General features: G+C 37.4%; 1 protein-coding gene across 3 annotated transcripts; it reads left to right on the forward strand.

Moving 5' to 3' along the window:
• The first annotated feature begins 2570 nt into the window (after positions 1-2570).
• Positions 2571-34974, forward strand: LOC131053724 (fructose-bisphosphate aldolase-lysine N-methyltransferase, chloroplastic). 3 transcript variants are annotated; one of them, XM_057988341.2, is made up of 12 exons: positions 2571-3069; positions 3171-3246; positions 8227-8432; positions 8612-8698; positions 8871-8963; positions 31437-31591; positions 31755-31839; positions 31975-32061; positions 32144-32263; positions 33962-34063; positions 34168-34387; positions 34516-34974. In XM_057988341.2, the coding sequence occupies exons 1-11, from the start codon at positions 2665-2667 to the stop codon at positions 34333-34335; spliced, it is 1584 nt and encodes a 527-aa protein (XP_057844324.2). In that variant the 5' UTR covers positions 2571-2664; the 3' UTR covers positions 34336-34387; positions 34516-34974. The 3 variants fall into 3 exon arrangements, with proteins under 3 accessions (XP_057844324.2, XP_057844325.2, XP_057844326.2); XM_057988342.2 differs by having other exon boundaries at positions 34550-34974; XM_057988343.2 differs by having other exon boundaries at positions 34662-34974.
• The last annotated feature ends 37115 nt before the right edge of the window (positions 34975-72089 follow it).

Raw genomic sequence — 72089 nt, forward strand, 5'->3', positions numbered from 1 at the left:
ATATAGTTTTGTTGGAAATATTTTATATGCACTTTATATCCTAGGGTTAAACTTTATAGCTAGGGAGGAATATTTGGGTCTTGATTGTACGCAGCCGTGAGTGCATTCTGTCTGGGTATTCTGGATTCCTTCATGTATGTGATTTTGTTGGATTTGAGTGCTTTGGTTTCAATGGAATCTTTTGTTATGTTTTGGGAAGAGTTGGGAAGTTTTGATTGTCCCTGTGAGCTATCCCATATCTCTATTTGAGATTGGTTTTCCCAAGACTGTGATTGTTGTTTTGAGAAATTCTTTCCTTATGGCTTATGATTTGAAGATTGGTTTATGTCATTCGATTCCTATGATCTGGGCATTTCTTTTGAGCCTTCATTTGTGAAATTTTGATACTTGATCGATTTTATTTTACTCTCGAAAGTTCATTATTTCCCCCTGTGTATCCGAGTAGTTGCGCTAAAACAACATATGCGCTATCTTACTAGTCGTATGCATTGTTTAATATGTTAAATGCGTTGTTCTGTAAGCCAAAAGCACTGTAGAGTAATGCAGAAGTGTTGAATCCTTTGTATATGCGTTGTTTTACCTGTCATATGCGTTATTCTGTTTCTTATATGAGCTAAAGAATTATTCAAATGCGCTAAACTGGTTATTTATCCTTTCTCTCGATTTTTCAGAGTTTTAGATTTGATTTACTAGGTTCCTCAGTTGTGTTAGGGATTGTCCAGAGGTTGTGTTGTGTTGTTGAATACTTTTGGATGCCCGAAGTAATATTTTGGATGCATTATTTGATCATTTGTATTGTTGGCAAGAGGAATAATGCCTTGCTATGTTGATGGACTCTTTTATCTATGATGTCATGTGGTCTATGTGACCTATCTAGTATATGTTGTTGGTTCTTGTGCATTTATGATGTTCTATCTTGGTTAGCCGGATTGTGTTTTGTGAGCTTTCTTGTTTGAGTAGGGGAGTGGGCTTCCATGAGTCTGCCGAGGCCACGAGGAATAAACTGCTAGGATTCTTGAGTAAGAGAGTTGTGGTCTAGATTGTCTGGATAGCTCATTGGAGGTTTTCCATTGTAATTGTTAAGTGATAACATAATAATTAATACTAGGTGGGCTGGGTAGAGTAACTCATCTAAACAAGATAATAAATGTGTTTTGTGGTGCCTATCTCATGGATCGGATACCAGAGCGAGGTAGAAGATCTGGTAGCCGGGTAAACCGAACTCCTTTGATTTCCTCAAAAGGTTGAAACGGTTCTGCATGTGTATCCTATGTGGTAGCATGTGATGACACTCTTTCCCTACATGTTGATCCTAGTTCCTTACATCTTGTTGTCGAGTTGCCTTTGGAGGCAACGGTGGATTGTCCAATTGATCTTGTAAAGCTCACATAAGAAATGCCTTCGACGTAATAAAAATAAAAATGATTTACAAATACTTAATGCTTATTCCTTATAAATATATATATATAATTTTATTTTTGTCTATATAACTATAGTTAAAATAGAATTGTTTGATTTGGGGATGTCCCCGCAGCGCAGCGGTATGTTGCGATCCCTGTTGATAGGGAGGTTTCATGTTCGAACCCTTGTAGGTACTGTGCATGCTGAATGATGCCCGCTTGTTTTGGTACTTTCGGTGGTCCCCCTTGGCAATTGGTACCCACGTTGTGGTTGGTGTTGATGCCTCTTCTTTCGCTGTCCACGCAACACAAATCCTCGTGCTGCGGTCCCTCTCGTGGCTTCGTTGGTGTTGATGCCTCTTCTTTCGTCGTCCATGCAACACAAAAATCCTCGTGCTGCGGTCCCTCTCGTGCCAAAAATTGCCTATGATTCATGATGCCCCCTTGCCAGTTTAAGGAGCGACAAATCCCGTGTTGGAGAGATAAGGAGAATTGTAATGGAGTGATAAGGAGATGTTTGGAGAGATAAGGCATATGGAGTGATAAGGAGAGATATATATAACAAATATATGTAAGTGTGGCATTCATATCATCGAGGAGGTGTTAATACCTCATCATGTAATCCCTCGGTGAGGGGGTCTCCCATTGTGTAACCCCCACTGGTTCGTAACTCCAGTTTAAAGCATTCTTAATAAATAAAAATCACAACATTACCGATCAAAAAAATAAAAATAGAATTGTTTGACAATCTAATCATTATCTCTATCCCAAAATAATTTTAAATTTTTAAATTGTAAATAATTTTGCTTTTTATTTTAATGTACACAAGGTGCATATCCCATTATAGACTTACATCTATCTAAATAAAAAAAAAAAATATAATCATACTATTAAAAATATTTTTTTAAATAATTATAAAATAAAATAAAAAACCTCTTTATTTTGATAGCTAGAAGTCTAGATAGATGTTTCCCTAAAGGAAGCAAAGCAATATTTTCCTCGGAAAATATCTCTCGTTGTGATTGAAATGCCACGCTGGCAAAGAGTCGGTCTGCTACCAAGATCCACGTGTCTACTCTGGCTATTGCCGTGGTGTCCACGTGGGACGCTGATGTGGACCCATTTTGGCCCGAATCAGAGGCTGGGATTATAAGGCGTGTTTTGGATGGACAAAAGAAACCCTCCTGAGCTAAAGGGATAAGTGGACTTTACAGCGACGCTTATTTATGCCAGAACAAGAAAAACATATACTGAGACGGCGGACATGGGATTCTGTAATGGAGTAAATATTTTCCCTTACCATTCCTATGCAGCAACAAGCTTTTCCTCGCCTCCAAAAGTGTGGCTTAGTAGATCCTATCGTTCATTTGTCTCAGGCAAATATAATGTCGGCAGTAATTGTACGGGGCAGGTCGGGAGGTCGGGAGTTCGAATTCCCGGAGGGCGCGAAGTGTTTCGAGTGGTATACTGCAGAGACACGCTGGCTGCAGAATCGCAGCAGACGGAGAGGGCAAGCCAGGTGAAATGCGCGGCACAAGATGACGTGGATTTGAAGTCGTGGATGCACAAACACGGCCTTCCGCCTTGCAAGGTTGAGCTGAGAGAAAGGGCGTCAAAAGATGGGAAACATAAGCCTATACATTACGTTGCTGCCAGTGAAAATCTCCAGGTAGGTGAAGGGGATTACAATTTTGTTCTCTTTTTAATTTAATCAATTATTTGTTAATCTGGCAGTTCATTAAATGGAGGTTTTGAAATGGGTTAGTGCAGCCAGGGGATATAGCATTTACTATTCCAAGTTCTCTTGTGGTTACGCTGGAAAGAGTACTGGGAAACGAGACAATTGGTATGCCAATCTTTGATTCTTGGATTTTGTTAATAATTGCATACGTTTGGATTGTGCCATCAAAAGAGACATTGATCTTTTTCAATCAAAAGAAGACCAAAGCATGAAAATCCAAAAGTAAAAGAAGAATTTATTGGCCCTAAAAATGAGGACAGCTAATATATTTTCAGCTCTACAAAGTAGAAGTTAAGACATTGATCTTTTTCAATCAAAAGAAGACCAAAGCATGAAAATCCAAAAGTAAAAGAAGAATTTATTGGCCCTAAAAATGAGGACAGCTAATAAATTTTCAGCTCTACAAAGTAGAAGTTAAGACATTTTAGCGGCTATCAAAAGGAACAACGATCTTTTTATCAAAAGATAAAACAAAAATAAAATTATGAAAAAGGATCTATCTATGCTTTAAAAACAAGAAAACTACTCACCACATATGACCTTTGTTTCTCATTTCATTTCTTGTTTCTACTAATACAGTCTACATAGAAACATACACGCATGCTCTTTCTGCTGTAAAACATACAAACATTACTTATAAGATTTTAGTTTTGCCCTCGTAGGCCCACCACAAATGGTGTCAAATTATTGATTCCTGAAAGGTTTTCTTTTTCATCACACATTAGTCCTATTTGACTTGTATCCTAGTTCCTAAGTTTTATCTTCTTGGAGACGAATGTCTATGATGTTCTGGGAGGATACTTGTACTTGCTCCTCTAACTTCTATCACTTACTGTACTTCGATGTAATTTGATATTGATATTCCCAGTCTTCATTAGTGCGGCACAACCCCGAAATCTGTCAAATTTGAATTGGTCAAGCTGAACATGACCTCAGGCACTCTCTGTAAATTTGAATCATGTTGTAGGTTCGTGATTGCTTGATTTGGTTGAACAGTTCCCAATTTTTTGGAGATGGGTTTATAGATAATATGCCACTATATTGTCAAATTCCTTTTAAGTATTTTAAAATTATTGTTCAACTTTTTTATAGGGGTAATCCATTCCATATGGTGAGAGCTTTGCAACATGAATTGTTGTTGCAACTTTGCTAGTATTGAAATGGCTTGTCGTGAAATGCTCAATGGTTCCTTTTTTGAGCAAGTATCATCTCGAGTACTTTATTTTCTTGCATTAAGGTATGTCTGGATGCTTTGGAATTGTTATTGAAAATGTATTGGAATGCTAACACACAAAATTACATTGTGGTAACAATTTTGTTTAACATTGTATGACTATAGCTATTGGCTGTAATCTGACTTGTCACGTGATGGTAGGCAGTGCCAATACCTGTGAACTTAGAATCCTATTCATTATGTTTTCAAATATATCTCGTTGTTTGTTTATTTAAATTTAAACAAACAAGTATTCTCTTTGTTAAGGAATGTGGGACAGCACTATTTCTGGGGATTTGTCTGCTAAGTTTAATTTACATTTTGCTATATACATGAACTGTCTATGTTACTTCAAACGTGTTGGAGAATGTCAACTCAGTATATTGTGAATCTTGGCTGGATTTATGCATCCATGTTTCCTTTTTCTTGGTTCCATCTACTGTTTCACAAAGTTTCATGGTTGGGGAAAGCAGGGAGGAGGACACGGTTTCACTTTTCAGGGTTTGCAAAATTTTCTAAAATCTGGGGGATGGCACAGGGACAGTGAGGACAGTGAGGGTATGTTTTGATAATAATTTTAACATTGTATGACTATAGCTATTCACTGTATTCTGACTTGTGACCTGATGTTAGGCAGTGACAATACCTGTGCATTGTAAATCCTTTTATTTTGGTTTTCAAATGTTTCTTGTTCTTTGTTTAGTTAAACAAATGAGCATTCCCTTTGTTAAGGCATCATGGGATAGCACTATTTCTGTGAATTTGTCCGCTAATTTTTGTGGACATTTTGCTAGTTTTGTGAAGTGTTAATGCTCCTCCAAACATGTTGGAGAATGGTAATTCAGGATATTATCAATCTTGGCTGGATTTATGCGTTCAAACTTCATATTTCCTTTCTGTTGGTTCTATCCAGTGAGTCCTTGAGTTTTGAGAGGGTGAGATGCAGGATGTGGAATGCTGTTTTGGGAATGGCAAGGGGACAGTGGGGGCTGAGCTTTTAAAATATAACTTAAACAAACTAAAAGCAGCCGAAAAAAAAATACAATGTGCTGATTTTGCAAGAAAACCTCCCTCCTAGCTTTTTAGGGGTTTTTACTATTTATCAAAATTTTCACAAGAAGTTATCTTTTTTATTTTATGTACCAAATGGAGCAGGTTGTCCAGTCCTGAAAGAGAAAAGTCTCCTCTAAGTCTTCAAGTGCCTGGGATGTTGGAGACCTTACCTGGATCTTGGGAATGCTTCTCCATGGAAAACTGTTTCCATCATACATTATTTTTAATCACAAGGTCAGTTCCTTATGTCTGGTTCACTTGCATCTTCTGTCTATTGAGTTCCTACAATATTAGCTCATAAGAAGTTACTAGTCTGGGTATGGGTACAAGAAATTCCCTAATTTCTTTCAGACCTAGGTTCACAATGGTTTGGGTATGCCTGCACACAAAAATATATAATAATAAACTGTATAGCCTGCAGACAAAAAATAAATAAAAATAAACTGTATAGCTGAATAAACAATATTAACCAAGCATTCGAATGACCTGTTTCTTTTCATATTTCAGATTTCTCCATTTTTGTTTGACCATATTTATACTTTTAAAAGTGACATCTATTTGAGTATGTTTTCTTTATTTCCATTAGATGTTAATAAATAATAACAAATAGATAATCATAGATTGTTGAATTATGTGTTAGTTTACTGTAGCTTATGCTTGGCAGCTGTTTTTTTTCAGTACTCAACTTTTTTCAGCTTTTCCTATTTTTAGCTGGGCGCAGACCTCTCCTACTTTTTTGTAAATATTCCTGTTTTTAGATTGAGTCATGTCAGAGTTAGCTGCTATTCTTATTTTGGAACAATTTACTCTTTTTTGGCTTTTGTTTTTGGGTTAAGGTTTCTCTTTCCTAGCCTATGAACTCCACTGAGATGGGGACTTTTCATTGTAAGCCCTGGAGTTCACTTGTTCTATAAAAGAGGCCTAGGCCACAATGTACCTAGATGGGACATTGTGACTTCTTCAGAAGAGACTCTCTTGCGAGAGAGTATTGTTTGAAATAAAGGGCATGGATTTGTGTACTTGTAGTTTGAAGGATAATAATGGCCATATCTCATTAATGAAGTAGTTGAAGTTGGATATTGTTTTAGAGGTTTTTGTGGGCTCTTCTCCACCTTGCATGCTCGGATCAAAGGATGTCATTAATGCTGATGATATGAAGGGTCAACAACCACAAGTCTCTTCTTCAGATCGTTTGAATATGCCAAAGGAGATCTATTTCTAGATTATACATTGTTTATGATTATTATGCATTATTCTCCAACTGTAGTTGACATTGCTATGAGCACCATAGTCAATCTGTAAGGAAATTGTAGGGTAGTTCTGTAAGACTGTAAGCAAATTGTAGGGCAGTTTTAGTGTTTGTTGTCATGGCAGCCTTTGTACTAGCTTCTATTGCCTCCATTGCCCATTATTCATCCCGTGTATACGAGTATTATCTTGTTGACCACATTATTAACTTGAGATTTTTTTTTACTTAATGAAATCTAGCTTATTCATATTTTGTAGTCTCACGATGGAATATGGGATTTTGTCATTCTGGGGAATGCTATTAAAGGCTGTAATAAATCATTATAGTTAAATATTAAGGTTTGTAAGGGATATTTTTGACTTTACTAAATAGGATTGATAATCAATTAAACCCTAGATATATTGGCGCTAAACAATTGTTTGGGTTATTAGAGGCAGAGTTCTCCAACTTTCAAAACAAAGCTTCCCAAAGGCTAGGTACATGTCATGTACCTAGAAGTAACATATTTTGGGACATAAATGGGTTATTTTTTCAATGAAGCATTGATTTTGTAATGTAAGCAGTGGTCTTATGTTATAGTTTTCTAATGTGAAAAGAGGCTATATATGTGACTTAGGGCTTACATGGTAGGTGAGTCACTGAGGAGTGATTATAAGTTTTTATCCCCACGTATTATAAATAGTTCTCTTCTCTCTCATTTTTTCATTTATTTCTTATTTTTCTACTATGAATATAATCACTCGTTTGGAGAAGTATTTTCTCTATCTTCAGAGCTGCAGGTATAATCCTTTACTTTTGGGTGTGCAGGTTATGTTTTGGATTAGTTGTGCTTGTATGCTTGCAGGTATGATGCATCATGTCATGGATGACAAACAAATAGGAAGCTAATGCATGTTGCGAGGAAATGCTGTGAATGATACTAAAGAATTTAGAGGAGCAAATCTGTTATGAAAGGCATCATAGTGCTGGTCTTTCTTGACCAATATTTTTGGATTAACATTAAAAAATATTATTACATGTTATCAAATTAAGAAATCTGCAAAATTTATTTCGTATTTGGCTACTTTTGCGAAGCAGTTGTATAAAAGCATGTTTTAGTTAGGGTAAGGTGCAGACATAGGCTACTTTCTTGAAGTTATCACTTTAGTTAGGGTAAGGTGCAGACATAGGTTATTTTATTGAAGTTATCTTTCCCATAATGTCATTATTGGAGAAAAGCTTCATATGTCCTGCAAAACAGTTGGCTTGTGTAACAATCTTTAATTCCTTTGAATACGACCTTGCTTCTGCTTATTAGTTCCATATGATAGCAAGAGCCATGTTACATTATTATTGTTTTGCTAAGCTTTTTAAGGAATTCACATTTTTATACCTACTTTTGTTGCATTTTATAGTTTGTCGCAGTAAACAGTTTCCAAGATGATCTGCTATATGAATGTGCATAGAACATATAATTCTACATTGAGATATTTTGGTTTATGCAGTTTCTAATAGGTCTACATCATTATGTGTCCTATTGATTATGAAGATCCTGAATGACTTGCTTACACTAAATATAAATTGTCTGCAGCGGAGTTGCTTACTACCAACAAACTCTCCGAGCTAGCCTGCTTAGCATTATATTTGATGTATGAGAAAAAGCAGGGAAAAGAGTCTTTTTGGTACCCCTTCATCTGTGAGCTTGATCGGCAACGAGGAAGAGGACAGCTGGCAGTTGAGTCTCCACTTTTGTGGTCGTCTGAGGACCTAAAGTATTTTACTGGCAGTCCAATGAAGGTATTATATTTGAAGCAGTTTATATTTTTTCATTGCTCGAGTATTAATAGATAGATTGATTTTGTGCACATGCCTGTTTGGAAGAATTGATATCAAATTTCTGTGATGTGTCCTGGATATTCCAGATTACAAAGTCTAGTGACTTTATTAATATAGGATACTTGATTGGGTTGGTGCAGGAAGTTGTGTTAGAAAGGAGTGCAGGGATTAAGAGAGAATATGAAGAGCTTGATACTGTTTGGTTTATGGCTGGTTCTTTGTTTAAGGTTGTTTTCTTTGCAAATAATTTATATTTGTCATGGCTAATTCGTGTGCAACACAAATTGTTGTAGTTGACAACTCTATGGATAAATGTCACAGTTGCATTTTAAAAACTTAAAAGATTCTGGTGCTTTCAGATTCCTTATTTTCATGTAAGTAATTATATATGCTCTGCAGCAATATCCCTATGATATACCCACTGAGGCTTTTCCATTTGAAATTTTCAAGCAAGCGTTTGTTGCAGTTCAGTCATGTGTTGTACATTTGCAGGTATTGTTTTCTTAACCTTTGCAATTTTAATTTCTAGCTATAGACAATTTGCAATGTTCTCGATAGCACTTAAATAAAAACATATGTTATTAAAGAAGTATATTATTTATTTATTTATTCTGAGAATGCATTCTTATAATAAATTAATCCTTAACAAGTTTTTGGCAGCCCATAAACAATTGTTTGCGTTATGACTCATGATGGTTGTTTGTACTAGTCCATTTCTTATTGAATATTTCTGTTGAATGCTGTCAACTTTTTTTTTCCTGCAGCCAGGATATGCGTTATTAATAGACAAAAAGTAGTAAGAAAAGAAATGTTGTTTTTCTGTCAATGTGATATCATACTTGTCATTGCATACCAGTGTCAAGATTAAGATCATTTTCAGCAAGAGTACAAATATTTGTGCTTTATGGAGTGCCTATGAAGAAATACTATCATATTGGGAACCCTTAATATATCATGTTTGGTTTTAGAATAGCCTACAATTAGTGTAGTTACACCACAGTCATAATATGCAATTGTAAAGTATGAACACCAATTCAAGGGTGCTGCAGTAGTATGGCATCAAAACCAAATATGGAAACAAATTTATTTTTTATACAAGCAGTAAAGAAATTGAGAATTTATCAAAAATATTAAATAATTAGATGAAAAAAATATGCGTTGAACTTTTTAGAGGATATTCTCTTCTTAGTTGCCTTCTTATTGCTCTGTTATTTTGACCCATTTTAGCAAAAAATGTTCTTGGGAATAAATTGGCAAACTAAAAGATAAAAGTATTTTTTCCAAAAGTTGTGATTTCATTGGAAAAAATAAGGAAAATATTATGGAAGGATTAGGGAAAAATCAGAAAACATAGCCACAGAAATTAGAAAACCCAGAAACCCTAATTTATTAAAACTGAAGTATCACCAGAAGATTGTGGCAAATGCACAGCTAGTGCATTAATTGTGAGATGCATTTTTTTTTGATTAAATCACTTTAAAATTGCAATTGAAGTCTGTGCGTGGAGCAATTTTGGAAGGAAGTCCCTGGAAATAAAGTTGACCATCATAAATAAAAATATTTCTAATGAAGGCCCTAGGCACATCCCATTCAAGCAACATTGAATCCAATCACCGGAGAACAGTGACAAGGAATTAAATCTCAAAAGATTGGCTTCTTAAGATGTAAAGTCAAGAGAGGTTCTAAAGGAATCAGTCAAAAAGATACCAGTTGGCTTGATTCACTTTCAATTATTTCATCTCGTTTTGGTTCAAATGTTGGAAAACGATGTTTGGTTGGTGACTGTAAGAGATAAGAAATTAATTTGGGTACCAAGTCAATGAGTGAGCCAAGGTAATATATGAGCAGCAATGGGAAGTCTGATTAGTCAAGTAGACAAAGAAAAATCTTAGTTGGAGTTAAATATAGGTCTACTTCTGACATTTAACAAAGAAGCTCCCCTACTTTTAAGGATCCTAGTTGGAGGATGATATCTAGTCGCAAATGCATGGTTGATTATACCCTCACTCACAATAATAATTGCATAGTTGATTATAAATAATAATTTATCTTAAAAATTATAATTTTGATTATATAATTCTGATTTAAAGCTTATTGTGTGTCTCTTGAAAATATAAAATTTAATAATTTAGCCTCTGCTGTAATTCTTCTTTCAAATTTGCAGCAATCTCTCTTTGTATAAATGCCTTCTGTAATGTTCTTAAATTTCTGCCTAAGTTAGGGGTTTTTGTTCACCATCTCGACAATAGAAACTGAAGGTTTTCGTCCTTCAATATCTAATCTTGAGGGGTTTTGTCCTCAGGTTGCTGAATCCTTAGTTCATATTCCACAAGGAAAATAAATAATGTCTTCACCTGAAAACCCTCCTTCACCTGGCTGAACTATTCTTAAATAGAATCCTGCTCCAACAGTCACCACTCTTCCAATGCCCCTTGAAAATTAAACTTTAATTATAACTTCATCAATTAGTCCAAGCGACGCCTTTCTACCTTCTGCAATTTCTTTTATGTGGCATCTTTTTGTCTTTTAGTCTTGATGTGGTTTGTCTCATTTATCATCCCCAATTCCTTTGGCGCCTACTGAATATAGTGGCAGTTTATAACAAAGTAACCCACCATTGTCCCGTAGCGGCTGCCTCCTAAATGGGGTCTTCTTTTAATTGCCTTAATAAATTAATATTTTAATCTGGATATAGTTTTTGAATCAGGGGCTTTTCAGTCCACTTCTAAAATTGCTTGTCCTTAAGCAAAACAGCTTTGGAAACCTTTATACCCTTCATGCCTAGACAACATAACATAAATCCATGCTCATTGATCTTGGGCACTGCAACAAATAAACTATCTTCTTTAGCAGTAATACTCACTAATCCTAGTTTCCACATCACCCTTGCTTCCTTAATGACCCTATCATTATATGTGTAAGCTTTAATATCATGAGCTAGTGCCTTTTACAAAACTTTGTTGTGAAATCCACATCTTTACATTTGTTGATCATGAGACTCCATGATGTCCACTTTGGAAAATGGTTTAAAACTGATTGTATGAGTGCAGATAGATGATTGCAGCAGTCACATATTACTCCAAACTTCCACCACTGGGACTGTTTACAGTGTTGGGATGTACATACTCAATGGTCTTTTCACGCGGAACCACTTAACTTACTAGACCAAAAAGTCTACTTCGTATATGCTGGTATTAAACTGCCCGAAGATAATACTGTCAATCGAAATATTTTTCCAGGGCTACCATTTTGCTTTTACTTGCTCAGAAATAAAGAAATGTTGGCTAGAAACCTTCTTGCATCATTCCCAAGTGCCTCCTCAAGGTTTAAAGGTGGAAGATGCCTCTTCAACTTCCTCTCTATTGTTTTCCTGAATGGGTGGGGAAAGATGAGAATATAAGTAACAGTATTAGTGTAGTACTGAGATGGGTAGTAGTATTCACAATGGCCCATGTCTTTTGGATCTCACCTCCAAAATCCCAAACAACCATGCTAGGATGATGATTCTGTTGAGCACCTCCAGATGCTGGGGGTGGGTGGGGGGTGACTATTAAAACTTAACCATTAATTTAGCATTCATTCCAATTATCACATGTGCAGAAGTAAACAACTGAAAACTAAAGATTAATCACACAAGGACACCAAGATTTTACGTGGAAAACCCAATGTGGGAAAAACCACGGTGATACCTATCTCACTATATGAAAAATGATTACAAAGTTTTAGGCTCTAGGCCAAGGAAGCTTACTGCTCCTAATTTGGACTTGCAGGTTAAGGCGCACAACCTTAGGGAAAGATACAATGGACTTGCAAAACACTGAAGATCACTTCTTCAGGGCAAGATACAATGGACTTTCAAAACACTGAAGATCACTTCTTCAGGGCAAGATACAATAGATCTAATTAAAAAGAATAATTATTGTTGAATTGAAGAGAGATGCATTCTGTGAAATGCTGATTACAGTTCACTATTCTAAACATTTGAAACTAACTTAATTACTGCTCATTTGCAATTGCGCACCTTCGCACTTACTTGACACACCATTTACAACTTCTTATATCACACCTTCAATCCTCCAAAAGATCTCATCCTTTATATATCATTTGCACAAGGAAGATACATCAATTAGGTTGACCTAATTAGATGTAATGTGTAGAGTATAAACAGTTGGCCCAAAATACTTTCTCCAAAGCAATGTGGAAGGGAAACAAGATGTGTCAAGTATCACATCATGTCGACACACCTTCCAATCAATCCCAAATCATTGCCTTCAACTCTGCATGCAATTGCACGGGCCAAAAACACTCAAGTTGGCTTTTGAAGATAGAATTGATAATGCAACCTAGTCAAACATACTCAAAATGCAATGTAAACCTCCATGACACCTACGGATGCCCAACATAGCATCACTTGACACTAAAAATTCTATATCAGAGAACCGCAACACCATAAACATTAGAAGGTAGAGGAATGCGAAGCATTCTTGCAACCAGATAGACTGTCACCGCATGACCAACACTTAGACCATCACCAAATCAACTTTGGATCAAATAGGAGCATGAAAATTTAGATATAACATTCTTTTGCATCCACCAACATCATACTACAACCGTAATCAAAGGTGAATCAACGTGGCACAATGCAGACTAGAATAGAGAACCCTGTTGATAGAATTTTCACTGCAACGGTCACACTTAGCCCCAGAATAGCCATGAGTCAACTGGATGTACCATCTGTAAAGTTATTTCAATTTCAATTAAAGAACAAGTTATGAACTATGTATGCTATAAATGGATATGAGGAATTATGTCAATGTCTGATAATTCTGATTTTATCTGCAGGTCTGAAGGAGAGAGATCATTTAATATTTTCTATGTCTATTCCAAATGAATTCAATTGGCATATATATCATTTAGGCAACCGGTCAATTGGTGTATTGACCGGTCATGCCTTTTAGGCATGACCGATCAATGCACCCATTGATCGGTGCCTTTGTAATTATACCATTAACACAATGCTGATTATCGGTTCAAAACACCCGATAGCATATTGTAATATCATAATATAATGACTGATCAATGTAATGAATCGGTTCATATAAACACCGATGATTCAAAGTGCACGATGTATGTAATCCAACCGGTGCAGTTGTTAACTAATGTTAATTCCAAATGAAGCGGTGTATTCATTAAACCCGATAACAAATGCCCGATATAATTACGCCTGATAACAGATGTGAACCGGTGCCAATGGTTATGCACCCGATAGCAAGTATATATCGGCTAATAACCCGATGAATTATAGCATTTAATATGCTATCGGGTTAATACCCCAATAGCATATTAATGCCAATTAATAATTGACATTAATATGCTATCGGGTTGTTAGCCCGATAGCATAATGATAAGTGATGTTTGTACAATCCGATAATCATATGCAATATAAATCTGACATGAAGCATGTAAATAACAGAACAAGGAAGGTTTAGGAAGATCTTATCTTGCATAAGCTACCATGCATTAACACTCCCTCTTAGCTTTGGAAGATAGATAAGGCAACCTGCATCACATTTCCTTTTCATAACTAAGATAATGTCAGTCAGCAAAAAATCATTTATACATGAGAAGTACCATCAAGACATATGATACAAAATAGAAGAACATCACCTGAGCATGTGACATAAAGTATTATTTTAACATGTGATAAAAGTAAGAGAATCATCACCTGATCATGTGAGAAATCATCAAAACATGTGATCTGTAAGATTCATCAAGATATCACCTAACACGTGACATTAGTATTGCCTAACACGCAATACTTAAGGATAAGTCTATGAGAAAGGTTAGTTTCTCATCATATCCAAGTTGTGATAAGTGCAATAACATTTATAAATGTTTATCACAACATAGTCATGGCAAATCCATGACTTACCAGAGATCCAATCATGATCAATGGTTGAGATATCACCTACACGTGATATCAGTATTGCTTAACACGCAATACAAGGATAACCATATGAGAAGTGTTTAAGTTCTCATTATATCCAAATTGTGATAATGCAATAACATTTGTACAAATGTTGTATCACAACATAGTCATGACACATCCATGACTTACCAGTGATCCAACATGATTACTGGTTTGACTATCATAAGATCGTCACCTTATGATGTCTATATACAAGTGTTCAGTGTCTAAGAGATCGTCACCTCTTAGATATGAACACAGGTGGCAAGAAGCCAAGAGATAGTCCAGACATGACAAAGAAGTTTACACATTAAACATCTTAAATATATGTAAGTATAGATTACAAAGCAGATTACCTTTCTATCATACCTAAACCCTTTCTGAAGTGATCAACCTTCACTCTGGAAAGTGGTTTGGTTAGAATATCTGCAGTTTGATCTCCTGTACACACATATTCTAACTTTATCACATTCCTGTCAACCATATCTCGTACATAGTGATATGGGATCTCAATATGTTTGGACCTGTCATGAAATACTGGATTTATAGAAAGTTTTATACAGCTTTGATTATCACACTGAATGACTATAGGTTTCATAGGTTCTCCAAATAATCCCACAAGCAATTTCCTTAGCCATACTGCTTCTCGGGCAGCCATTGAAGCTGCAATATATTCAGCCTCTGTGGAACTCTGAGCTACTGAAGATTGTTTTCTGCTGATCCAGGATATCATGGCTGACCCTAAATTGAAGCAGCACCCTGAAGTGCTCTTTCTGTCAGTCACACTGCCAGCCCAATCTGAATCTGTAAATCCATGTAGATCTATGTCAACCTTTTCATAGTTAAGACCAAGCTTTAGGGTACCTTGTAGATATCTCATTATATGCTTTACTGCAACCAGGTGTATCTCCTTAGGTTCACACATGAACTGACTTAAGGCATTAACAGCATAGCAGATATCTGGCCTTGTATTTACTAGATACATCAGGGACCCAATCATCTGCCTGTATTGAGTGGGGTCAGTAGGTCTTGATTCTGCTGCTGCTTCTTTAAGTTTATGGAAGTTGGTTTCCATAGGAGAGGTCATGGGTCTGCAGTTTAGCATTCTAAATCTTGTCAATATGTCCAAGGTGTACTTCCCTTGGTTCAGTACAATATTATCAGAATTCTGCCATACTTCCAATCCTAGGAAGTAATGAAGAAGCCCCAAGTCTTTCATATCAAATTCTGTGGATAGATCTTTCTTGCATTGATCTATTAGGTTATTATCTCCTGTAATTAATAAGTCATCAACATATAAAATTAATATTAACATATCACCTTTATTTCTTTTGAGATAGAGATTAGGATCTGCATCATTCTTAGAGAAACCCAGCTTTGAGAGATAGGTGTCAATTCTTTCATACCAAACTCTGGGAACCTGTTTGAGCCCATAAAGAGCTTTCTTGAGTCTACACACATGAGACTTTGCATCATGAATTTCAAACCCTTCAGGTTGCTCTAAGTAGACTTCTTCCACGATCTCGCCATTTAGGAATGCTGTCTTAACATCCATCTGATGTACCTTCCACCCCTTTGCTGCTGCAATGGCTAGGACAGCTCTTACTGATGTGTACCTGGCAACAGGTGCAAATGTTTCTTCGTAATCTATTCCTTCCTTCTGTGAGAACCCTCTAGCTACAAATCTGGCCTTGTGTTTTTCAATACTGCCATCTGCAGCATGCTTGATTTTAAACAACCATTTAGAAGACACGACAGACTTCTTGGTTGGCCTAGGAACAATCTCCCAAACATCATTCTTCATAATGGACTGATATTCTTCAGTCATGGCATCTATCCATACTTGATGTTTGAGTGCATCTGAAACATTGTTAGGTTCAGCTTTAGATAGATCATTCATAAGTGCAACATAGTTGATGAATTTATTAGGCCTCTTGCTTTCCCTGAAGGTTCCTGAAGGAGCAGCGAACTTCTGAGCTTCTACTATAGTTTTGGTGGCCCATAGTGGTCTTTTCTTGCGATTATCTATAGGTGGGTCTTGTGTTTCACTTATAGTTTCCTCAAGATACTCCCTTTGAAGCTCAGGAGTAGGTTCTTCTTCTAGGTTAGGAGTAGGATTATGAATTTCAGGTTCTATTGTATTTTGGGCCCTTTTGAAGGCTAAATCTTCTTCGAAGATTACATCCCTACTGAGTTCAATATTTCTCTGTCCTTGTACATAGATTCTGTAGGCTTTAGAAGTTTCACTGTATCCTACAAGTATTCCCCTTTTTCCAGAGGGTTCTAGTTTTAGTCTTTTCTCTTTAGGTACATGAATATAGACCGGACACCCAAATATCCTAAGATGGCTGATATCTGGTTTTGTCTTGGTAAAGACTTCCTCAGGAGTTTTATTTTCAAGGTGTGAATGAGGACATCTATTTTGTATGTACACAGCAGTGTTAGTTGCTTCTGCCCAAAGGTTCAAGTTTAGATTTTGATCTAGTATCATGGCTTTGGCAGCTTCTACTATGGTCCTATTTTTCCTTTCAGCTACTCCATTTTGTTGTGGATTATAAGGTATTGTCAACTCCCTCTTAATCCCAGAATTTTTACAAAAGTCTTTAAATAGTTCTGATGTGTATTCCCCCCCATTGTCAGTTCTTAAGGTTTTAATTTTGTTTTCAGAGAGATTTTCTGTTAATGTTTTAAACTCTTTGAACCTACTTAGGATCTCTTCTGATTCTTTATATTTCAGAAAGTAGATCCATGTCTTCCTAGAGTAGTCATCAACAAAAATTACATAGTACAAAAATCCCCCTAGCGAGGGTACGGACATAGGTCCACATACATCAGAATGAATTAACTCCAAAACTTTGCTAGTTTTCCTAGTACTATTCTGAAATGCATTTTTGGTATTTTTACCTAAGGCACACCATTTGCATGCCTCTGAATGATATTGCTTCAACTTAGGTAGACCTGTGACAAGGTTTCCCATGGTTGACAAAGCTCTATAATTCAGATGACCTAATCTCCTGTGCCATACTTCATTTGCATTAGTTGCTTCATGGATCAATGCTAGATTGGGCTCTATACATAGCTCATACAAATAACCTTGTCTTCGACCAATGACCTTAGCGTCTTTGATGGAGGATCTCTTTGGCCAAGCCAACACCTTGTTTTCCATGAAGGTCACTCTGTATCCTTGATCTTCTAGTGCTGATATGGAGATTAGATTTCTTTTGATGCCTGGAACATATAGTACTTCTTCAAGTTGTAGTGACATGCCTGACTTCAGTTTGATGGTGCAGGTTCCAATTCCTCTGACTGGATGTGAAGAATCGTCTCCGATGGTTACTTCCTCATCATCTTTCTCTATCATGGATTCTAGTATTTCTCTAAAGCCGGTGATGTGTCTGGATGAACCATTGTCGATCACCCATGAGTTAGATTTGTTTGAAGTATGGCTTGTAAGTGCTGAGTAGAGGACATAGTTCTCGGAGTCATTTTCTTTTCTAGATTTCTTCACTTTTGCAAATGTGGCTTGCTTCCCTTTCTCCGGACAGTTTGCAACATAGTGTCTGAATTTGTCACACCTATAACATTGAACATGTGATAGGTCTTTCTTAGAAGTGTTCTTGCCTTGTTTAGCTCTTCTTTTCCTGAATTGCTTCTTTTTGTATTTTTTATTGATGTTTTTATTTAGGACTTGCAAGTCTTCATCTATATTCTTCTGTTTTATTCCTACCTTGTTCAATCGGGATTCTTCTTGTAGACAGTCATCTCTTAGTCTCTCAAACTTAGGATATTTAGACCTTGCACTGATGCCTTGGACGAATGTGCTCCATCCACTAGGCAACCCATCTAAAGCAATGAGTGTTAGTTCTTTGCCTCGGATCTCGTAGTCCAGAGTTGCAAGTTCATCTTTTAGAACCGATATCCGCATGAAGTAGGCGTTGATTGTCTCCCCTTTGTTCATGGTGATATGATTTATTTCTCGTTTTAGTGCTAGAGTACGACTTGCATTTGATATCTCAAATGTCTTTTCAAGTGCCTTGAACATTTTATAAGCCGTCTCCTGCTTTCTAATGATGGGCATTATATTATTTCTTACCCCATCCACTATTATTTTAATGGCCTTATCATTTCCCTCGATCCATGTGGATTTCTCGGTTTCATCTTCTGGTTGTGCACTTTCAGTTTGGACATATGAATCAACTTTGTTTTCTCTTAAAATCATTTTGATTCTAAACTTCCAAGCTGAAAAATCTTCGCTACCTCCGAGTCTATCTTCGAATCTGATAGCGTTGGCCATTATGGAAATGTGATGTAGTTTGTAACTTAGTCCTTGAATTTTATCAAAATTGAATAGCCTTAGGTTCGATTACCTTGGCTCTGATACCATGTAAAGTTATTTCAATTTCAATTAAAGAACAAGTTATGAACTATGTATGCTATAAATGGATATGAGGAATTATGTCAATGTCTGATAATTCTGATTTTATCTTCAGGTCTGAAGGAGAGAGATCATTTAATATTTTCTATGTCTACTCCAAATGAATTGAATTGGCATATATATCATTTAGGCAACCGGTCAATTGGTGTATTGACCGGTCATGCCTTTTAGGCATGACCGATCAATGCACCCATTGATCGGTGCCTTTGTAATTATACCATTAACACAATGCTGATTATCGGTTCAAAACACCCGATAGCATATTGTAATATCATAATATAATGACTGATCAATGTAATGAATCGGTTCATATAAACACCGATGATTCAAAGTGCACGATGTATGTAATCCAACCGGTGCAGTTGTTAACTAATGTTAATTCCAAATGAAGCGGTGTATTCATTAAACCCGATAACAAATATGCCCGATATAATTACCCCTGATAACAGATGTGAACCGGTGCCAATGGTTATGCACCCGATAGCAAGTATGTATCGGCTAATAACCCGATGACTTATAGCATTTAATATGCTATCGGGTTAATACCCCGATAGCATATTAATGCCAATTAATAATTGACATTAATATGCTATCGGGTTGTTAGCCCGATAGCATAATGATAAGTGATGTTTGTACAATCCGATAATCATATGCAATATAAATCTGACATGAAGCATGTAAATAACAGAACAAGGAAGGTTTAGGAAGATCTTATCTTGCATAAGCTACCATGCATTAACACCATCTACAATCATCAACATCAATCTCCATACATCAATGTGAACACATGAGTAGACTCCTGATACAACACCATTGATCACATACTTTCGGACCTTGGTTGACATCAATGACAACATAATCATATTTGCAACAAATTCTTCCTAAGAAGATCTCTTTTTAGCAATGCCTCATAATGGAGTATCCTACCTTGGAGGGAGTCTTGATTATCTCCATTTATGGAGTGGCTTAGTCTTTTTGAACACATCTCCATTTGTTTTATTTCAGCCATGCTTGGGTTTACATGTTAAATGCCTTGAAGTATCATCTCTTTCCTGTCTATTTTGAATTCAAACCTCATAGTTTAATAGTTTTGAGTAAATTCCCTAGTGAGTGCAACCATTGCACGCCTAAGATTATATCAATTTTTCCTAATCCCACAATGTATAAATCCTCCTTGGGCTGTTTTAGTCTCCTCCCCTGCAAGGAATGATATGGCCATCTTCAAGCATAACATTAAACCCGCCAAACTTTTTTGTATATAAACCTTTCTTGGAAACCAATTTTGCATCTAGAAAATCATGAGTGGCCCCACTATCAATTAGCACAATCTCCTTGTGACCTTGCAAAACTCCTTGAACTCTCAAAGCATTGTACTTGGGTGCTCCAAAAAGAGTAGCAAGAGTGCCTCTTAGAATCTTCTCTTTTTTGCTTTTGTACTCTGTCTCATTAGTCATAGCCTTAGGTTCAATTCCTTTGGTCTTTGAGTCCACCTCGGGACGAACCTCTATATAGTGTATTTGTCCCTTCTATAGGCATTTATGGCCTAGCTCCCATGGCTTTCTACAAGAAAAGTACAACTCCTTTCTTCGAAACTCATTCTTAGTTTCTTCACCCTTGTTTGGTTTTGTAGGCAAATTTACTGGTTGAGGGTTATCTTTTTGGAAGGGTTTCTTATGCTACTCTATTTGTGCATTTTTGGGGTAGAATTTGTTCTTGGTTGTTGAATCTTCCAATGTCAAAGTCCTTCGAATAGCATCTTGTAGAGATGATGGCTCCAAAGCTCAAACGAGACCCTGAAGTGTCTCCAATAGCCCTTCAATAAATGTGTCTCCTCTCAATAATATTTGACACCATGATAGAAATCTTTTGAGATTTTGCTACATATTTTTCTATTGTACCTTGCTGCCTTATCTTGTCAACTCCCTAAATTGCATCTTCAAGTCTTTCTTATCAAATCTGTATATGAGCCTTTGTTTGAAGTCAACATATGTCACTTACATTACCAGTTCGCCTAGAAATGGACTTGTGTCTCGTTCCAGGGTATCGGGCCGGTTCACCGTGGGTCGGATGGTTACTGGCCACAGCTTGTGGGTTTGGCCTTGTCAAACTCGGGTGAACTCGGGACAAATTTTGTCCCCAGATTACTTGTCTGTCAAATTTGGCACAAAACTATTTTAAATTTTTTTTTTTTTAATTCGTTTTTAATCCAAATAGGTGACTTTGCCCCCCCAACCCTAATTCTTTCCATACAAAACATCTAAATGTCAAAACCTAACTCATTTGTTACTATTGTGAATGAAAAACAAAAATATTTTGCTCCATTGTTCAATTTATTTTTTTGCTTGCCATTGCACGAATAGAGTTGAAGATTGATCATTGAATGCTCCAAGCTGGTTGTTATGTTATTCCTATGCATTTGCAAGTGTTGGTTTGTTGCAAAGAGATTGTTGAGGAAGATTTCTTCAAAAGAGGTAGGTTTTTTGAAGTTTTTGGTTTTTTTCCCCTTACATTTTTTTTCACAATTGAACTCTCTTGTTTTGTTTCAAAGTTTTTTTTTTGGTTTGTTTCAAATGTGTTGTTTATTGAACTTATTGTCTTAGGTGTTAAAATGACAACTGTTTCTAGCTTTGGGAGCCAATCCTGCTTCAAAACAAACCCACGTTGCTGCCTTTGGGAATATTTTGAGATGGTACAACAACTTCGAGGCAGTAGAGGTTACATTTGGATTTGTGGTCATTACAAATCAAAATATTTGAGCTCGTTCAGTGGAGTGAAAGCCCTCCGGAATATATTGAAATTGTACAACAATTTCTAGAAAACAAAGGTTACATTTGGATTTGTGGTCATTACAAAGCAAAATATTCAAGCTCATCCAGTTTAGTGAAAGTTCATTTGTGCTTTACCCTAAACAAGGCATCAAATATTGTCTTGGCGTACTAGACCCAAATGCTAAAGGCCTTCTAGAGGAACATGTCTTGGCATATATTGAATAGCAAGCAAAAGTAGACCAAGCAACAAGGAAAAAAGTTGTAAGTTATCCTTAGCTAAAGTTTTAGAAGGATTGAAGGATGAAGGCCCCTCCATCGCCTTCTCATCTTCAACCTATAGAGGGCCATCCATTTTTGTCCCTACCTGAATAACAACCTATGACCTCTACACATAAGAGATCAAAGGGACAGTTGGAAATGACATTTCACAATGAGTCTAGAGAGATTTCTGATCAAGACATAGATGCATGTGTCTATTTAAATGGAGTGGCATTCAATGTTGTTTGCATACTAACTTATTGAACAAAGATGCATTAGTATTTGATGGATGGAAAGATGCAAAAAATTGCCCATTGATGAATGTTATTGCATTGCCCCCTAATTTTTGAAAACATTGGATTATGAAGGAGAGATGAAGGATGGTGCAATTATTGCCAACATTCTTTGCCAAGCCATTGAGGAACTGGGCCCTTGAAATGTTGTGCAAATTATAACAAACAATGCCAAAAATTGCAGGGCTGCTGTGTTATTGGTTCAGGAATGTTATGAACACAATCTTTTGGACACATTGTGCTGTCCACTCCCTCAACCTAATCCTAAAAAGTATGGCACCAAAATTGAATGGATCAAATAGGCTTATGTTGAGACTGAAGAGATACAAAGGTTCGTTAGCAACCACCATATGTCACAAGGCATATTTAGAACTCTCGAGATTGGAGCTGCTGAAGGTAAATTAAATAATAAATATGTTCTACTCTAGTAAAATTTTCAATTTGAATTTTTGTAAATTTAATTTTTATTTATTTTGATTTTGAAATAGGTTGTTGAGACCCGTTTTGCCTCCAACACAATTTTGTTGAGACGACTTTTGATGGTTTGTGAGACATTATCTAACATGGTAATCAGCCCAAATTGGTCCATATGGAGTCAATATAACACTACAAGGGCAGCAAAGATTAAACAAATGATCCTAGTTGACAATTGGTTGGATCATGTTGAGTATCTCTTCAATTTTCTAGAGTCCATATTGAGCATGATCTGTTATACTGACATGGATAGGCCTTGTTTGGGTGAGGTATATGGTGGCATCAACTCAATGATTGAGAAGATGAAAGTCATCATAAATGCAAAAGAGAAAAATCTCAAAGAAAAATTCTTCAAAGATTACACCAAATCATGGTAGAGAGATGGAACAATATGACCACTCTGTTGCATCTTCTTGCCTTTGCATTAGGTTACAAATATTATATTTCTTATCTCCTTTTTGTTTGTACAAGAGTTCCCCCATATAGAGATCTTGAAGTTGCTCAAGGGTACAAGGCAACACTTCGCAAACTCTTTAGTAATCGTGACATGCAAGATGCAGCGAGGGCTGAGTTCATGGGTTTTGCAAGCACAAACGATTGTGGTGTTGATGCTCTTTGGGACAAGTATATGGTCTATTTTCGTTGTGGTAATTCCATGGAGAATCATACACACACCTACAACCTCTTATGATCAAAACATGATCAAAATTTTATTGCAAGTAAGTTTTATTTTAAAAAAATCTTTCCTATAAGTTTTATTTATATTTTAATTTTATCATTTAAATTTTGGAATTTTGTAACTCTCGACTCTCTAATTTTGTTTTGATAGGTTGCTAGTTCATCTTCATCTAAGAGAAATCGGAGCACATATTCCATTCACTCAATAATGTGGAATAGACTTCACTCAAAAAAGGCAAGGGACTTGGTGTTTGTTCATTTAAACTTGCAACTCCTTACACACAAACAAGGTGCCTACAAACAAGGGGAGACAAAGAAGTGGGATATTGAGACGGAGCGTATTGAGTGAGCACGAGAGTGCTAGTGCCAATGCTAGTGCCACTGGCACTATTTGTGGTTCTTCTAATTTATCACAATATAAATCATCTATTATGGAGGATGATGATATTTTTGATGACCCATATGATATTTGAACAATAGTGTTTGATTGTTGAACTTGACATTATTTTTATTGAACTTTAATACATATTAGGGAAGTCAGTTTGATTAATATTTGACTATTAATATGGTGGTGTACTTTGCTATGTTATTATTTTTTTTAGACTGCAGGAATCGGGTATAGCACCCCCTATAAACTGTAGTGCGCTTGGTAAAATTTTCAATGTGACCAATGACGCTGGCGCGACATGTCCTCCAATACCATGTGGGCTGGGGGGAGACTAGACCCTGTGACCTTGTGCTTTACCACTTGAAGCTCTCACCAATCGAGCTAGGCCCCTAGCCCAATTTTGCTATGCTATTTGACTATTAGTCTGGTGGTGTATTTTAAACTTAATTATCGCTGCGAATATGTATATATTTCTAATTTATATGTTTTTGTATGGACGAACCCATCCCCAATTTTTTTTACTTGAACCCATGAATTGAATCCGCAAACCCAAATCCGTAACTTAGTATGTCACGATTTGTTGATGTTCTTGCGTGATTAGCCCATGATGCCAACACTTAGTGCTGTACCCTTTAAGCAAAGAATGGCAAATTTAACTTTAAACTTAATTATCGCTGCGAATATGTATATATTTCTAGTTTATATGTTTTTGTATGGATGAACCCATCCCCAATTTTTTTTACTTGAACCCATGAATTGAACCCGCAAACCCAAATCCGTAACTTAGTATGTCACGATTTGTTGATGTTCTTGCGTGATTAGCCCATGATGCCAACACTTAGTGCTGTACCCTTTGAGCAAAGAATGGCAAATTTAACTTTAAACTTAATTATCGCTGCGAATATGTATATATTTCTAGTTTATATGTTTTTGTATGGACGAACCCATCCCCAATTTTTTTTACTTGAACCCATGGATTGAACCCGCAAACCCAAATCCGTAACTTAGTATGTCACGACTTGTTGATGTTCTTGCGTGATTAGCCCATGATGCCAACACTTAGTGCTGTACCCTTTAAGCAAAGAATGGCAAATTTAACTGCTTCATCTTCTATCATGGGGCTAAGAAAAAGGTATCTGGAAGACTGGACCCATGCTTGTGCAATGAACTTCCCTAAACCATCAAAAGTTGGAAGAGTCAACTCACTTAACCTTTGCTACAAACCTCTGTTGGTTTGTCTTTTTTCTCTTTTTGAAATATTCCTTGATTTTGCATTATGAAATTGTATAAGTGGAATTTGTCTTCTGATATCTGGATCAAGTCTTGAGTATTCGTCTATGCTCTCATCAAAGTCACTTGCTGCCACTTTTGGTTCTTTCTCTTCCTATGGCTGCTCAGCTCTAGGTAAAAATGTGGGTTGTGTGATTCTGGTTAGTGATCCAAGTGGAGTTCTATTGTTATATCTGACCTTGAATGATCTGAATCACTACTTTCTCCTCCATTAGTTTGTGTAGGCCTAAGGTAACTGACTGTATTGTTCATATTCTAAAGCTCCTTGAAGGAGCAATTGTGTTGTTTGTTCTTGCCTTTGCATATAAGCCTTCCACTCATTCTCTCGTTCTTCTTCTCAATTGGCCATCTCATTCTTTCCTCTACCTTTAATTTGGTTGCTAGCCTCTAGACTTTTTTTTACTCACTCCAAGGCCCTCTGATCTCTTTGGCTCCACTGCATAAACTGTATTTAGACCTGTGGGCTGGTAGGACTGCTGCTTTGCTACCAGTTGTAATGTTGCCTTAAATAATTTCTTAATTTTGCCTTAAATAATTTTAACTCACAATAATAATTGCATAGTTAATTATAAATGATATTTTATCTTAAAATTTATAATTTTAATTCTATAATTTAGGTTTAAAGCTTCTGTGTCTCTTGAAAATATAAAACTCATCCTTTTAGCTTCTGCTGTAGTTTTTCGTTCAAATATGCAGTGATCTCTTTTTGTATAAATCCATTTGTAATGTTCCTAAATTTTTGCCTAAGTTAAGGGTTTTTGTTCACTAACTTGACAATAGAAATTAATCATTTTCGTCCTTTTAATTTCTGATCTTTAGGGGTATTGTCCTCAGATTGTCGAATCCTTAGTTCATATTCCACAAGTAAAATAAATAACGTTTTCACCAAAAAGCCTTCCATCACCTTGCATACCTCTCTAAAATATAATCTTGCTCCAACAATCATCACTCTCCCAATACCCCTTGAAAAACGCTTTTATTGCCCCTTGAAAAATGCTTTTATTATTCCTTCATCATTTGAAGTGCTGCCTATTTACCTTCCTTCCTTTCTTTTATTTGGTATCTGTCTGTCTTTTAGACCTGATGTAGTTTGTCTCATCCAGCATCTCTAATTCCTTTGGCGATTACTGAATTTAGTGGCAGTTTGTAACAAAGTAACCCTCCCTTGTCTTGTAGCAGCTGCTCCTTGCCTTGTTCTGGGGCACTACATGTTGTGCCCCAGAACAAGCCTTAACTGTGAAGTTGTCCACTACATCTTTGGAAGGATGGAAAACAACCATACGATAGAAGCTAGATGAATGTGCTGCTTAGAGGACAAGGAAGATAGTGATATCATCTAAAAATTATGACCTCTTCGAATCATCTATATTATATGATCTATTGCAATCTAGTTTAAAATATATTTAACAGGATGACATCGTTGAAGTCAGTCAAGTCAAACCAGCTGAAAACTTCTGTTTCCTCTCTCCTGCTTATTTACATTGATTTGTCTAAATTTTTCTTATTAAACATAATTAAGCCAATCGGCATGACAATACACCTGCCTAATCCTTAAATATTTATTATATAGGTCAATTAATAAAAGCTGAAAATTAAAAAAAATAATAGAAATTCTTGTGCTTCTTTAAAACTGAAACTTTAATGCATAGGAGAAAAAAATGCTACATATTATCCTATTGCCGCATTTTCTCTCATTCTCAGCTATTGAAGAAGAGAGGACTCGATAGGGATGATTTTACTGATCAGAGAAGATTCCAATTTTGAAGTAGAAGTAAGGCACACTTGACCGACTTTTTACACAAATTACCTTATAGAGAGCAGTCAAAGTGGGGCCTGCCTTGGATTTTTGTTGCCATTTATCAAGTGTTGTGAAGGCTACATGTCACCATTCCACCTTTTTTAATGATTATTTTGCCCTGACTATTCATTGTCGAGTGTAAAAAGTAGTTGTATTAATGATAATTTTAGTGGCCATTAAGAGAAGTAAATACCATCATTCTAGCCCAAAAATATATCAATGCATTGGGCCAAGGGAAAGGAACGTCAAATGGGGTTAGGGAACGGGAGTGTTTGGTAGGTAAGAGTCAATGAAAGGATTGGGTCAAGGGAAGAAGCTGCGAAAGAGATCTCTCTTAGATAAGTGTCTGGAAAGGCTGTTTCTCAGAACTTAACAAGATCACCCTCAAAAGGAAGGATTCCAACCCCAGAATTTGGTGTGGGATTTGCTACCATATTGCCTTTCCTATGGTTATAGCGTATAGGTGATGAGATCACATTTACGTGAAAGCCACTTGGCATCTCCAGTTATTGCTTTTAACTGCCAACATAAGACAATCTTTCATTACATTGAATATAATTTGAGAATCACTTTCAATGACCAAAATCTTCATCCCCCTTATGACTGTTATCTGGATGGCCTTTAGGATAGCCATTACTTTTACTTGGTTGTTAGTATCACACCTAACATCCATTATATAGATTAACAGTTATTAAGAATTCTCACTCTAAAACTCCACCTCCACCTTTTGAGCTTGGATTGCCGTTAACTGTGCTGTCAAAGTCTAATTTTACAAAGCCAGTTGGTGGAGGAGTTAAAACCCCTCTTTGTAAAGTTATATATAGATAGTAGTTTATTGAAAGTCAATGGTAACCGGCCTTTCCTTTAGCAAAACCTAAGGCTGGTGGATGTTGGTTGTTGTTCAGAAGGTCCAATAATATTTATTTTGAAATTGTTGATCAACTACTTTTGGCCTATTTTGTCCATAGACATTCAGGAGTTAATGATTTGTACGTCTAATGGAAGTGGACAACGCTACGTTGTGTGTAATTTATCATGACCAGAGATGAATCTCTTTCTACTATCATAGCAGTGCTATAACTCAACAGCGTTGCATTTTGCAGTTAAGATAGATTCACACAAATCATATCAATTTTAATTTTTTTCCAGATGTTTAGTGTTATATAAGCAGTTTCAGATATTTACTCAAGGGTTCCCTTATGTTGCTTGTGGAACCTCATCTAAATATAAACTTAATTAACTACTTTTGCCATTTCTACTATCCTCTATATGCGGTTCAGTAAGCACTATGGTCAAATTTTTTTTCCTAGTATTATACAAAATCATAATCATGCCTAGTTTTAGATATTTACTCAAGGGTTCCCTTATGTTGCTTGTGGAACCTCATCTAAATATAAACTTAATTAACTACTTTTGCCATTTCTACTATCCTCTATATGCGGTTCAGTAAGCACTATGGTCAAATATTTTTTCCTAGTATTATACAAAATCATAATCATGCCCCACAACTTGACCGTGATCAGGGGTGAGATACCTGTCAATTGAAAATTTGGCTACAGCCAAATATTTTGAACTGATGACTTCTTACAATTTACTAAGTATTAGTTTATAATATTATATTTACTATTTACAATCTTTGGTTAGTGACTGTTGTTCTGAATGCTACCATACAGTAATATTTACATGTGTTGTGCATTGTTACTATAAATTTGTAATGTCCCCTTTGGGATATACCTAATTTTGCCCAAAAGAATGACTAATCCAAAAATACAACTTTTACAAGAGCATTCTATCACTAAATTACACAATAGCAATTGAATTTAGGAGAATAATCAATTAATAATTAAACAAAATGATAATGAAGATTCCTATTTGTAAACAAGCACACTATAGCTTCAACCATACTAGAAACTTGAGGGGAAAACACCATAGGATGGCAGGAGACCATCCTCCACAATTAAGCCCAAGAGCATTGGACAAGCAACTAACTCAATCCAACACCTTGGCCCACAAGCAACCAACCCAATGGGCGTCCACTTAATGGATAGGAGCCGTACTCTTGCATCCCTATTGTGTTCCCTTGCCCGTTTCTAATAAGATTGCTCTATTAAATCTGATGAATGATTATTAGTTCTAACACTTTAGTCGATTGTGAAGTTAATCAAATAAATAAATTAATCATTCATATAAGAGATTAAATAATAGGCTTAATCATGTTGCATTCCAATTATTCTGCTAAATATAAATGGCTGCTTTATTTCTGAATGCAAGTTATATCTAAAACTCTGTGATCTGATTGATGAGTGACAATGCAATGGATGTTAGTTTGATATATTGGTGGCTGATGATTGAATGAACTTGATTGCTGAATTGTTTGTTTTCTTGATCCCAAAATGAAGTGATGATTGATGTGGATTTGATGATTGTTTGCTTGATTAATGATTAATAGATGAATGAAGGATTTGTCTTGATGGATTCATGAGTGATGATTGATAAGTGTTCCTTCAATGCTTGGAATAAATTCTCCTTTATACTTTATTGGTGAAAGGGTCACCACCTTTCATAAGAATCAAGTCACCACTTTTCATTGTTGCCTTTAATAATAATAAATGATTCCCCAAATTAATCTCCCTTGGATGTCCTCCTCAAATGAAGTCTTCTCCCCTTTATATCTTCCAATGTGAGGGAGAGTTACACCTCTTCATCACGTCTGCCCTTTGCAATGGTCATAAACTTTCACAGTTACCACCCTTCAAAAGAGTCACAACCCTTCATTTCTGCCCCTTCAGTGAGTCACAACCTTTCACAATTACCACCCTTCGAAAGAGTCACAACCCTTCATCATTTCTCCTCCTTGAGAGAGAGTCCCAACCTTTCACAATTACCACCCTTCGAAAGAGTCACAACCCCTAAACTTTATTATCAAACTTAGTATTCTCAATATCAATAGCAAAATATTCTTAATGATTCTAGTAGTCTAATTTTTGTTTATATTTGTAATATGAATATGATTTTTTTAAGGATAATCTCTTGAACACATTGTGTCACATTAAAGTTAAAAATTCTTATATAAGGAGATTCACATTGCGCAAGGTGATAACTAGCTTCCAAGATTCCAAATCCATGACAATTTATAGCCACCAACAATATATAGCTTCCAAGATTGTAAATCCATGAGGATCATGAAGAGGTAGAAAACCAAAAAAAGAAATTTCTTATCCAAGTTTCCAAATTTATGACAAGGAAAAAGTAGAATCTCAATCAAAGAAGGAGAATGTGCAACTCATTATCTTATTCTACCTAAGTAAAAATATTACCTAAATAAGCTTTTTAATAGTGGAATATCACACTTAGGATAAAACTTTGGGAGAGTCACAACCTTTCGCAATTACCACCTTTTTAAGGAGTACAACTCTTCAACCCTTCATAAGAGTTGCAACCTTTCACAATTATCACCTTTTTGAAAGAGCAACCCTTCATAATTTTGCCTTTTGAAGGAGTCACTTCCTTATTCTCTTCCTATTCCTATCTTCTTCCTCTAATTCTTCCTTAATTCCTGTGCTCCATTCTTTCTTCCTTCCTCCCTATCCCCTTCCAAATGAAATCTTCTCTCTTATATAGTTCATGTTTGAGGGAATCACAACTCTTCATTGCATACCCCTTGACCTTTCATTAAATTTAATTAACTTTTAACTATATTATATTTATTTATATTTTAATTTTATTATCATTTATTATTAAATCCTATTTTAGAAAGGGGACATTACAAAATTCAACTGCATTTCTAAGAAAAATATATTTTCCAACGCTATTGCATTACAAGAAACTAATTATGTTGGTGTTGCTTCTAATTTTTGCTTCTAAATTGAATTAGAAGCTTTCTCTATATAATATTTGTATTAATAAAAATGATGTCTTCTAAATTCAACTCACATCGTCCTTGAAAAGAGAGTATTTTTTCTTGCTGCCTTTAAAAGACATAAAATCCTGAAAAATGCAAGGGACAGGCATCCAATCTTGGGCTTGGCTGTGATCCAAAGACCCCTTATTACTAACATGAATTATAGAGTCAATATAGAAGACAATAAGAAGAGAGCAAGAAGAGGTCAAAGAGGAGATTTTTTTTTATGTTAAGAGCTGTCAATTCTCGCTTTAAGTTGGCTGAGTGGTTTCCTTGCCCACTTAGCATAATTCAGGTCTGAGAAATCTGCACTCTCCTATGGGACTGACAATGTGATTCTCCAGGATTTTGGTTTCAGTTTCAGTTTCAGTTAGAAATCTTAAAATAGTAACTACTAGAAGGGAATGTCGTACTGTAAGCAATTCTTTTATCCCCAATGGACTTATATAATGGATTTGTGTGACACCTATAAAATATAGAGCAGTGGCTACGTGCAAGGGATGGTAGAAGATTTGAAAAAACTGCTTGAACTTGATAAAAAAATATGTTGAATGTTCTACATAGATGAAAAGAATAAATTAATGATGACAATTTCTCAGTAAGATTTGCTCATTTTTTGTTTTTTTAAATTAAAATTAAAAAATAATGCTTCTGTATATCAATATTTTTTATGTAAAGGTTCAGGTCTGACTGGTTTAATTTGTGGCTTGTTAGAATGTCAGTTTAGCACGAAGGTTTGCTTTGGTTCCTCTAGGGCCACCCCTTTTAGCTTACAAGAGCAACTGTAAGGCAATGTTGAAAGCTGTGGGCGACTTTGTTCAATTGGAAGTGGATCGTCCATACAAAGCAGGAGAGTCAATTGTTGTCTGGTAAGCTAGGGGTAAATAAGAATATAAAGTCTACAGCATCTGTACGGAGTCTATTGTCCGCATGAGCATAAGTTCTGTTTGAATCAAGCAAATTTAGGTTTTCATGTATCTGTTTGGATAAAATCAAAATGTCAAAGTTCTAATCTAGTTGCACTTCCTGCAGGTGTGGCCCTCAGCCCAATGAAAGATTGTTGCTGAACTATGGTTTTGTGGATGAGGATAACCCCTATGACCGCCTTGTGGTTCAGGTAAATTCTGTTATTGAATGCATGCATATGTATTTAATGAAATTGATAATTTTTTTTTAAAGTCAATTAAAAAGATTAAACGAGTTCACCAGTGGCAAATGTTGTAGATGACATGCATAATTTGTTTCTTGAAAGGTATCACTTGATACAAGAGATCCCCTCTATCAAGATAAACGAATTATAGCACAGAGAAACGGCAAGCTATCCATCCAGACATTCAATGTAAGGAAAAACATATAAAGTTCATGAAAATAGAGTTTGTTCTTTCATGGATTTTTAAAAATTTGAGCATATTGCTTTGCAGATCTACATTGGAAGGGAAAAAGAAGCTGTCTTAGATATGCTTCCCTATTTGCGACTAGCCTATGTATCAGATCCATCAGAAATGCAGTCAGTTATTTCCTCGCAAGGTCCTGTCTGCCCGGTAAGTTTCAAACAAAAGATGGAATGCAGACTGATAGGTCAATTAATATCTTATTTTTTGAATTATGACATAGACTTGTCCATAAAACAATTAACTAATATGAGTATTGGGTTGCAATATCGATCTAATAATGTTATAATTTAATCCTAAGTACAATAATATAATTCTTGTTCTTTTGCATGATAAAAATTGACCTTTTACAATATTAAGTCGAAATAAAATCTACCTATTTTTTATAATGTGAACATGGTGAAGAATTTTGTTGTACCCTTTTGTGGATGAAACTGTTCCAAATTTACCATCATTGAATTTAGAAAATGACTTGAATCGGGAGACTTAGATTCTCATGCCCAACCCGTTTATTGTTGTCAGATTGTACTTATGGGTTGATCCTCATTGGCTGGGCATTCATTGAGTGAGCCCTCCTTGCCCATGCCATATGCTTTGTCCACTGGCAAACGAAAAAGCCAGACGAATGTTTTCAACTTGTTGGAAAGTGCTCACTACCTAAGCTAAGGTCAAAAGCGTTCTCTGCCATGGCCCTAAGGACTTTCTCAGCCTAAGGCTGCAATTCTCCTATTTGAGCTTCTTGTAGTATTGAAAATGAATTGGTTGATCTCAACTGAGATTCACAAAGTTGTATTCAATTCTAAAACCTTGATTATCATTAAACAGGTCAGCCAGAGTGATTGTGGGGTTGCCATGAAGAGGCTAATTATAATCCTGTTCATGTTTATATTCCTCTTAGAATTTAAGATAAGGTTTCTACCACCACAAGTTTATTCCCCCCTTTTGACTGTCTAGTCTGGCCCCTATAGCTATTCTACAAGGGATTTTTTTGGACAAATGAGATTAACAGTCACTTTTGTAACAAGGTCTTTTGAACTAAACTAATGCTCAATTAAGAACAAGCAAGTGTGATAGTATTTGTTATTTTTTTTGCAAGCTTGCTTTTCACACTACAACCGAACCTAATGATTCAGCTTCAATCTTTGTAGTCCTCCAAAAATTCTTCCTGTAGGGAATGGACTATAGGAACCTTTTATCCTTTTATGGCTTTTTTTGACTGTTGCTGCTGCTCCCATAACAATATGGTGGCATATTTTATTTGATGTGGTTAAATATTCAATTCCTTAAATGGAAAATCTAATCTTGTACTATCTGTGGTAGACACAATTGTTCAATTCCTTAAATGGAAAATCTAATCTTGTACCATCTTTGGTATACATCATTTTTTTGAGATTGAAAAAGTGTAGTTTTTGAAAACTTCAGTTCTTAGATATATATTTTCACCAAAGCAAGGATTACAATTTCCAGGAAACTCCTGGAGGTGTCATTCCTCACCATATTAGAAGTTTCACTTTCAGGAATATGTATACACGTCATGTTTTTCTTGGTGCTGCTCAAAAGTAAAATTATGTTCAGTAGATCTATATTACTGACACAAAAAGAAATTCAAAATTACTAATTGGCTTTGCCCAGTTACAGAAACATAATATTCATCTCTAGATTATAGAAGCTATTGAGCCCAACGTTTTGCATTGGGGTGGTGGTTAGTGGTTACATAATATTCTTATCTGGCTGTATAGTGATTTATATGTGGTTCATTATCCTTACCGGTTATCTATTGCCTTTATAATGGAAAGTCAAACTGACAAGCATCCATTTTTTTCCCAATCAATTCGAATACGAGAGCAGGTGAGTCCATGTACAGAAAGAGCAGTTCTAGATCAGTTATCTAGTTACTTCAGAGAACGACTTGCAGGCTATCCATCAACTGCTAGTGAAGATGAAAGAGTGGTAAGAATTTATTCCCTTCATGTGGGGATAACTGTATCTTTATGCTTTTTCGACCAAACATATGATTCAAAGTGGTTTGTTACAACATATTTGCACTGCATCAGCTTGCAGACCCAACTACAGACCCCAAAAGGCAGGTGGCAACACGGTTGGTACGAATAGAGAAAACAATGCTGAATACATGCCTAGAAGCAGTTAATGAAATTATCGATCGATTACCTTATCTTGCTGTAGCTCCATGTCCCAGCCCTTACGGGCCCACGTTGAAATAAATATTCATTTGGGATCTGAGTTGGAAGATTGTCTCTTGATGAAGGCGATTCTGTAAGTATTTGACGTTTGAATTTGCTATATGCTTAATGTCTTGTAGTTCATACGTAGTGTAAAAGTCTTCTTGGCATGAAAATTTCTCAATTGTTATTTCAGAATTTGTTATTGGTTTAATTGTGTAGGTCTGATAGATCTCGTTAGATATCAATTCTGCAGAATATATACCTTAACCGACATGCAGATTCATGTTTCAAGCAAAGTTGTGCGCTGGATTTAATTGTATGATTGCATCTTAAATGTCGGCAGTTAGATGGCTTTCGATGTACAGGTCTAGTTTTTAACTTGCACACTGAAGTTAATGGAAATATGTCGAGATGTGGTGGCACTTCTCTACAGCCTGAAACTGCTAGCACGTGAAAGCAATAATTGATGGTGACTACACTGAAATATTGAAGTGCAAACAGTATCAGAATCAACAATATTGACGACTGAGGGAAAGAGAGCAATAATTTTTGTCATATTAAAATCGTGACAAGATTTGTATGTCTGTTCAAGTCAGTGCTGGTTTGACGTGTTTGTAACTTTGTACAGTTGGAATAATACCTTAATAATGCCAAATTATCTTGTATATCGATTTGTCATATTGGTTCAAAGGCTATGACGGACACAATTCGAAGTAGGATTATAAAAATTCAAATTTTTTTCATTCTTTCTTTTGGAAAAGACTTTTTCTTCAAAACTGCAATTTTTTTTTTCGTGGAAAAGACATTTTTTTCCTCCATTTGGTTGTGACCGTGATGTTGGGAATCTGTAAATCTTTAAAATAGCTCCTCGAAAGTATTAGATTGCTAATTATTAGAACATTCACCTGCAAAATTAAAATTTCCTCAAATATTCCAATAATTTAAAAAAAAATTAGATCACAATCTACTACTTGCCAAACACTGGAACATCCCTTTCTACTGCAAACAGCATTCTTTGTCCTTTTGTAACTATACAAACCGGGATCCACCTCCCTTAGGCTTTTACACGCTCAATATTCATGGAGTGGCCAGAGAGGTAATTCAGGGCAAGCAAGAATAAGGGATATCATAGGATATTGCAAAGAATGAGCTGTTTGTAGCCTTTTGCCAGGTAATCGACACAAAAATAATATTGTGGAAGCCTCTCAATATAGGTTTACAGATATGGCAGGCCTGAGGATAAAAGGCCTTCATATTGAAGGAGACTGTTTCCCCATTCCTTGAATAGCTAGCAATTTCCAAGATAAAGAGGATGAGGAAATGAAAGTTTTTGATTATATGGGTAAAACAGGTTTTGAAGGGGTCTTGAAACCTTTTATGCCACAAGACATCCAACACAGTCAGAAAGCAACAAAAAAAGTAGCCAGAAAGTCAGGGTACAGTTTACCCATTCCTTCGATAGCTAGCAATTTCCAAGATAAAGAGGATGAGGAAATGAAATTTTTGATTATATTGGTAAAACAGGTTTTGAAGGGGTCTTGAAGCCTTTTATACCACAAGACATCCGACAGTCAGAAAGCAACAAAAAATTAGCCAAAAAGTCAGGGTACCGTAAAACAACAGTCTAGCTGTCACACTCCAATAATAGCAAGCAAACAGGTTTATAAAAGACCTTAAATCTTATACACCTTTGCAACCAAGCTGCCAACACAACAAACAAAGATGAGCATCTACACCACCCCTGGATCTTTCTAATATTCCGAGCACTCTTGGTCTGGGTGTGGGAGGCACAAACATGTTTAGGAAGATCGCTTTTCTTTATTTCAATAACCTTCCATGATGTTAGAATATTTAATCTTTACTTGGCTTAGGTTTCTTTATTTGTATTTAGTTTGGGATATTCCTTTGGAATCTCTACATGTAATTTGGCCTCTAGCACATGTGTGAGGACAAGTCATTTATTTTATTTTCCTTTATTAAGGAATATTAGATTTCCCCCATATGAAGATTGTGACACATTGCACACACATATTGTGAATGGTGGCATTCATAGATTTGGGAGTTACTCTGCAACTCCTCTCCTCATCTCTATTTGAGAGATGCTTCTCCTCTCTTTTCTTCCATGGAAGCATTTCTACGTTAAGCTCATTCTTTCCTTTTCTCATTGCATTTTCTTAGGCTTTGTGCCATCTTCATAATCATGGGGTTTTTTTTTTTTTTTGCTTTTTCCCCTTACAAATCTTGTGTCTCCTTGTATTATGGATGGTGTGCTTGCTCTTGGTTTTGGCTAGAGAGAGAGGAGGGCTAGGAAGGATGAGGAAATGAAAGTTAAAAGTGAACTTCGGATCTAATAATGAGGCTTTGGCTACAGAATTAAAAGTTTTCTATTTTTCAAATACAACAATGTTTAAAAATTTAACATAGTTGCAGACAATCTTGCAATTACGATTTCTGTTTTGGCTAACAATTGATGGAATTTAATCATTTGGTCAAGAGAACAAAGTCTGATAAAATCAAACAGCACACTTGGATCTAGAGAAAAGTCGATGAAAAGCGTTAGCAGCAAAAATACAAGACAAGTTATGTAGCATATTTACACCCACAAACTTTTTGACCATCTGCACTTGTGGCTACCACCTAGCATTACTACTTTAAACAACACTCCAAAGTTTATAATCTTAAGAAACTTGTGCCCTTCGTATCACTGTTTGTTTATACTTCACCAACACTAATTACCATATGTCGTTTACCCTAGCTACCTTTATAAAACTAGCGGAATGAAGAGCAGAGAGGAAGTTAGAAACAACAACAATACATTTTATTCATAAACATATCACAAATATTTAGCTATTCAAGACTCAACATTTCTTCTATAATTATGCTAGTTTGTTTGACAGTTAACTAACCACCCTTAGACAACAAATTGGACTATAGACAGCAAACTAGAATAGGTCTACAACTTAAACTCATACTCACATGACACATAAACAGCTTGAGTATGTGTCTGTAACAAATTAATCTTTAACCCTCCCCCTCAAAGAATAATTGAATTTTGATGCACTTTTTAGTACAAACTCGGAATTAAACTGACTAGCAACATAAAACAAAACAATATATTATATAGAAACTATCCTTTGAAAACAGTTCTTGGATCTGTAAGACATCTTCAAGCTGCTCCCCAACTGTAGGTAAAGTCACCTTGCTGTAATCAAAGTTCGCAATATCATTGGACATCATTTGCGCATGAAGTGTCTCATCACCCTTGTAAAGGTATAATGCCGAACTTCCAAATTTCAGATCACCCTTGAACCATTGGACACCAATTCTCATATGTATGTCTCTTAACCTCAATGAGGTATAGTTTATCTGATCCACAAGCACTTCAGACTATTGAGCATCCATGTAGCCTCTATTACATCCATTCGTGTTGTCAAAGCATTGGCCTCTTCAACGTGAAACAAGTTCATCTTTAATGAATCCATCAATATTTGGTGGTTCTTTTGTAGAGCTCATTTGACAGCTTCTCTAAATCAATGCTTCTCTTCTTTCAGGAAAAGCTCCTCCTTTCTCTTTCACTACTCAAATTATTGCAACAGCTGTAGCAAATCAAGCTGCTCTTATACAATATTAAAACTAGCAGAATGAAGAGCAGAAGATAGAAATAACAAAAGATTCAATATATTTGATTCATCAACATGTTACAAATATATAATTGTTGAAGACTCAACATTTCTTCTATAATATTTCTAGCTTGTATTGGAAATTAAAATGTCTCAACCTTTAGCCATTCCTAGCATTGTATTTATTTATTGCCTAAATTGTAATTTCTTGCTCATCTTATTTTGTCATCTAGTGTGACATGACATGGCAAGGTTTCTTCACGTTGGGAGTGACAAGAATGTATTTTGTCATTATATGGGCAAGTAGGCGTCCCACTTTTGTAGAGATATTTTACCGTGTGCCAACATCTTAGAAACTTGTGTAAGTCATTGTTGTATGACATATTCTTATGACAAATTGAACAAGTGTTAGAAGCCATCTTGGGTTTTATGAGTTGCAAGAGAATTAGTTACTTATAGTCATTTATGACAGATTTTCTTACAACTATAAGTGTTGTCATGCATGATAGATGCGTAAGAGTATCTATCATACATATTATTAGCAAAAAAAACAACTGCTCAATTTTGGAGTTATGTAGAGGGGTTAGAAAATGATGTACAAGTGTCATTTGCATGCTTACAGGTGGTTAAGAAATATGCCACAAAGGATTTGCATGATCCTTTGCTTTGGTTGTCAAGAAGCTACTTTAAACTTGTATTTTCATATATATTGTATGTCTTCTAAAATGATCGACAAGTGTCATTTGCTTGCTTACAGGTAGTTAAGAAATATGCCACAAAGGATTTGCATGATCCTCTGTTTTGGTTGTCAAGAAGCTACTTTAAACTTGTATTTTCATATATATTGTATGTCTTCTAAAATGATGTACAAGTGTCATTTGCATGCTTATAGGTGGTTAAGAAATATGCCACAAGGATTTGCATGATCCTCTGTTTTGGCTCTGTCTAGAAGCCACTTCAAACTTGTATTTCTATATATTGTATGTCTTCTATGTGGTTTAGAGTGAGGAGCGAGGAAATTGTTCTTTGTAGGGTTATGTTGTTGATTTTCCTCCAAAAGAGCAAGATGTAGACTCCATGTAAAGGGTATGAAACTGCAAGTGTATTATAACAGTTTGTTGCAGATTAATACATTGGTTTGATGCTTTGGAGTGTGGCATTTTTTATCTGAAAGGGTTTTCCTCCCGTATGTTGGCGTTTCTTCTCTTTTGTCTATCTTTCTTCTATTCTTCTTCTTTCATGTTCTTTAAGTGTTGATTTACATGTCGTGATGTTGTAGAAATTTGTTTAGATCTATCAACTACACTATCTTTCCTCTAAGGATTAATAAATGGAAAATAAACTATGTTTGTTTCCACTTTAATGGCTTAGTAGTACACGCTTGTATCAAGTTATTGAAATCAGATTTAAAAGAAAAACATAGTGCATATTGGTTCTCCGAGGTATTTTTGGGTTCATCTTTCCCTTTCATTTGGAATTAGAGCTTAAATTCATGTTTTGCATGTGCATGTGTGGGTTTTTTGTACTTGCATGTTTGTTGCATGTCCATGTATGTGGGTTTCTTTTACTTGCATGTGTGTTGCATGTACTTGCACAAATTTGCATGTTGCTTGCATGACAATGCATGTGAAGATCCATGATGTTTAAGGTTCTGAGTATTTCTTCTGTTTTGATTTCTTAGCTTAGCAAGCTAGAGGGAATATGTTTTGAAGGAATCGATTGATTATTAATCCTCATCTAAGTGGAAGTTTTGCAATTGATCTCATTTTTGGATACTTTAGGCATTCCGAAGGATTGAGAAGATAGAGTTTTATGGAGTTGATCATGTGGTTATATTTGATTTAATATTGATTTGGAATCTCCTGTTTGATAGTGTATAATAACCTTCATGCATGACAGTGTTATTTTATTCCGTGCTTGTGTACAACAGAGTATTCATATCGGGCATCCATTTTTAGCTCCTTGATAATATGGAAAAACTTTGGTTGTCATGGCTATGATTTGATGTGCATATGTTGGGTGCTTGGTTTTAATCCCTAGCATTGGAAGACATTGTTTCATTAGTCCAAATTTATGTAGGAGTTGATCATTGGATGATCTAGAAGCTTTTGGAATAGTCTAGCTCATCTGTATGCATGTACTTGATGGTGGTTGTGGAGTTGGCCTACAAATGGACTTGCAATTCCTAGACCTCTTCTTCCTTTTGGTTGGTTGTACTTGCACGTCTCAATTTCATGATGGTTGGATATGAGGATTTTGTAGATTTTTCATTCAAAATATATGGTTATGCTTATTTGTGCTATTCCATTACTTTGGTTTAACTATTTTGGTGTTTTTTAGACTTGTGGGTCTTCTAGACATGGTATTTTTGCAGTGTTACACAATTCATCAAAACTCGTGGTTTTGTAGATCTATAGATAAGCTAATTTTTAGATTATGGTTCTTTGGAGATATTTCTAGATGCAAGATAGTTGCAGTTCTACATGTATGCTTCTTGCATGGTATGAGGAGGTTTGTAGCTTTTCTCGATGAGGAAATGATGGTATATGTTTTGCCATTTGTTATTTATGGGTTGTGAAGTTGGTAAGATATTATATGTTTTAAAAGCTTCTAGACAACCTATTTCCTCTAAAGGTTTTGTAATTTTCCTATTCTACCAAAAGTCGTGGGTATGTGTAGATTTAGATTTTTTACGTCGTAAATTGCACCCTGTGTAATTTCACACAACACAACGCCTTCACTTTAGCCGAATCAAAGACAATGATTGAGCTTCTACCTCATTGGATTGCCCAACCCGCTTTGCCATCTGTCATGCCTGTCTTCTTGACCATTTAGTCTATTGATTATTCCTGGACACCTATGCACTATGGAGATGTCCGTGCATTGTGCATTTGTCCACTGAATATTCATGACTAAATGTGTCTGTTGAGACATTACACCTGCTAATTCTAGTAGTGTAATGTCTCTTTCACTCGCACCAAAGTGGGGATGATTCCCAGTCCCCTGTAACTTGCCATTTTCACATCATTTTGCCTCTTGCAATTTCAATCTCCCTAGCTCTATTTTGCATTCTCTTGGATACACAACTTGCATTTTGCATTTTTCACTCTTCATATCACACAATTGCTTGCACTTTCAACTTACTACTCACTTCCATAGCCACTCACAATGAAACTTCCTTAACTTGGGAGGCCTATGCTTTTCCTCACCCCAACAAGCTCTTAGTTTCTGGTGTTGAAGAGAAGTTTCTCCTCTCTGGTTTATCACAACATCCTCTTCATTGTCTCTCATTTAGCATATTGTTTTGTGACATCTTTTTTTTATTATATTTTTGATGCTATGGAGATGTGGACAAGAGTAAAAACCAAAGTTCAATATTAGTATGTTAGTTTCAACCATAAAACCAAAACAAAGAACTAAAAACCATTCCAAAACATATCAAAGGAGATTCAAAAAGCATGAAAGAAGCTTAATCAAATAACAAGAAAGGAGAAGAGCCTCCTTAAAATGTTTCCATGATGCCTTTGTTGCTCCTCCCTTGTTTCCCTCCTCTCCAAGTTCCAAATGAGTGTAGCTCTTAGCTTTTAGCACTAACCATGGATGCCAAATGGAGAATCAAGATGGTTGAAAATGAACATATATGCTATGTAAATGCAAAGAGTGATGCTATGAGAAAGCTCTAAGTATTTATGGAATATTTCACTATAATAACAATGCTCTAATGCTTCCTCCTTTGCTTGAGGAGAAGGGTTCTATTTATAGGCAAAACAGAAGATTGAATGGTCAAGATTGATTTGGTTTGTGGAGGGCCAAGATTGCATGATTCATGATCCATGTGATGGTTTTCAACCCAATCCCATGATGATAAGTGTTAGCATGAGATGGCTTGAGAGGAGAGGGAAAGAGTATTTAATGTCTGAGAAGACATGAGGGTAACCTCATGTGGGTTGGGTTATTGGATAAAACTATTATCCAAGGGTAAGGTTATTATCCAATAGGTAAACTCTTGTGCAAAGTTTACCCATGGTTAAGCCTTGACTAAAGGGTCAAGACCCATGTGGGCTAGTGTGTTGAAGGAGGGAAACATTAATGACTCTGTTAGAGTCCTTCATGTGTGGGAATGTCCATGGGTTAAAGGTGGGTTAATTTGGGGATTAGACTAATTTGGAAGAATCTAGAAGGAGATTAGTGAGCAAGTGGGTGAGGGTAAATAGGATTTATTTAAATAAAAAGTTATTTAAATGTGCAACTTGTATTTGTCGGAAAATGCAAGTGGGTGGGGGGATTTAAATAAATATTGATTTATCTAAATGAGAGAAGGTATTTTATGATTTTTAAATAAATATTAAATTTATTTAAATCAGAGGGAAGAGAGAAATTATATAAATTAGATTTATTTAATAATTGGACTATAGTTAGTATTTTTAATTAAAATAAATTTATAAAATTTATTTAATTAAAATAGCAAATTAGGGGTTGAGTGAATTAATTAAATGTAAATTTAATAAATAGAGGAATATTAGTTCATTAAATAAATATTTAAACATTCATCTAATTCATGGACAAATTTATGTGTCTACATTTGCCCCTCTTTGAGACAATACCGTTTATTGCATTGTTTCAAAGAAAAAATGATAGGCATGAGAAAAATTTCCTGGGGATGTTAGTGGGTTGGTATTGCCCCCTTGAGAGATGGGCCAATTTTTTTGAAAAATCAGGCGATCTCTTAAAACATAGAAAGAAATTGGGGGATGATAGATTAGAAGGATTTGGATTAAATGGCGAAAGAACGAAGGAAAATGGGGCCAAAACGGAGAAATGGCAAGCCTCAGAAGTTCTCGGGGTCCACGACAGTGCGCGAGGCGAAGCAAAGGGAAGGTATATTTAGGTTAGAAGGGGTAAAACGGTCCTCATTTGCACTCTCTCCCATAGCGATCCAAATCCCTGCTAGTGACTCATTGCAACAGATTGTGGTTGAAAAGATGGTGTTTCTGATTGTAGACCATCGATTTGAGCGCATCCGAAGGTACCAGTGGCCAATCGACTATGGACCCCCGCTATTTCCAATTCTTACTTTTGTGTTTTGAGCTCATTTATGACATTTATTAGCTAGGTGAAAATTTCAGACGACAAAGGCGCTAAAACAACGTTTTAGCGCTTTCGTCACTCAAAGTAGCGCTATTGTCCCGCAATGGCGCTATCGCGAGGTAGTTGTAGCGCTATCATGGATATAACGCTATTGCAGGGTATTTTTAGTGCTAATGTTTTTCGAATTTTTTGCGCTTTTGGGTTGGCATGTTGGTGGGTAGGTTTTAGTTGTTTTAGCACCATTGTTGAACAGGGTAGCACTATCGTTTCAATGTAGCGCATGTGTAGAGTTGTTTTGGCGTTGTTTTTGTTTGGCGCCTTTGTACATATTGGTGATCGCTTTTGTTATGCTTTAGCATCTGTGTGCAGTTATAGCGCTTTTGTCACTGTTTGTAGGATAGTCAGTGTCGATTGCCCCAATGTGATTGTAATGTTGATAGTTGATGTCAATGTGGCTGTTGTATGCGTACTTGTGTTGTGTTTGAGACTCAATGTACCTATTGAGACTAGACAATTGATGTAAATTCCTGTTGTAGTCTAGGTGTTCCTGAGTCGAAATACCTGTTCAGACTTGAGATACTTGATGAAAAGTATTTGATGAAGTCTAGGTAGTAGCAAATTTTGCATAGCAAGGAGGTTGACATTGTCGTGTGATTGTGTTTGTAGGAGGATCACCTAGGTGTATTGCAGATGCGAGAGAGGCATCCCACCACACAACGTCTATGTGACCAGCTGACGAACCTCAAGATTGATTGCATATGTTCCACTAGTTTGTTTGATTTGATGCATCTACTTGTGATTCAGACGAATTGCGAATTGCTGATTGCGCTAGCCGAGCGATAACACAACGAGACGTGCTCCTTCCACCTGTCGATGGGAGAGATGTCGGTGACCCTAGAGGACATTTGGAGGATTCTACACATTCCCATTACCGGCGAGCTAGTGACATATGATAGGGCAGTTGGGGAGGCAGCGCTGCGACAAATCTTCTCTTATCCAGAGTTGGAGGTATATGACGGGTCAGTTCCATGGGAGGATTTTGCAGATCTATATGAGCCACTACCAACAATATTATTAGGGATTTTTAGAGCGCTGCTATGCCTTGATCAAAGGTTGCATGGGCTTGCTATTGGCTGGGGACATGTTATAAAGCGGATGGCCAACAAGGGCACCCAGTATGCGTGGGGACCATGTGTGTCGACACAGTTGTACAACGATCTTCATGATGTTGTCTGCCATGAGATTACTTCACTGGGGGTTGGGATCACTTTATTACATATTTGGACATGGGAGCACTTTCCCATCACGAGACCAGTGTGCATGAGATTTGGGGCTATTGATCAACCCTATGTGTACATGTATGGAGGGATGATGACACAACCCCAGTTGGGGAAGCTGGAGTAATGGCGACGGGCATTAGCTGATTTGGATACAGTGATGTGACGACCTTATCTGGGTTACGAGCCATGGGAGGATGACAGAGATGCTATGCCCCATGTATACACAATGCGGTTTTTGATTGGGCTTACTTCATATATTGTGGAGAGACATCGGCTGGGCCGTGTTATGAGGTAGTTTGGACAGACATAGGGTATGCCACAAGGTTTGAGAGAGATTCCAGTGGGGACCTATATTGCCCTGTGATTAGGCATTGGCAGAGTTCCGCAGTTTACAGGCTAGGTCGTGGCCATACAAATTAAATGTGGGTGATGCAGGAGTGACAAATGAGTACACAGTACCTGACAACGCATCCCTTCTCGTGCATTTTAGATCCTATAGAGCTAGTACCACCATTTGAGGATGACCGGGCACCAAGAAAGGGTAGTAGGAGGAGGAGATTAGATGGAGGAGGTGGAGGATGAGGAGGTGGAGATGGGGGTGGTGGTGGTGGAGTAGGAGGTAGGGGTCAGATGAGAGGCAGAGGTGGTTGCCCATTGCGACTTGCATAGGGTCCACTGATATGGGCACCAACAACAGGGGGAGAGTGGAGGGCGGAGCAGGTTTAGATATGGGTGGGGATGTAGGTGCAGGAGGTGCAGAGATGGGTGGTGGTGGTGATGTTGCTATGGATGCTGGGCAGAGAGTTGTAGGTGGAGGAGGACAGGGAGACCTGCAAGAAGTCATGATAGTGCGGCTGCAGACACGTCTTACTGCTATAAAGGATCGCATCCAGGACTTGGAGGTGGAGTTAGATGATCGAGATGCAGAGATTGCCACCCGAGATGTTCAGTTATTTGCTCGAGGGGCCGAGCTGACCGCGGTACTGAGGGAGAGAGATGATGTAATGGATAGGATGAGCTAGACACAAGACATGATCAGAGTGCTGGAGGGAGTACAGGGACAGGGCGCTACAGCCGAGGTGATGAGAGAGATGCGACGGGAAGGAGAAGAGATTGACTATTGGTGGGGGTTATATGAGCTGGTAGTGCCTAGTAGTCAACGGGCTATGAGTTACTCCCAAATGCAGCAGACGAAATCAGAGCGGTCAAAGAGGGGCCAGAGTAGCAGAGGTGTGATGGGTTTTCCTTGGTGAGATGGTGAGGGTGGTGGTGGGGGTGCCACGACATCTGGCATGAGTGCTATTTGAGTTGCCTTTTTGCATTGTTACGATATTGACACTTGGATGGCTCTTGGTAGCCGATATGTTTGACATCATTTTATTCTGATATTTTGATACATGTGTACTTTATTTTGATGAGAGATATATGATGAGATCCCATTTTTGGTGGCGATGATATGATGTGCATTTATGTGATGACATGATTTACTTATGCATAATGATATTGATATGTGATGGACTATTGATGTGATACTTGCATTGATGCTTATGTTGTGATGGATGCAGACGATTTTATGCTTTGTTACCATGATGGATGTTCTTATGAGATGATGTTGATTATTTCTAGATGTATGTTTTGATGTGATGATGATGATACTAATATGATTTGATGCGATGATGATGATACTAATATGTTGATGCAGGTTATGTTGATGTATGCTATGATGCTTATGTTTTGCTGATGAGTTTGGTTTTATGCTATGATTATGCTTATGATAATGCATTCTTATGTAGATGTAATTAATATGTGATGTTATGCATAATTTAGATGTTTATGATGCGATGAATGATGTATGCCTATTGATGAGATAAATGATCTAGATGATGTAATATAGATGCAAAATGATGCTTTTAAGAGTTATGCTTTGATGTTTATGTAGATGATTGAATTGTTGACGTAAATGCATACTTGTGGATATAAATGTTGTGTAATGTATGACTTTACATGAGGATGTTGATGCATAATGAAAAGTGATGAATGTTTATGCAATGATTAAATGAAAAATGGAAAAATATAAGATGTGTACTTTATGAATGCTCTAAATGATGGTGATGATAATAATGATAGTGATGTATAATACTTATGTGATGAGATTAATAATGACCTTAAATGATGATATGGAATAAATGAATTTGAATGAAATGAATAAACTATGTGAATTTTTAAATGTACTAAATGAATCTAAATGTCATGTATGTACTAAATGAATTTAATATATGCATTTAAATGAATTACTAAATGAATTAAATGAATGTCCTATATGAAAATGGTTCTATATAAGGAAGTGAAATGCAATTATCTATGATGCCACCTATTCGTCATGAGGCCTAAATGCAAATGTTCCGGAAAAATGCAAATATGAAATGGAGATGTGAGATGATGTATTAGAATACTCCGTCGTGATTGTTTCCAAGATAAATCCGTTTATATCGAACTTCCTCATAGCAACCCTATTCAATTGCGAATGCATGCTGACCAAAGATTTGTACAATGTATGAGTGAACAAATGAATGGGTGATATGCAACAGAATGCAATATAAGCATATGAGATAAAATGACCATCCATGGCTTATTCATAATGCTTTATTTCCTCATCGAGCATGGTAGTACCCATCTTGGCCGATGTATCAGAAACTAAGGTTGGGCATTGTACTTGTATACAAACATGACAAACAAGAACAGTTCCCCTCCGTTCTGGTTCATATACATATGGTCGAGGTATACACTGTAGTTAGTAAGCCATACTGATCCATGACTTTGTATTTTTACATAGGATCTCGTAGCTTAGTGAACTTTCCACATAGACACCATTAGTATGTGCCCTAGAACTTCATTGGAACAAATCCACAGACAAAAAACAAAGAAAAGATATCAGGAACCATCCCGACCACTCTAATCAATTGTGGACATCTTGGAGTAGCATAGGAACCTAATACACAAAGCAATAACTTGACCAAATGCCAATTAGCTAAACACCATCTTTTTTCCAAAGAGATATGTCACCATGTCTTGTTTTAAGGAAGGATGCATCCTTGCTTAAGATAATTTCGTGTATGTGTTTCTTAAATGCTTGTTTATTTGTCTGACAGTTAGTCATCCTGTACGAAGCTCAAAATGTTCTTTTGCATCTGACTACATGTTTATGTACAAGTGCATTGTAATGTTTTTGATTAGTCTTGATGTTTTCTCATGTTTTTGGGTGTTTGTTTTGTTTTGAATGTTTTTGGAATATTTCAAGACATTTTATTTTGAATGTTTTTGGTCTTTTTTAGATTTTACGAATGTGTTTGGATTTATTTAAGGACATTTTCTGAATGAGTAACTCAACGAATCTAGTATTTGAGAATCCACTCCCATCATATAGTAAAAAAAAGTTGCCCCTAGTTAGGTGTCAGTGTGAAAGCATGATGTGGGATATATGAGGTAAGAACCCTGATTTTAGATCAATAACAAGCCATGGTAGATCTCTGATGTATGAGTGGTTGCAGTGGATGTGATCGCAACAAGTCTGAATGACAATGGAGCTACATCCTTTACGAATGGCGCATGTTTGCCAGATTTTCACCACCGTACTTATCCAAGGTGCCACCGAAGTGGTTTTCACTGTTTGGATGAATGATTTTTCTTTACTATTTTCTTTATTTTTTAATTTTTTTTGCTTTTTTAAAGACTTTTTCTGAATGTTTTTGGTATTTTCTTATATGTGATGAGCCTGATGCTCTGCACAACTTATGTATGAAACTTTTTGAGATGCATGCTGTTGATTAGATCTACCAATGGTTCTCCTTATGAAGTTGCTAACTGATATGCCCCAGACCCGAAGATGATAGTGATGACATATGGACCCAGCGAATTGGATTCAAGTTTTCCTTGGTGTTCTCTATTTGGTTGATTGCAAGGATTCTCTTTGAGAAAAAGATCTCCTACCTCAAATGTGCGAGTTTTGACCCTATGATTGTAACTTCGGCTCATGCACTGCTGATATGCTTTTAGGTGATTGTAGGCAGCTTGTTGCTTCTCATCGAGTAGTTCCTAGTCCCGAAGACGTGAGACTCAGTACTCTTCATCAGTAATCAAATTGTGCAAGGAAACTTGTAGGGATGGTATTTCAATATCAATAGGTAGGATAGCTTCTACTCCATAAACAAGTGAGTATGGGGTTGTGCTTGTAGGGGTTTGAATGCTAGTTTGATATGCCCATAGTGCTGGATTCAGACGAATGTGCCAATCACGACCGACATCATTGACTGTCTTCTTGAGGATCCTCAATATGTTCTTGTTTGAGGCTTCTTCTTGACCACTTCCTTGTGGGTAATATGGGGAGGAGAAATGGTGTTGTATATGAAATTTATCATAGAGTTTGCGGACATCTTGATTTTTGAAAGGAAGCTCGTTCTCTGTGATGATGGACATGGGTACACCATACCGACAGATGATGTAGTTTAAGATAAATGAAGCGATCTGCTTGCTGGTTACTTGGGTAAGTGGAACAACTTCTGTCCACTTGGTGAAGTATTCTGTGGCGGTAATGATGAAGTTGTGAACATTGGATGAAGAGGGATGGATTTTACCCACAAGGTCAAGTCCCCACTGACAAAAGGGTCATGGTGTTGCAATGGGTTGTAGTTCTTGCGCAAGTGCAAGTATGAGGTCCCCATGAACTTGGTATTCCTTGCATTTTCTGACAAAGTAGTAGGAGTCTTTTTCCATGGAGGGCCAATAGTATCCTACCATTGTGATCTTTTTAGCCAATGAAGGGCCGCTGGAGTGAGCCCCACAGATACCTTCATGTACTTCTTCTAAATTCATGGTCACCTCGCCTTGCTCTAAACATTAGAGGAGAGTACCATCGAGACCTTGTCGGTATAGGGTTTTAGCAATGATGGTGTATCAGGTGGATTGGCTTATGAAGCTTTTTCATTGATTATTTGATTGGTGTGGTGAAAGGATTTGGTCATGTAGGTAAGCGCAAAACTCACCATACCATGTGGAATTAGGACTGATGGGTTGACATACCATCTTAGATTTTGGGATATCATAAGTAGGGATCCAAAGCTGTTCAACTCAGAACTCTTAGCGTGTTGAATTTTGTGGAAGATCGAGAAGAGAGGCTATTGTAGCCATTGCATTTGCAGCTCGGTTCTGATATTGAGGAATCTTCTCAAAAGTGATAGCCGTAAAGAATTATTTTAATTTATCAACCATTTTCTTGTAAGGCATGAGCTTATCATCCTTAGTTTGGTATTCATCATTGACCCATCAGATGACCAACTATGAATCGCCATATACTTGTAGCTCCTTCAAGTTCCATTAGATGGTCATTCGTAGTCCTGTGATCAAAGCCTCATATTCTACTATGTTATTTGTGCATGGGAATGTGAGCCCGTATGATTTTGGAATGCTATCACCTTGAGGTGTGATGAAGAGAATGCCAGCTCCTAAACCATGTCTTGCTTGTATAGGACCCATCAAAATATAACTTCCATTGTTATGTTGGCATGACTGTGAAGATTTCCTCATCTGGGAAATTTGAGATAAGAGGATGGTCTCCTATGAGTGGCTCTTCAACCAACTAATTTGTAATGACTTTCCCTTTGATTGCTTTTCGGTCCACATACTTGATGCCAAATTCACTGAGAAGCATAACCCACTTTGCCAAACAACCTGTTAGTGTTGCTTTACTAAGTAGGTACTTGAGTGGATCTATCTTGGCAATGAGTTGTATCTTGTGTGTTAGTAGGTAATGACTCAATTTGCTTGCTTCTAAAATTACTGCTAGGCAAGCTCGTTCAATAGGGGTATAATTGAGTTCATACCCAACCAATTTTATGGAAATGTAGTTTACTGCACATTCTTTGCCTTCTACATTATGTTGTGCGAGTAAGACTCCCAAGGCCGTAGCTATAGCTGACATGTATAACAATAATGGCTTATCTAGAGATGGTGGTGTTAGTAATGGTGGCGTCATTAGGTAGTACTTAAGCTATTGAAATGCTTGCTGACGATTCTCTTCCCATTTGAAACTGACATTCTTATGTAGCAGATGTGTGAAGGGATGACATTTGTCGACCAATTGTGCAATGAAGCGTCAAATTGATTGTAGCCTTCCTTGTAGTGTCCTTAACTAATTGATGTTCTTAGGAGGTGGCATTTCCATGACGACTTCTACCTTTGCAGGATCAACCTCAATTATTTTATTTGAGACAATGTATCCTAGGAGCTTCCTGAAAGTTACTCCAAAAACACACTTGTTTGGATTTAGGCGTACATTATATTGCTCCAATCTGGTGAAAATTTTGTCTAGTATGGCGAGGTGACCCTCTCTTGTTAATAATTTAGTTAGTAAATCATCCACGTAGTCTTCCATTAGTGTATGCATCATGTCATGGAAGATGGTAGTCATTGCCCTTTGATAGGTAGCTCTCGCATTCTTGAGACCGAATGACATCACATTCCATGTGCATGTAAAAGTTGTTTTATGTTGATCTTCCAGGGTGATTTTAATCTGGTTGTATCCTGAGAATCCATCCATGAGTGATAGCATTGCATGTCCTCCTGTTAGGTCTACGATTATATCAATGTTTGGAAGAGGGAAGTCGTCCTTAGGACATGCTTTGTTTAGATCTCTAAAATCCATACAGATAAGGATGCCCCCAGTCGGTTTTGCCACTGGTACAATGTTGGAAATCCATTTTTCATAATCAGTCTTATGAAACCCACATCTAACAACTTCTTGAGTTATGTTTTTACTAACAATGCAATTTACAGATACATCTTTTTGAGCTTTTGTTTTACTAGTTTGGCTCCTTCTGCTACTGTCAAGTGGTGCATTACGAGCTCTAGATTACGTCCTGACATATTTGCATATGACCATGCAAAATTTATTTGTCGTTTTTGAAAGAACTTTATAAAATTAGGATCTTCAGCTAGAGTCAGCGATTCTGCTAGATGTATTATGTGTGGATTTCCTGGTGCCCACAGATTGACTTCCTTTATGTCTTCAATAAGAATGGATAATCTTTGTTGATTAGTGCTAGAGGGGAGAATGTCAAACCTTCCATCTTCAGGCGCCTCAGAGAGGTTTTCATCTTTGGATGTGTCCTTTGTTTTTACTCTTTTGGTCTCCAAAAGTGCGATGGTGTGGTTTTCAATTGAGGATCCTATTTTGATTGTAATATTTTTGCGACTGAAAGGTTTGGCATTCTCTCCAAAGTAAGCTGTGCTATTGAGTTCAATAGAAAATCTAGCCTTATGATCCCCACTTGGTATGTTATCCCGTAATTCAAGAAAGTCTATGATTGCATCATCATTTTGGAAGGTGTCAAGGTGTGGGGGATCTTGCTGGTCTCAGTCAATGAGTTCAGGGAGAATAATTGGCATGGCTTCATCAATGAGATTGAGTTCATAGGATGCATCAGTGAGGGTAAGTGTAGTCACATAAATCTGTCCAGTTTAATTAAATGAATATTTGCTATTTATTTGATTAAAAAACCACTAAGCCATCAGTTAATTAAATTAATATTTAATTAATTCATCTTCAAACATTCTTCTATTAATTAAATAAATTATTCAATTTATTTTAATTAATTCATTAAACCAAATTCACAATCAATTAAATGAATACATCATATTTATTTCATTTAATCCCCTTTTCCTCTTTTAAATAAATTAAATAAAACATTTATTTAAATCATTTATCCCCCCCACTTGCATTTTCCTACAAATGCAACTTGCAACCACAAGTTGAAATAAACTAATTTTATTTTAATTAAAATCCTATTTTCCCTCACCCACCAAATCCACTTGCATTCCTAAACCCCCTTCTAGATTCTTCTAACCCCTTCCTAATTAGCCTAAACCATCCCCTAATTATTGTCACATTACTAAGCAACTTGGAGTCACTTCTCAAAGACTTCAAAGTCTTTGAAAAACATTTAATGCTTTGTGTGTTCAACAATTTAACCTCCAAAGTCTTCCAAACCACTAATGGCTCTTATATGACCATTAATGGCTCTTACATAACCATTTATGGTTATTTCAACTTGCACTCATGTGTCTCCTCAAACATTTATTGCTTTGACCATGGTTATCCCTTTTGCCTTTGCACAAGAGTTAATCCATTGGATAAAGGCTTTATTCTTTGAATAAAGAATTTATTCACTCAACCCAACCTTGACCTTAACTCCCAAGTTGACTCTCAGGTGATGTCAAGCATTTAATGCTTATTCCCTCTCCTCTCAACCTATCTCACATTGACACTTGTCAACCAGGGATTGGGTTGAAAGCCCTCACATGGATCTCAAATCATTCAATCCTGACCCTTGTTGAGATTACTCAATCTCAACCATCCATTGCTCCATTTTACCTATAATAGAGCTCACATTCCTCATTTTCAAATCCTCCAACATTTAGCATTCATAGTCATAATCCTGAAAACTTGTATGCATTTAAGCTATAGTGAATTCTAGAGAGCATTTAGCATAGTCAACTCATATAATTGTTATTTTGGCCTAAAATAAATCATTTTAGCATTATAGCATCTAATATTAGCTTTTATCTACATTTGCATAGCATTTAGAGTAATCATCTACAATCTTGAACCTCCATAAGCATCCATAGTGCAAAAAGCTGCTGAGAGCTACACTAATTTGGAACTTGGAGAGGAGAGGAACAAAGGAGAAGGAGCTAAGAACATGTTAAGAGGCATTTGGAGATGCCTTCTTATATTTGTTTCATTTGTTAAATATGTTAGCATGATCTTAGTATCTCTTTTGATATGCCTGCTTAGGTTAATCTTTGGCTGAATAACACTAACATTAATCCTGTTTCTTGTTGTTTTTGTGTGTTATAATACCACAGGTTTTAATCTAACTTGTCAATTTTGCAGAGCATCATTTGGTGAACCCGACGTGAATTCAAGCGCCCAAAACAATTTTTTAAAAACCAACTAACATGTTTGAATGTTGAACTTGACACACAGGTCGCGCTTTAGCGCTTTTGATCGCGTTGTAGCGCTATTGCAACTTGTTATTCTAGCGCTATTGTTTTTAAATAGCGCTATTGTCTCAAGTTTAGCGCTATTGACCTTCATTTAACGCTTTTGTGCTTGTTTTAGCGCTTTTGAACTTGTTCTGACGCTTTTGCATTCACTGTCAAGTTTTTCTTTCAGTGCTTTTGTCTCTGTAATAACGTGTTTTTGGTTAAATAGTGCTTCTGTTTTCACATAGACTAGCACTATTGTAACAAAACATTGTAAGAAAGACCTTGTAACCGAAAAAAATATTTTTTTTTTTAGGCTTGTGGAAGCCCTCCCTATGCGTGGATTTTACTAACTATTCACTTTTTGTGCAGGTCTAAAAACTAACTTCGTTAAAAATCAAAAAATTATTTTTGGTGCTTTAAAATTGAACAAAAACAAACTTTCTTTTTCGTGCAAGTTAGGATCATTTGTTTTTGGTGCTTTAAAATCAAACAAAAACAACTTTGTTTCTTGCAAGTTAGGCTAAATTGTTCATTTGGTGCTTAAAATCAACAAAACAAATTTATTTCTTGCATCAAACTTAAGCAAAAACTCACAATCCACACTTCCATTTTGGTGCACATAAAATTCACAATCAGCTTGTTGTTGGCATTATGTGAACTGGTATGTGGACATAATGACATTGTATGTTGTCATTGATGTCAATATGTTGAAGAGGTGTGAACCGACATATGTGAGAACTAGTATAACACTGTGAACCGACATTTGTGCCAAAGTGAAGCAGTGTGCTTGTTCATGATGAACCGGCATGTGGAAATATTGGATGACTATTGGTTGGTAGTCTCAACTTCAGGGTTTCTGGTTGATGTGCTTCAAGTCTGTGTGTCTCAACCGGTGACATTGTGTGATGAGTTAGCATTGTAAAGAAGAACAGATCGTGTTGCCATGTAAGCCTGTGTGCATGAAGGATCTTTCATGAGGGAGATTGTTCCTATCTACCTCGGGAATGTGCGAAGTCTGTAAAACGGTGATAACGTGTGATGGGTTATCAGCTGCCATAAAATCGGTGGAAATGGACGATGGAGAATGTCTTGAGTTTGGATCAAGATCTGCTGCATTTAATGCAGTGTGCTCAACGGTCAAGATTGAACCGTTTGAATTCCTTAACCGAACAGGTTTAGGGTTTAGGGTTTATGCTACCGACCTATCTGTTTTGCTATAAGGTCGATGTTGTGTCTCTTTCTGAGGTTGTTGGAAAAAGTTGTGTGTGTGTATCCAAGAGAAGGGATACGTGATTCTTGCTAGACCAAGAGGAGAGAAGTGATACCTGCAGAGTGTAAGTGCAGAAGGTGAAGAGGAGTTTAAGCAGATCTGCATTGGCATTGAGTGCTGTTACTAGATCATTGTAATACCTGTTGATCTCTAACCATCTCAACAGTTGGAAAATCCCTTAACAGGGTAGCCTTAACCAGCTTGCTGAAAATCCTTTAACAGGGTAATTCAAAGCTACTGAGTTCGGAATCCTTTAGCTATTGAGTTCGGAATCCTTTAGCTATTGAGTTCTTGAAATCCTCTAACAAGGTAACCTTTAACAGGGTTTAACCTTTAATCGGGTATTGTAGCCATCTTTAACCGGGTGATCTCTAACAAGATCGGTTCCTAGCAGAACCTATTGTAATGTCTCTAACCGGACAAGGCTCCTAATAGAGCGGACTTCCAAAGAGTTCAAAAATAGCTTGTGGGTATTCATCCCCACCGTGGTTTTTCCCAGTTGGGTTTCCACGTGAAAAATATGTGTGTCATGTGTGATGCTTTTATCTTGTGACGCTTTGCTATTGTCTGTCAAGCATATGATGGTTCTGTGTTTTATGCTGTCAATAAAACATGTTGAACTAGCTGTTATTATGATATGATGATAGATTACCTGTTTATGCATAAGGGTGAAATAGTAGTATAGTCTTGAGTTGAGTGGAAAGCTAAGTGAGTAACCGGTTAATGCCTGTCTTAGACGTTCTTAGCTTTACCAGTTGCACTTTGTTTCAAACCGGTGTCGCTGGTTGCTAGTCATTTGGAGTGTCTACTGTCAAACCGGTTTAGGACTGTATTTTTTGTCTGTACTGATTCACCCCCCCTCTTAGTACCGGTTTGGTACTATTCGCTCATCATTGAATTATCAATTGGTATCAGAGCGTCCTCCAGGTCCTCTATGTTTTAAGCTTAACCACTTGAGGTAAAGATCCCAGTCAAATGATGAAGATGGAAGACCCAAAGTTTAACAAGGAAAATTTCAGTATATGGAAAGACATAATGAAGATATTCATTAGAAGCATGGGTGCTTAACACTGGAGCTATGTTGAGACTGCCTATGTTGCTCCTACTGGTACCCTTACCGATGACCAAAAGAGAGAGATGCAGGAGAATGGGCAAGTCATGGAAGCCCTAATTAATAGTTTATCTAACATTGAGTTTATTGATGTTCAGGATAAGGTAAATCCCAAAGAGGTATGGGATACTCTTGAAAATATCTATGGCAGTGATGAGCATGTAAAACAGGCTAAGGAAGAAAGCCTGAGAGGGAAGTTTGAAGATATACAGATGGTTGAAGGTGAGACCATTCAACAGTATGAATAAGAATCAAAACTGTTGTTGGAGATATCAAGAGTGCAAGTGGTAAAATAGAAGATTCCACTGGGTAAGAAAAGTCCTGAGATCCCTATTGCCGGTCTATGTAATAAGGGTTGCTGCTATTCAGGAGCTGAGATCAATAGACAAGACTAAGGTATCCCTGGACTCCATCATAGCAAAGTTGACAACTTATGAGCTAAATAGTTTTGATGGCAGTATTCAAAAGACTGAATCAGCTTTTAAAGCTTCTGATGTACCATCCAGAAAAGGAAAAGAAGCTAGCACTAGTGGTGAACCAAGACAGAGCAGAGAAATGGATGATGAGGAGATTTTGATGGCATTTGAAGCTCTCCTTGATAGGAAGCTTCCTAAAGGAACCGAAAAATACAAAGGCAAGCTACCTTTGAAATGCTTTTCTTGTAACCAGATAGGACATATTGCAGTAAACTGTCTTAATGGCTACAACAAGGACAAACCAGAAAGGTTCAAGAAATTCAAAGGAGGAAACCAGAGAAATTGTTTTGTGGCAGTTGATGAAGGTGTCACAGATGAAGAATAAGAGGATGAAGAAAATGAAGATATTGTGTTTGTTGCTGTCAAAGAAGATGTGTTAGACAAGAAGGCTCTTGTCTCCCAGTTTGATAATTCCAATGAGTGGATCATTGACAGTGGCTGTTCTCACCATATGACTGGTGACCAGAGCAAGTTTCTATCCTTGGAGGAGTATGATGGTGGTGTGGTTCGCTTTGGCAATGATGCACCATGCATGGTCAAAGGCAGAGGGTCCATCTCTCTGAATGGAAAGAGTAGTGCTGACAATGTGTATTGGGTTGATGGTCTCAGACACAACCTTCTGAGTGTTGCCCAGCTAAATGACAATGGCCTCACTCTGAAATTCAAGAATGGAGTTTGCAGAATCAGAGGGGTGAATTGGTGGCCACCGGCATGCAGACCAAAGGTAACCTATTTCGTTTGAATGCAAATATAAGTACATGTCTTATTGCTAAATTTGATGATAGCTGGATATGGCATAGGAGACTCTGCCATGTAAACTTTGATAACATTGTGAAGGCTAGTAAGATAAAGGCAGTTAGAGGGTTGGCGGTGCTATGCAAACCGGATAATACCTTGTGCAGAGAGTGTCAATTAGGGAAAATATCTTCCTCAACCTTTATAGGTAAATCTTTCACTGCTGACAACTTGCTTGATCTTGTGCATACTGATTTGTGTGGTCCTATGAAAACTAGAAGTGTGCAGGGTGATAGGTACTTTATGATTCTCACTGATGACTGCTCAAGAATGATGTGGGTCACATTCTTGAAGGACAAGTCTGAAGTCTTTGTAAAGTTCAAAGCTTTCAAAGCATTAGTGGAGAAGGAAAGTGGTAAAAGGATCAAGTGCTTGAGAACTGATCAAGGAGGGGAATTCACTTCCGGTGAATTCAACAACTATTGTGAAGAACATGGCATCAAGAGGCAATTGTCTGTCCCCCGAACTCCACAACAGAATGGCCTAGCAGAGAGGAATAACTGGACTGTGGTTGAAGCAGCTAGAACCATGTTGATTCAAGGAAAGGTAGATCACACCTTTTGGAGAGAAGCGGTGAGCACTGCAGTCTACACAATGAACCGGGTACTCATCAAGAAAGGTAAGGATAAAACTCCTTATGAGTATTGGACTGGTAAGACACCTGTGGTTAGCTACTTTAGAGTGTTTGGTAGCAAATGTTACATCAAGAGGAGTGAACACCAGAGAAAATTTGATGTGAAATATGATGAGAGAATATTCTTAGGATATTCCACCAAGAGCAAAGCTCTCAAGTGTTTTAACAATAGGACCTAGAGAATTATGGAAAGCATCAATGTAGAGTTGATGAAACCTCTGAGAAAACTGAGGAAATCAGTAGTGAGCAAGCGGTAAGTGAACCCGTTGCAACCTTCTGGGAACCGATTGTCAGTCAACCGAGTACCAGTAACAGTGTTCCTACACCGACAGATGTAGATACTGATACTGATGGAGATGAGGATGAAGAAGAAAAGCAAGAGGAATATAATCATGATCCTAAGAAGATCATAAGAGATAAGGATGTAGGAATCCTTACAAGAAGAAAAGTCAGAGAAAACTCATGTATGATCTTTGAATTTGAGCCTAAAACATTCAAAGAGGCACATAAGGATGAAGACTGGATCAAGGCAATGGAAGAGGAACTTGACCAGATAGAGAAAAATGGTATATGGTCCTTGGTACCCAGACCAGAGCACAAAAATGTTATTGGTACCAAATGGGTCTTCAAAAATAAGCTGAATGAGGATGGCACAATGATTAGAAACAAATCCAGATTGGTGTGCAAAGGATATGCCCAAGAAGAAGGAGAAGACTATGGAGAAACCTTTGCTCCTGCAGCCAGATTGGAAGGAGTTTGTATGCTTCTTGCATATGCAACTTTTAAAGGCTTCAAAGTATATCAAATGGATGTAAAATCTGCATTCCTAAATGGTGTACTTGAAGAAGAGGTGTATATTGAGCAACCAGATGGGTTTGCCCTATCTGAAGATAGTGACATGATATGTAGGCTACATAAAGCCTTATATGGGCTAAAGTAGGCACCTAGAGCATGGTATGCGCACCTGCATTCCCATCTTGTGAAGATTGGATTTGAGAGAACAAGTGAAGATAACAATATCTACTTGAAGTCTGAAGGAGATCAGATCCTGATTTGTGAGGTATTTGTTGATGACATTATCTTTGGTGGAGATGACAAGATGAGTCATGAATTTGCAAATGAGATGAAGAAAGAGTTTGAGATGTCACTCATAGGGGAGATTAAGTTCTTCATTGGACTGCAGATCTAGCAGATGAAAGATGGAATCTTTATCACTCAGTCCAAGTATGTCAAAGAGGTGTTGAAGACCTTTGGCATGGAAGATAGCAAACCGGTTGGTACACCGATGGTGACCGGTTGTAAACTATCCAAAGAGGATGACTCTGCATTGGTTGATGAGAAGGAATACCGATCAATGATTGGTAAGTTGCATTATGTAGTGCATAGAAGACCAGATATTGCACATGCAGTTGGCACTACTGCAAGGTTCCAGAAAAGTCCAAGAGATTCCCACTTGGTTGCAGTCAAGCGGATTCTTAGGTATTTGAAAGGAACTATTGACTATGGGTTATGGTATCCATACAATAATGATTTTAACCTGAAAGTGTTCATAGATGCTGATTGGGCTGGTAATGTAGATGACCGGAAGAGCATAACCTGTGGTGCATTCTTCCTTGGTGGTAGACTGGTCTCATGGATGAGTAAAAAGCAGAGTTGTATCTCTCAGTCTACAGCAGAAGCAGAGTATGTTGCAGCTTTCATGAACTGTAATCAGATGATTTGGATGAAGCATGTATTGAATGGCTTCAAAGTTCCTGTATCTGAACCAGTAAGTATATTTTGTGACAATACTAGTGCAATTAATATCTCTAAGAATCCGGTTTTACATTCTAGAACCAAGCACTTTGAGCTTAAGTATCATTTCTTGAGGGAAAAGGTTCAAAAAAAAGAGATTGCACTGGAGCATGTTTCCAGTAAGGAGAAGTTAGCAGACATATTCACCAAGCCTCTCCCAAAGACTACATTCATATACTTAAGAGGTGAATTAGGGGTACTACCCCTTCCAGAGGTGAACTAAAGGTATATGCTCCACATCAGTCATGTATTGCATAGTCAAATCTTTCTTCAGGATTGATGTGTGAAGGATGCTACTCCTCAGGGGGAGCAGTATAATGGAACAGGGAAACTTGTGCCTCCACTTTGGCATTGTTGTCAAAGGGGGAGAAGATGTGAAGCGGAGAGATATCTTTGTATATTGCCATCAATGCCAAAGGGGGAGATTGTTGGCATTATGTGAACCGGTATGTGGACATAATGACATTGTATGTTGTCATTGATGTCAATATGTTGAAGAGGTGTGAACCGGCATATGTGAGAACCAGTATAACACTGGGAACCAGCATTTGTGCCAAAATGAAGCGGTGTGCTTGTTCATGATGAACTGACATATAGTTATGGGAACTGGCATATGGAAGTATTGTATGACTACCGGTTGGTAGTCTCAACTTTAGGGTTTTCGGTTGATGTGCTTCAAGCCTGTGTGGCTCAACCGGTGACATTGTGTGATGAGTTAGCATTGTAAAGAAGAACAAATTGTGTTGCCATGTAAGCCTGTGTGCGTGAAGGATCTTGCTTGAGGGAGATTGTTCCTATCTACCTCGGGAATGTGCGAAGTCTGTAAAATGGTGATAACGTGTGATGGGTTACCAGCCGCCATAAAATCAGTGGAAATAGACGATGGAGAATGTCTGGAGTTTGGATCAAGATCTGTTGCATTTAATGCAGTGCGCTCAATAGTCAGGATTGAACCGTTTGAATTCCTTAACGAATAGGTTTAGGGTTTAGGGTTTATGCTACCGACCTATCTATTTTCGTATAAGGTTGATGTTGTGTCTCTTTCTGAGGTTGTTGGCAAAAGTTGTGTGTGTGTATCCAAGAGAAGGGATACGTGATTCTTGCCAGACCAAGAGGAGAGAAGTGATACCTACAGAGTGTAAGTGCAGAAGGTAAAGAGGAGCTTAAGAAGATCTGCATTAGCATTGAGTGTTGTTACCAGATCATTGTAATACCTGTTGATCTCTAACCATCTCAACAGTTGGAAAATCCCTTAACAGGGTAGCCTTAACCGGCTTGCTAAAAATCCTTTAACAAGGTAATTCAAAGCTACTGAGTTCAGAATCCTTTAGCTATTGAGTTCTTGAAATCTTCTAACAAGATAACCTTTAACAGGGTTTAACCCTTAACCGGGTATTGTAGCCATCCTTAACTAGGTGATCTCTAACAGGATCGGTTCCTAGCAGAACCTATTGTAATGTCTCTAACCAGACAAGGCTCCTAATAGAGCGGACTTCCAAAGAGTTCAAAAATATCTTGTGGGTATTCATCCCCACCGTGGTTTTTCCTAGTTGGGTTTCCACGTGAAAAATATGTGTGTCATGTGTGATGCTTTTATCTTGTGACTCTTTGCTATTGTCTATCAAGCATATGATGGTTCTGTGTTTTATGCCTGTCAATAAAACATGTTGAACTAGCTGTTATTATGATCTGATGATAGATTACCTGTTTATGCATAAGGGTGAAATGGTAGTATAGTCTTGAGTTGAGTGGAAAGCTAAGTGAGTAACTAGTTAATGCTTGTCGCAGACGTTCTTAGCTTTACCAGTTGCACTCTGTTTCAAACTGGTGTCGCTGTTTGCCAGTCATTTGGAGTGTCTGCTGTCAAACCGGTTTAGGACTGTATTTTTTGTCTGTACTGATTCATGCCCCCTCTCAGTACTGGTTTGGTACTATTCTCTCATCATTGAGTTATCACTTGTCTCATTCTTTTTTGCAAAACGATTTTACTTCATGCATACGTGTTTTTCATTAAGTTGACCAGGATTTCAAAGTTCTAGTTTACTTAAACATATTGCCTTTGAAGTTAAAAAGAACATCATGGTTGTTGGAGCAACATCTCCAATTAGATAGAAAATCATTGCAATGACAAGTTAAAAAGAACAAGTGTTTTTCGTGATTGACACACTTGTGCAAAAAGTTGGTCGAGTGGTCCTACTTCTAACACACACTATCCTCTCCCTTGGCTTTCGTGGTCGTAGGTGCAAGAGAAAAGTGTTAGTAACACTCAAATTTTTTGATCTTTTTAAGAGAGGCCTGCCAAGAGACACATCATTCTTGGTAACGACCTTGCGCGGTAAATCCTTCGAGCCTCTATAGAAATCAGGTGAGAGTGAAAGCTGTAGCCTTGGGTATAGCTGTTCCTACAGTGTAACTTGATGAAAGGACAAATGGGCCCCACCACAAGTTACAAGGCTCTTAAGTGAGTCACTGCAGAATGAACTTATGTCCAAAGACATCGAAAATTACTAAACACCTTTAAGTAGTAGCCCACCCATTCTATTGATTGAGGATATTTGTGATATAATTCAGTGCAAGAGCATAGATGGTTTTGCTCCCAAGATACTCACCATACATATTTCCTTGAGTAGAAACATAGCTTTTTGAAAAGTCACTTGTGGCTTGATGAAAGTGGTGACTCCCCCATCATAGGGATCATCTATTTGTTATGATCATGCAAGACTTAGTATATCACATCCTTACCTGCCACGACGAGATTCATAAGGTATGTAGTACCAAAGTCGAAGAAATATCAAGATGTGGGCTGAATTTATCGCAACTGGCCATTTGACCTTAGGGATACAAAGTGTTTGAAGTATTTTCACTTTAGTCAAAGACCAAGTGCAAATTGAGCTGACTTCAAGCTTTGGAAAGAAAAACATCTAAAATACACTTAATGGAAAAGGGTCATAAGAAGTCCAAGGATTGGGTTGATCTAGACCCATACTCATTTGTGCCTTTGAGGCAACATTCTTGTGTTTGTGTGCTTGCTTTGTTTTCTTGTCAAAGAAACATCATAAAAATCCAAAAATCAAAACAAGTATTCATCCAACCAAACATTTTTCAAATCCAACCAAAAGATCAAAAAAAAAGAGAAGAGTATCAAACTATATGACCATTCTTCACATCTTGAGAAAGAAGAATCTTCATCAAAACATCAACTTGAAAAGAAGACCATTGAGCTCAAAGGCTTTGATCAAAAGGAGGAGATTCTTCTATCTCAATAGACAAATCTTTGTCTCTCATAGAGTTTTTTTATGTCACATGTGTCTATACCTTCAAGGCAAATCAAATGAATTTGATTTAGAGTCATTAAACCACAGAGATTTTATGCAGTATAGAGCTTTGAGTTATCACAAAAATCAGAGAGGCAAGATCAATCCCAACTTCTTCCTAGACATTTGTATCACATACAACGTAGCTTGAGAAATGCCACCAACGCCTGAAAGGGAAGAGGTAGAATTTGTTCCATTTGTGACACAAAGCTTTTATTGAAGTTAAAACATTTCATCCATTATCTCATTCTCACATCATCACTTTATTTTCAACTCTCAAAATATTAAAAAAGTTCTTGTCCTAAGTTCTCTTTTGGATATTGCTTGAATCAAACGCAAAACATCACTTTTAGATTGTTTCTACATCTAGGATAAGCTCATCCTAAGAGACATATCTACGCAGGTTAAAACTAGTTTATGAGTGAATCCTCTCATTACTAGGTAGTTACGTCTGTAATATATCTCAGATTTCTCTACACCTTATCACATACAACCTTATCAAACACAACAAGCAATTCAAAGAAGAAAACTTTGGTAATATCTACCTTTAAGTACTAGAGATCCACATGCAAAACAACACACCAACCATCAATCTTTCATTTCGTCAACAACTCATCATCATTTTCACCCAACTTCAACAATAACTCATAAACAAAATGGCTCATACTCGATCACAGTCAAGGCAACGAGAAATAGAAATTGAAGAAGAAGAGGAGGAAAATATGAATTAATTTCAAGAAGCACTTGGAGGAAATGCGAATGACGAAAACCCAAGTACTCCTACTCCTGCAACAATAGAAAGAGCTCAACACAACCCTCTCTTTAACAAACTTTTTGACGAAATACTCAGGAGCAATGCGGATGCTAACTTTTTAAAGCTTGCTCAAGAAGGAGCCAAAGTCCCCTTTGACTTTGATCTTGCACAACTAAGACAAGTATCAGAACGACAAAGTCGCCATGAAGAAGAAAGAGGTAGAGATCCCATCAGATATAACATTCCTCGAGGTAACCCACCTCCTCCTCCAAATGACATAGAGATGTTGCGGCAACAAGTTGAAAATCTCGCCCAACAACTTCGCAGTGGCGTAAAGACTAATCAATTTTCACTCAATGACATTTGTCCCTATCCCTTTGATAGGAATATTTATATGCCACCTTTTCCATGAGGGTTTGAAACACCCAAGTTCGAAAAGTATAGAGGAAAAGGAGATGCTCGCGATCATGTCAGAGAATTCCATTCAGCTTGCCTCAAAGTGGCATACGAAGATACATACCTAATGCGCCTTTTTCCCCAAAGCTTGGGAGGAACAACCACATCATGGTTTTCCCGACTACCAGGTGGCATTAGGACCTTTGAAGAGATAGTTTAGAAGTTCTTGGCACATTACTCTCATAACATTGAACGTGATATCACCATGGCTGATCTATGTAACACTAAACAAAAACCAGGTGAACTATTCTCAGTATTCTTGCAACCATGGCGTCAAATGTCTAGCAGACGTTCTCTTCAGTTACCTGAACAAGAACTAGTGAAAATATTTATTTCCAACTTAAACGAAGAAATGAAATTTCACCTGGATGTCAAAGACAGACTCTTTCAATGACATGATCACAAAAGGTTTAAAATGTGAGCGGGCTCTCATCAAGAAAGGACTTATCAAAATCTACAATGAGCCAAAGGATGGTCCTCGCCCACGCTTCAATAGTGACAAACCAAGCTTCTAGAACAAAAACAAAAATATTGTCAACGACGGGGTTGTGGATGCAAGAACTATCAAAAGTGCACAACCTGTAGTTCGATTTGCAGGACAGAATCCCCCACCTCAGACTAACATAGTTGCTCCTCCAAATAAAGGCCGCATTACATCTCATGATGAACCCATACCTCGTCAACAAAAACAAAAGCGAACATACACTCCCTTAGGGAAACCCATCGAAACAGTATTACGACAACTGGTTTCTCAAAAAACCGCTAACCCTACCCAAAACCTCAAACTATGAACCTCAAGTCAAACCTGCATGGTGGAGAGATACTGAACATTGTGATTTCTATCAAGGGAGAGGACACAAGACAAGCAATTGTCACGATTGAAAGATCTTATTCAGGATCTTAATGACCGAGGTGAAATCGAAATCGAAGGACATGACCCAAAGACAACAAACAATGATCATCTTATGTTTAAAAATCCACTTCCATCACCAGATCAAAGGGGTCCTTCTACTTCAGGGAGAAACATAGATACCACCAATTATACGCAAGCCGCGTATAATTATACTGTGAATCACCTATACGATGCCAGTGAACAAATTGCAACTATAACCATCAAAAATCCCAGCTCCACTTGCAATGTTGTTACACGTCGTAGCAAGATTACTATAAAAGCAACTCCACAAGGCACCCCATCTATCCCAAAGCAATATAATCTTGTGGAACAATTAGACAAAACGCCTGCACTGATATCTATCTTAGAGCTATTGCACCTATCTCCATCCCATAAAACAATCTTGGATCAAGCTCTCCAAGAGGCGTCAGTCCCTACAAACTTAAATACAGATCAATTCCAAGCCATGGTTGGAAGTCTAAAGTCATCACCTTGTCTCACTTTTTCCGAAAGTGACAACTCTTCCTTCCAACAACCTCATAACGCCTCACTACACATTGAAGGATTTATCAACCAACATAGGATCAAGCGAGTCTTGATCGATAATGGAGCTGACCTGAATATTTGTAGACTGCAGTTAGTCACAAATTTGGGATATGCAATAGAATCAGTGGATCCTCGTAAGAAGATCACAATCAAAGCCTATAACGATGCAGAGCGTTCATCCAAAGGAGCTGTGGTACTACCCATCTGAGTGGGCCTTGTGGTGAAGCACAACATATGTCAGGTTCTGGACCTTCCTCTGCCATACAATTTATTGTTAGGAAGACCTTGGATACACGCCATGCAAGCCATTCCATCCACCTACCTTCAGTGTATCAAATTAACACATAATGGTGTAGAGATCACAATCTTGGGTGATGCAAATCCCTTTGCATATTGTCATAATATTAGTCATCAACCCGAGATTACCATTCCTAACAATAGAGAAGCCATCTCCTCCACATCATACATAAGTCCAGCCTCTCTTGCCAGTTCAAACACCACTATACCTAAGCAAGAAAAACTCAAGATGCAAATAGCAGAGGAAGGTCCCAGAGAATACAATTTGAGTCAACTCTTTTGTGTGGGACAAATGCCCACTTCTCTTAGAACACATGGCAAACCTCAGCAGTTACTTCAACAACCACTGATCAAGCCAACATGTACTTTGATGCCTTTTATCCTTGGAAAGAGTCAAGAAGAAGAAACCAGAGATGAGGACTTAGCAGGATGGATCTATAAAGATCCCACCACCGTAGATATTCCACAAGCTAAGCTTCCCACAGATCAGTATGGCAAAGGCCTTCTCATTATGCAAAGAATGGGTTATGATGGTCAGAGTGCTTTGGGACCTTGCAAACAAGGACGACATGAACCGCTGCTACTGAAATTACAACCCAAAGACAATACAGGCTTAGGCTTTCAAAAGGAGATCCTTCCTAAGCTCAGATTCAAAGGAAAACCCAGAAAACCCTATATCAGCCTATTGAAAAGAGGACACCTTTTATTATAAAAGTGGCATAAAAGACCATCGCAACTGCCCCACTGAGGCTAAAAATCCTAACACAACTGCCTACAATACCCATCATCCCACTAATCAAACCAGTGATCCCATCAGTAGCAACAATAACATCAATAACACCATTAGCAACAACAACCGTATCAGAACCCACAATAGTATCTACGACACCAACAGTTCCAGCAGAAGCAGCAGAGTCAACACTACCGATACTCCCCGTATCAGATTCATTGATCCCCATCATCCTTCCTGCAACACCGATCATTTCATCTATAAAGGTACATCAACCGATCACACCTGCAGTGTTTAACACAAAGGACATCCCAGTATGGTATAGTAATTGGATACTGGAAAGTGACTCAGAGACCAACTCACATTAATGGGAATTTGATTCCATCCAGCTTAATACTTCAGATGAGGAAGACACATCATTACCTCCACCTCGCAAAGACATCCCTGTTTACGGAGAAGCACAGAAAAAGACCTCTTGGGTTCCTGAGCTGGAAACTTCTTCCACAGACCCTACGTCACATCCTACGCCTGATTCTGATAGGTAAAGTACCATTAACGACCTTCACCACACCGTCTTAACCCTCACTGACACATCTAACGAACTTAACCTAATCGATGAAGTAATGGCCATTATCCATCCAGAACTCATCGAATGGAACCAACGAAACCCCCCATGTCTTGACCTTTTCCAAAATGATGAGGCACTCATTGACTTTTTGGAATTACGGGATAACATACCAAGTGGGGATCACAAAGCTGGATTCACCATTGAACTTAATAGCACAACATACTTCGGGGCGGATGCCAAACCTTTCAGCTACAAAAATATAACAATAAAACATGGATCTTCCAGTGAAAACCACACCATGGCACTGTTCGATCCAACAAAAGTAAAAAGAAAGAGTGTATCCAATGGTGAAAACCTCTCTGAGGCGCCTGAGGATGAAAGGTTTGACATTCTCCTTGCTAGTACACAATGGGAATGATCAATGATTCTCATCAAGGAAACAAAAGAATACAATGTAGGGACTCTTGAAACTCCTCACGACATACATCTGGCATCTCTTCTAACTCCAGAGGAATAGCCTAAATTTATAGAGTTCTTTCAGAAGTGTCAGATCAAATTTGCATGGTCATATGTAGACATGCCTGGGCTTGCTCCTGATCTAGTCATGCATCACCTCACCATAGCAGAAGGAGCCAAACCTGTCAAGCAGAAACTTCGCAAGATGCATCCTCAAATTGTAGTACTAGTCAAAGCAGAACTTAAGAAGCTCCTAGATGTTGGTTTCATTAGACCAATTGATTATGCAGATTGGATATCCAATATTGTGCCTGTCCGCAAACCAAATGGGGGCATCCGTATTTGTACTGACTTTAGAGATTTGAATAAGGCATGTCCTAAGAATGAATTCCCCCTACCAAACATCAACATCATAGTGGACCTAACAACAGGACATGCCATGCTTTCACTCATGGATGGCTTTTCCGGATACAATCAGATAAAGATCGCACCAGAGGATCAACATAAGACAACCTTCACATGTCCATGGGGCACATACTACTGGAATGTAATGCCTTTCGGTCTCAAGAATGCGGGAGCAACTTATCAACGAGCAATGACCACCATCTTCCATGACATGATGCATACTATAATGGAAGATTATGTTGATGACTTACTAGAAAAATAACTCACCAGAGAAGGTCATCTCGACATATTAGATAAAATCTTTGATAGACTAGAACAATATCATGTTCGGCTCAACCCAAAGAAATGTGTCTTTGGAGTAACCTCAGGGAAGCTTCTAGGATACATTGTCTCAAGCAAAGGTATTGAGGTCAATCCAACAAAGGTCAAAGCAATCATGGACATGCCACCACCAAAGAACATCAGTCAGCTAAGGACATTACAAGGGCGACTTCAATCCATCCGAAGATTCATTGTACAACTGGCAGATAAGTGTCACCCCTTTACACACCTTCTACATAAGAACATCCATTTTCAATGGGATACCAGATGCCAACAAGCATTCCAAATGCTTAAAGACTATCTCATGAATACACCATTCCTGATTCCACCAGATTCAAGTAGGCCTTTACTACTCTATATATCAACAACAAATACAACATTGGGTGTACTATTGGCACAACATAATGCAGAAGGGAAAGAGTGTGTTGTTTACTACATCTCTCGCATAGTAATTGACTATGAATTCAATTACACACCTATTGAGCAAGCTTGCCTAGCAGTAATCTTGGCAGCCACTAAACTGAGGCACTATCTGTTGACCCATAAAGTACAACTCATTGTGAAGATTGATCCACTCAAATACTTACTCAGTAAAGCAGCATTGACAGGCCGCTTGGCCAAATGGGTGATGATTCTAAGTGAATTTGACATCGAGTATGTAGACCATAAGGCTATCAAAGGACAAGTTATTGCAGATTAGTTGGTCGATGCACCACTCATAAGCGATCATCCTCTCATTTCCAATTTTCTAGATGAAGAGATATTCATGATCACAACAACACAACCATGGAAACTATACTTTGATGGTTCGTACACTAGGCATGGCTCGAGGGCATGCATTCTGTTTATCACACCTCAAGGTGACAGCATCCCGAAGTCTTACAGGCTCACATTTCCATGCACCAACAACATAGTAGAGTATGAGGCCTTGATCACAGGACTTAGGCTAGCCGTACAATGGAAATTACAAGAACTACAAGTATATGGCGACTCCCAACTGGTCATTCGACAAGCAACTAATGAATATCAAACTAAGGATGACAAACTCCTGCCATACAAGCACATGGTGGACAAATTAAAGGCAACGTTTACCACTATAACCTTTGAGAAAATACCAAGAGATTAGAATTGAGCTGCTGACGCTATGGCTACCATCGCATCTCTCTTAGATCTTCCACAAAATTCAACACGCTACGAGTTCTTGGTAGAATAGCTTTGGATTACCGCTTATGATATCCCCAAATCTGAGATGATATGTCACCTTATCGGTTCTGAATCCCCATGGTACGGTGAGTTCTACACCTGCCTCCACAATCACACACTTCCTCCTAACCAATCGAATAACCAATGTAAAACCTTCATTCGCCAAACTGCTCGATATACCATTATTGTTGAAACCCTATACTGACGCAGTCTTGATGGTACTCTCCTTCGATGTCTGGAACAGGATGAGATAACAAAGGCCTTGGAAGAGGTACATGAAGGAATTTGTGGAACTCATGCAAGCGGTCCGTCACTAGCCAAGAAACTCCTATGCACTGGATACTATTAGCCATCCATGGACAAAGACTCCTAGTACTTTGTCAGAAAGTGCAAGAAATGTCAAGTTCATGGAGACCTGATACATGCACCAGCACATGAACTACAACCAATCACAACACCATGGCCTTTTTGTCAATGGGGCCTTGACCTTGTGGGTAAAATCCATCCATCTTCATCCAATGACCATAAATTCATTATTACCGCCACCGAATATTTCACAAAGTGGATCGAAGCTGTTCCACTTACCCAAGTTACCAGTAAGCAGATCACCTCATTCATCCTCAATTACATCATCTGCCGGTATGGTGTACCCATGTCCATCATCACAGATAATGGTCTTCCTTTCAAAAATCAGGATGTCCGTGAACTCTGTGAGAAATTTCACCTCCAGCACCGCTTTTCCACTCCCTATTACCCACAAGGCAATGGTCAGGCCGAAGTGTCAAACAAGAACATATTAAGAATCCTAAAGAAGACAGTCAATGATGTTGGTCATGATTGGTACGTTCAATTGAATCCAACACTATGGGCATATCGAACTAGCATTCGAACCCCTACAGGCGCAACTCCCTACTCATTGGTCTATGGTGCAGAAGCTATTTTACCTATTGAGGTCGAAATACCATCACTACGGGTTTCCTTGCACAATCTCATCGATGATGAAGCATACAGAGTATCCCATCTCCAAGACTTAGAGCTACTTGATGAGAAACAATAAGCTGCATACAATCACCTCAAGGCTTATCAACAGTGCATGAGAAGAAGCTATAATCATCGAGTTAAACCTCGTACATTCGAGGTAGGTGATCTTGTTCTTCGAGAAAATCCTCGTAACCAACCCAACCGAGAACATCAAGGAAAGTTTGAATCAAATTGGCTGGGTCCATATGTTGTCACTGCTATATTTGGGTCCGGGGCATATCAGTTGGCTACTTCAGAAGGAGAACCGCTAGCAGATCCGATCAACAACATGTACCTCAAACGGTTTTATACATAAGCTGCACAGAGCATCAGACTCCCATATATACTGGCAAAAATGCCATAAAAATGCAGATAAATGACTTGAGGAAACATACAAAAACATCAAAATAGTAAAGAAAAATCATGCATCCAAATGGTGAACAACCACTCCGGTGGCACCTTGGGTTAGTACAATGGTGAAAACCTGGCAAATAGGCGCCACTTGTAAAAGCTATGGCTCCATTGTCTTTCAGACTTGTTGCGATCACATTCACTACATCCATTCATCCATTCATCCAAACCATGGCTTGTTATTAATCTCCAATCAAGAAAGTTCTTCATGCGTCTTGCATCTCGCTTTTTCATAGTCATGTCTAAACTGGGGGCAATGCCCTTAACCTATTGATGGAAGTGGATTCTACATTGTTTTGTGATTCATTAATTTCTTCATTCAAAACTATCTCACAAAATCAAAAAACATGATAAAACATCAAAAATCAAACAAAAACGTTGCAGGCACATTGTACATACTCATCCAAGTAGATACCAAACAAAGCATTGCAAAATACTCGCACAATGATCACTTCTCCAAATCAACCAAACAATCAACATCAACACTCAAACTGTCTTCAACAAGGATGCATCCTTCCTTACCAAAACAAAGACAAAATGGCGTTTTCTCTGACAAGAAAATTCTATGTTAAGCTATCAAATACTTGGTTGATTTGTGGATTCTCTATATCAGGATCTTACAACTTTGTTTGTGTATCTTCTACAGATTATTCCGATGAAGTACTGGGGCATGTACTAATGGTGTCTACGTGGGAAGTTCACTAAGCTATGTGATCTTATGCAAAATGCAGTCATAGATCACTATGGCTTGCTGACTACATCGTATACCTCGACCATATGAGCATGAACCATTACGAAGGATCCATATTCTTTATTCTTTATGTATATACTGCCTACTTACAAGAACAATGCTCCTTCTTTGGTTCCTCCTCATCCAATTTGGATAAAGGTTTTTTTGTGTCTTATTAAAGTGTGAACTTGTCTCAGGATATGATCAGCCCAAGATCAAGGAGGACGATCCAAGTCATGCATGAACAGAGATGATCCTTGTCTGTTCCGCAAGCAATACTCTGGTCAACTTGACCCATTATATCAAGTTGTTTGTATTAACTTGCTGTATCAAATTCATGTAAGAAATACTCTGGTCATCTTGAATCATTATGTCAAGATGCTTGTATTTTCTTACAACATTTTAAAGCTCGATGATGAAAAAATAAAGCACTATGGATCGTCATTTCATCTCATCTGTTTATATTGCATTCCGTTGCATACCGTCCATCCATTTACTCATTTATTTTCATAATTTTGCATGAAAGTGTGAACAAAGTTAAAATGAGCAGTTCTGCGACAATTGAGCTGGTCTTGGATAC

This window comes from Cryptomeria japonica, chromosome 6 (assembly GCF_030272615.1).
Source record: "Cryptomeria japonica chromosome 6, Sugi_1.0, whole genome shotgun sequence".
NCBI classification, from domain to species: Eukaryota; Viridiplantae; Streptophyta; class Pinopsida; order Cupressales; family Cupressaceae; genus Cryptomeria; species Cryptomeria japonica.

Bases quoted from the DNA above. Each gene is read 5' to 3' on its own strand.
- LOC131053724 (XM_057988341.2), top strand. From the start codon at position 2,665: ATGGGATTCTGTAATGGAGTAAATATTTTCCCTTACCATTCCTATGCA. The intron at 3,070-3,170 runs GTAGGTGAAGGG...GGGTTAGTGCAG, and splicing joins CTGCCAGTGAAAATCTCCAG to CCAGGGGATATAGCATTTAC. The intron at 34,064-34,167 runs GTAAGAATTTAT...GCACTGCATCAG, and splicing joins CTAGTGAAGATGAAAGAGTG to CTTGCAGACCCAACTACAGA.